This window comes from Thermobia domestica, unplaced genomic scaffold (genome assembly GCF_964235325.1).
Source record: "Thermobia domestica unplaced genomic scaffold, izTheDome1.hap1.1 HAP1_SCAFFOLD_762, whole genome shotgun sequence".
NCBI classification, from domain to species: Eukaryota; Metazoa; Arthropoda; class Insecta; order Zygentoma; family Lepismatidae; genus Thermobia; species Thermobia domestica.
Window position 1 is genome coordinate 15,471 of NW_027656472.1, and position 71,780 is coordinate 87,250.

A 71,780-nucleotide genomic window follows, 5' to 3' on the forward strand; every position below is an offset into this window, starting at 1 on the left:
AACAAAACGATAAACTTGCTTTCGTAGAGAACAAGGGCCATATAATATTCTGACCAATAAAAGTGATCACTACGTTAAAAAAAATTTAGTCTCCTTCGCCCCCTCTTTTATTGTATGTGATACGCAGTTCACTTGTTTCTTTTAACGAATGTTCAGTCTAAGAGGCGTTAAATCGTTTGATTGGCAGACCTCGGGGACCACTTAAAGTCCGCGAACCGCAATTTGAATAATTTGGATCTCTCTAAACGAAACCCACACCAGTGCACCTTTTACACAAAATTATGTGTGGTGCTATATGGATTATATTTGTTAAAAACATATTGTATTGTTCGAAAATCATAATGTCCTTTTTCAAGATTTGCTATTAAATTTTAATCCACTTTCTGTCTTCTGTTTTCAGAGCTAAATCTGGAGAAAGAAGTGCTCCAGGATCAGTGTCAGCGACTTCATAAGCAAGTTCTGGAGAAACGCCAACAGGCAGACACGCTGGGACGCCATCTAGGAGAGCTCCTGGCCATCAAACGACTATTGGACTGTGAACGCCACCAAGTACAGCAGACCCTCGATCATTTGAACACGTGTCTTCGGAAACTCAGATAGCTAGGCGTCAAACCAGGGGTGAAGCTCCATCGTCCGTGGCATTGCTCTCAACCGGAGAAGGAGAGAGCGGGGTAGTGCAGAAGTGGAGTCCTCCTGGTTCATTCCATTCTCTCTCTCTGATGCAAGTGAAATACAATAAAAGCTGTGATAATGTTAGTGTTGTGGTTGGAAAAGTAATAAGCGTCGCATGACAACTGAATTCCATCTTCCCCGCCCCGCTCACTGTGGTTCCTGTTCGAATACTCCTTGGTGCTAGCGTCGAGAAGGTATATGTACAGAAAGAGTTGTATTCAACGTGGAGGTTCTGTGATAATTCACTGGGAATGCAAAGGGGAACTGGGTACACATTTCAGCATCCTCCAAGAGGGTGGATTTATTTCAGGGAAAATAAAACATTTTGTGTTGTGGTCTGAAAGTGGTAAGGAAAGGAACGTACATTCCAGTTGGCAGCTAGTGAGCAGAATTTGAAAGGAAGTCCCAAACCATGCTAGTCTATCTATCTCTCTCTTTCTTCCAAGCAACTTGAAAATAAGGTTTCCGCGTCTCACCACATTTGGTGGGTTAACCATTTTTTTCTTTAAAAAAAAAATACAATGAAAACACAAATGCATAACATGATTTTTATATACATATATATAAATATATCATATTAAAAAGAGAGTACTTTATAATATTTATAGAAATACATTCCATTCCAAATCTAAAGGAATTTCCAAAGAAATAACAAACATTATGCTTAGTCGGTAACAGTTCATTATTGAGAAAAAAAAAAAAAAAGTAATGTAAAATACTACTGTTTCTCAGAGTCCTGCTTAGTGTAGGTGAATAGCCCCTCCTCCCTTCCCTGTCCCTCCGTGCCGAAGGCGAAGCAGCTTTTTCTTACGGACTGGCTTTGCAGTGCCTGATCATTACGAATAACTTTGTAAATATTTATGTTTTATTTTCTACATAAGATATTTTATCTGGCTGTTACTTCCCTATTTCAGCACTGAATAGAATGTATGTACTATATTGTATGTTTGTATCATGGATTATCTTTGTAATATTTATACTTTTATGTAGCATAGCAACAAGTGTGTTCTCGTGGGACGAAATTTCATTCCCAAATACCGAATAAATGAATAGAATACAGTAAAATGGTCTTTTATTTTCATCATTTATTGTGTTGAGGAATTTAGTGGTCAGTAACTGAATGGACAAAATTGAGTAGTTTGAAATAAATAAAATAAAAAATGTAACAATAAAAAAATTATTTATTAAAATGCTAAATTATGTTTGGCCACAAAACAAACTTCTCTTAACCACAATCCTTTCAACAGTGAGTTCTCGGGAACCATAGGCTCTAAAAGATGCCATTTTCACTGATCGATTGCAAATTTTGTGTAGATTGCTTAGTTCTAATTGAATATTTTAAAATGTCCATTATTTATTTATTACATTTTTTAGAGGTACACTAAAAGTATTGAAAATTTGAAAAGCATCATATCCTGCGAATTATACATTCCAATACCACACATTTGTATACAAGATTAGTATATCTCTCCGGCGTTTGTTTCATGGCCAAATAATCATGAAAAACGAAGGATAACAATTTCTCCATTCTAAGATGAATCTTTATTGTTTGGAATGTTTTGCGCAATGAACACCATATATCATTGACATTATAATTGATTATGTGTACGTAATGTATTTTCTTACTACACACTGCATGCAAGAAGAAAGAAACTACTGATCATACTGATCTAAAATACTACATGAATTAGAAACTCCAACCGGAAGTAGGCTCAAATCTTGCAAACGGTGCAAAATATTGAAAAAATTTTCAAAAAATCTCCCCTTTATGATACCCCTTGCCAATTTTTATCCAGACGTCTTTCACCTGTATCTGTAAAGGGACATGTACAGATGAGAGGAATGACAAGGAGATTCATGCTCATATGTGAATGATGCACTGTGTAGAGAGCGCAGGTTCAGTTAGTAATAATGAATTGGTTTCAGTTATTGCAGCTGCGCTGATTATATGTAGATATAAAATATTGATAGAATAAAAGAAAATATTTTGACCATTAGAGGGGGTCGCGGTTGTTCAGTGGTAGAGCATTTACCTCCGATGCGTTTGGGTCACTGATTCAATTCCAGCTAGCGCCAAGTGGACTTCGTGATGGACAATAACCATAGTCATAGGTTTTTTCGGAGTTATCCAGTTTCTAAAACCTCCTTCATTCCTATATATATCGTTTCATTCTCATTATCGCCGTTTCTCTGAGCTTCCACAGCATAATCGTGGGACACAAAACTGAAAGATTACATTTCATTCTCACTTTATGACTACTGGAATTGGTTGGGAATAGACTGACTGCTTGTAGGACAGGTGCTTTACCAATCGAGCTGTCAACGGATTTGTTTTGGTAATTTAGACATCTAGCCCCTATTAATTACCCTTCATCTATCGATAAGATTTTTCTCGATTCTGTCATTATTCAGTAGTACTGCTGTTTAGTTTTAATGTAATTAAATACAGTGTATACTATAGACCGATATAACCATCGATTTGATAACCTTTAAAAATTACAAATAGAGAGTCAAAGGAGTAAAGCACCAAATTACGAAAAATCTTCGTGATGTTGCTGGTGGCTCTTGACAGGACACCCGCCCAGCAAGTGAGAAATATCGCCTCCGCTTCAGTTCAGCTTCAAATTTTTGTTACTCCATGTCGTATTTAAATTAATCTTTTTGTGCCATAGTTACTAACAAATTAGCATCTAATTTCTTACTTAAAATATAGATATATAGCTTTCGGCTATTCCCTGGAATATTGACCATGGAAGTAGAGATAAAAACATTATTCAGTTAAAAGAAAGAAAAAAAAGGGGGGGCAGTGTTTAGATTTTTGAGTTCTCGTACGGATGGAGTACATCCTGTAAGCAGCCTAGAGTGGCCACATTCGAAACTCTTCTATATGAGCCTAGTGCGAATAGACATTATGTATGTACAGATGGTGATCAGAAAAATGGAAACACCTGTAGTTGGCAACACATGTACGGGTTGGCAGTTGTGTCGTGGCGCCCGCAGCGCCGGACCGCTGGTGGTGGTGTGTTAGGTCGGTCTCCATACTACGTCAGGCGCAGTGGAACAGCAGTGTCCAGTGGCTGCAGCAGACGGAGGTTGTGTAAAATGGGAGACCTCTCAGATTTTCAAAGAGGGCAAATTGTTGGTGCGCGATTATGTGGAGTGAGTGTGACGGCAGTGGCTACTGTGTTAGGTGTGTCGCGTGGGACAGTGTCGAAGGTGATGACGGCCTACACAACACACGGGAAAACCACATCGGGGAAGCGGAACAGTGGGCGGAAGAAAATCATGAGTGACAGTTCACGCCGGGTATTAAAGCGCATTCTCACTCAGAACCGTCGTGCCACTGAGGAGCAAGTGACGGAGGAACTCAATCAGCACCTCCCCCACCCTGTTTCGACAATCATAGTCCGCCGCGAATTACATGACATGAACTTATGGGGTCGTCTTGCATCAAGGAACATAACGCTTTCGCACGCCGCAAATGGTACCGCGACCATGCCACTTGGACCGTTGAGGACTGGAAACGTGTGATATGGTCGGATGAGTCATCCTTCACCCTATTCCCAACCACGGGCCGTGTTTATGTGTGGAGAACGCACAAAGAAGCTTATGATCTGCAGTGTCTCCGCCCAACTGTGAAACATGGCGGCGGCTCGGTGATGCTGTGGGCCGCCATATCATGGTTTTCATTGGGTCCTGTGGTCACACTTAGCGGACGAATCACTGCCAACGATTATGTCGCAATTTTAGGAGACCACTTGCATCCTACGGTCCGGATGTTTTTCCCGGACAATGACGCCATCTTCCAGGATGATAATGCACCCATTCACACAGCTGGCGTTGTTTGAGGAACATCGGGATGAAGTTCAACACCTCCCCTGGCCCACCCAATCCCCAGATCTCAACATAATTGAACATCTGTGGTCCGTCTTGGAAACACGACTCCGGCGACGATTTCCACCTCCATCCTCTCTCACAGAACTGGCCGATGCCCTGCATGAGGAATGGTGTAAAATTCCACTTGCTACCATTCACGACCTCTATGCCTCCATCCCACGTCGCATCAAGGCTGTTCTGAAGGCGAAAGGTGGCCCGACACCATATTAATCTGGTAAGTTGCAATTTCGTTCAGGTGTTTCCATTTTTCTGATCACCATCTGTACAGTCATATCCAGAAATTACTTTAAAAAAAAAAATCGCGAGACATGGCATAAAATGTGATTTTTGTAGATAACTCTAAAATTAGAAAATACTACCTGTTCTCTCACTTAAATAACGTAAATTGTAACACGTAAACGACACAAGTGCCCTCGATGAGCGTAATTAATCATCGGCGAGTGGTACGTGGAAGGCCAGCCTAATAAAGATGTTTCTCGTTTGATAGGTACACACCAAATGCATAGATGACACAAAGAAGGCACCTTGACTACATTACGTATAGCTGTATCGTCGGAAGGCTAGAAATGGAGCAAAAACAACGAGCTGAGGACGCGGAGTTCAATGTAACTCTTACTTCAACTGCAGGAGGGCGAAAACATTTGAAGGCAATATGGACCAGGTCACCCCCGTACCATAATGGACCGTGATGATCGTTATCTGGCATTAAGTGCTGAACGAAGTCCAATCAGCACTGTATGTGCGTTAGCTCGAAATCTTGCAGGAGCCTCTGGAATCCATGTTTCCGAACAAACTGTTTATTGATGGCATGGTGTTTAGCTCATCGTGAGATGGGGAGTCCTGGTTCAGTCCGCAGAGTGATTCTTGACGTCTGTACATCTGGCGGGGATCTGGTCCTCCCAATTTTGTGAACAAAATCGTAATAGTGGCGCTCGGATTGTATTTCGGGATGGCGTATAATATGAAGAGGCATGGGCACTGGGGTGTATAAAAAAAATAAATAAATAAAATAAAATAAAATCAAACGTGTTTCCCATAGTGACAGTTTTTGGCCATATTATATTAGACTTTATATAATATAAAAAATTCGAATCGATACCTCAGTTTAGGTTCCCGATTGGCTTCAAATTAGAAAAAAAAATGATAAAATTGTAGACATTAAAGAACCATATGAAATACTTATTACTTCATACGGTGTTGCTCTCAGATATAATTGTTCTCCAAATATTTCAAATATAATGAATAAATAAATAAACATGATTAAATAAATAAAATCGATACCTCAATTATTTGAGATGGCGCCATTGGTTTGAAATATGAAAAAAAATATGATAAAATCGTAGTTTTTAATTAAAAAAATAAGTGAAACACTTACTACTTTATACGTATTACCTTTAGTTATAATTCTTCTTGAAATAGTCTAAATATAATGTAGAAAAAGTTTCAGATGGTCACCTCAATTTTTTGTGGGCCGCCACTAACTGGCTTGAAATTATTGAAAAAATGTAGATTGTTTTAAAAAAATAAGTGAAACACTTATTAATTACACAATTTTAGCATTAATAATAATTGTTCTCAAATAATATAACAGTTTTCCACGTATCGCCATCCCTTTAAATTGTGCGGGTGGGGAGGGGAGCGGATTGAAATCAATAAACTTGTATATTTGTGAAGATTCCGAAAGAAAAAGGTTTAAATGTGTTGACGAATATTTTCTTGTTAGTTATCGTATACAATGAAATAATAAAAAGTACTTAAAATGAAACATATTTAAGTTTTTATACATTTGGAAAGCGTAAAGTATCTCAAAAGTTGCAGAAAATTGACTTAGGTACATTATAGTTTTTACATCTCTTCGCTTATTCCCTAGGAAATTCATTATATTGAAAGCCTAGAAGCTGGCTGCAGTTCGAGTTACGCCCACTCTCCGACTCCTACACCCATACGTGACTTTGTATTGGCAAATAATAAATAATTGATTTAGTATCATCAATCCAGTGATGTGCGAAATGCTTGGATTAGTCATGTCGAGAATTTATTCCTGATAATATTGGAGATAAGTCAACATAAGAAGGCTTGGAAGGAAAAATATTAATCAATATCAAGAAATTAAAAGTTCTTGACGTCATATTAGACATGAAAAAATGCTTTCACTGTGTCTTGACAGAAGCACCACTGACGCGACATCTAAGCAAAGATAAACTGCTCCATAATATAAACAATACCGCAGTTGCAAATGAAAATATTGTAATGTACCACGTGCTTCTGTATACCTACAAACAATGTCATATGCTCCTGTTTGTAAACATCACTACATGTATTTACATCGGACTACTACCACGTGGGATTACTATGAGAAGCAGACGAGGGACCATTTGTACCACCTACAAATCACATGACGACAGGATAGGAGCAGCGCTATCTCCGCTCTGGGACACCTATATATTGGACAGCAACCAGTGGACAGTTCTCTGGTTTCCCTCCTCTTGCTTGCCTTGGAGCACTAGGAGTAACCTATCACCAAAGCCTTTAGTCTGCTTCGGGACTTGTGCCTATTCCTTTCCTCCTAGCTTAGCCTGCTTCAGGGCTCTGTGACTTTTATCCCCCTCACTGCTTGCTTCGGAGCATTGGGGTTCCCTGTTTGTAAACATCACTACATGTATTTACGTCGGAGTATTACACATCACGTGGGATTACTATGAGAAGCAGACGAGAGACCATTTGTACCACCTACAAATCACATGACGGCAGGACAGGAGCAGGCCTTCTCCGCTCTGGGACACCTATATATTGGACAGCAACCAGCGGACAGGCACCAGTCTTCGATTGGTCTCCCTATTCTTGCTTGCTTGTAACACTAGGAGAACCTAATCTTAAAGCCTCTAGTCTGCAGCGGGACTCTTGGCTATTCCTTTCCCACTGTCTTAGCTTGCTTCGGGGCTCTGTGACTTTTATCCCCGTCACTGCTTGTTGCGGAGCATTGGGGATTCCTACGCCACTCTGCTTAGCCTGCTTCCGGGCTCCGTAGAGATCCTCTCGTCGATCGCACGGTCTAGAGCCACTTAATTTTTTACCTCACCAGCAATTAAACGGCTTGAATTTGTTACTGATAGACTTTCTTTTATTACTCTTAAGGGACGGTGGTGTGATATTGTTCTAAATGTACATGCTCCAACTGAAGATAAGGGTGACGATATAAAAGACAGTTTTTACGAAGAAGTGGAACGGATATTTGACCAACTCCCGCGATACCATATGAAAATTCTATTAGAGGATTTCAATGCGAAGGTAGGACGAGAGGATATTTTCAAACCGATTATAGGGAACGAAAGTCTGCATAAGGAAAGTAATGACAACGGTGTTAGACTCGTGAAGTTTCCAACATCCAAAAACCTAATCGTGAAGAGTACAAAATTCCCACATCGCGACGTTCATAAATACACTTGGACATCACCAGACGGAAAAACACACAATCAAATTGATCACGTTTTAGTAGATAGAAGAAGGCAATCTAGCATAATTGATGTCCGGTCGGTTAGAGGGGCTGATTGTGAAACTGACCACTACCTGGTAGCAGCGATGATACGAGAGAGGTTATCGTTGAATAAAGGTAATATTCATTGTCCGAAAACGGAGAGATTCAATTTAAAGAAATTAGAAGAGAGCCAGGTAAGAGAGAAATACCAGATTGAAGTTTCGAATAGATTCTCGGCTTTAGAAGTTTCGGAGTGCACTAGTGTTGAAGATACCTGGATTGAAATTAGAGATAGCATTAAAATTTCAGCAAAAGAAAAATTGGGACACGCGGAAATACGTAGGAACAAACCATGGTTCAACCAGGAATGCATTAAACTAACACAGAAGAGAAAACAGGCAAAATTACGCTGGCTACAACATCCGAATGAAATAACTACACAAAATTTCACAGATATCAGGCGGGAAACTTCCAAAACTTTAGAACAGAGAAACGCGACTTTCTGAAAGCTAAAATTAAGGAACTTGAAGATAATAGTAAAAATAAAAACATCCGGGACATGTATAAGGGAATCAACGAATTTAAGAAAGGCTATCAACCTCGTGCTTATATATTAAAGAAATCTGACGATACAGTTCTCACTGATATGGATAGCATCTTAAATAGATGGAAAGATTTCTTTGACGATTTGCTTAACACGCAACCAAAAACTAGTGTGCGTGGAGAAAAGGTGATACACACCGCAGAACCGTATATTCCAGAACCCAACCGAATAGAAGTGGAAACCGCTATAAAGAAATTAAAGAAACACAAATCTCCGGGTGTAGATGAAATTTCGGCTGAGTTAATTTTAGCTGGAGGCGAAAAATTATGGAACAAGATACACAAACTCATTCTCCTTATCTGGAACAAGGAAGAATTGCCACAAGAGTGGAAAGAATCAATCATTGTTCCAATTCACAAGAAGGGCGACAAAACTGACTGTAATAATTATCGAGGCATTTCTCTTCTCTCAACATCCTATAAAATTCTTTCAAATATTCTGTTAGCAAGACTGACCCCATACGCAGATGAAATTATTGGAGATTATCAGTGCGGATTTAGACGAAATCGATCAACTATCGACCAAATATTCACCATTCGACAAATACTCGAAAAAAAGTGGGAATACAATACCCCGGTACATCAATTATTTATTGATTTTAGAAAGGCGTACGAGTCGGTTAGGAGAGAAACATTATACAACGTTCTTACAGAACTTGGAATACCGAAAAAGCTAATTAGATTAATTAAGATATGTTTAAATGAATCGCAAAGTAAAGTTCGGGTAGGAAAATTTTTGTCCACAAGCTTTCACATCGAAAATGGCCTGAAACAAGGAGATGCGTTGTCGCCATTATTATTTAACTTCGTTCTGGAATACGCTATAAGGAAAATCAAAGATAGCAACCAGGGCCTAGAGTTGAACGGTATTCACCAGGTGATGGCATATGCTGATGATGTAAATTTAATAGGGGATGATAGGAGAATGATAGAAAGAAATGCAGAGATCTTATTAAACGCTTGTAGGGACATGGGTTTAGAAGTAAATGCAGAGAAAACTAAATACATGGAAGTGCGTCGGGACCGGAATACAGCAAATTATGGATGCGTTAAAATATTAAATAATACTTTTGATAAAGTGGATACTTTCAAATATCTAGGATCAATATTAACAGAGAAAAATCGTATCCACGAAGAAATTAAATGTCGACTAAAAGCAGGGAATTCGTGTTACTATTCGGTTCAAAATCTCTTGTCGTCGCGAATTCTGTCGAAGAATTTGAAGCTTAAAATATACAAAACGATAATTATGCCTGTTGTTATGTATGGCTGCGAAACATGGTCACTTACTCTGAGGGAAGAACATAGACTGAAAGTATTTGAGAACAAGTTCCTGAGACGAATATTCGGACCCAAGAGGAACGAGAACGGAGAATGGCGGAAACTTCATAACGAGGAACTACATAATTTATATGGTCTACCCAATATTGTTAGGGTCATCAAGTCTAGGAGGCTTAGTTGGGGGGGGGGGTCATGTAGCTAGAATGGAAGAAAGTAGAAACGCTTTCAAAGTCTTGACTGGAAGACCAATCGGAAAACGAGCATTAGGAAGACCTAGGCGCAGATGGGAGGATAATATTAAGATGGATCTCGCAGAGATAGGAATACAAAGTAGAAACTGGATGCAATTAGCTAAGGATAGAAGTCAGTGGAGAGCTTTTGTGAACGCGGCATTGAACCTCCGGGTTCCATAAGCCATAGAGTTAGTTAGTTAGTTTAATAGAGAAAACTGTACTAAAAGATTTCTGTAAATACTGTTGTTATTGGAGATTCTTATAAATAAGTAGTGGGAGTCGATTCCGGACTCTTGTTTTCATTAACCTAGCTTTACGTACTCTTGTACTAGCAGAACTTTTACAATATAAAAAGATTTTCGCACCACACTCAAGGAGTAGAACAAATGGTAATGTTGGTGACAGAAGCAGCATTTTCTTGTGTTGTGTCCAGAGACGCTCGGCATGCCTTTATCTTGGCATCACGAGACCGGATACTACAAGTGCAAATTAAAATATTGCACTAAACGTGAACACTAAACAGCACTTCAGTCAATTATCTGCCAACACAAAATTACATATGAATGTAGGAGAGGGGCGTAACTTGAACTGCAGTCACCCCCTCATCTGATTTGTAGGCATATTTTTTTCACGCTCAATCCTTGCCATAGGAACTAAATACACATTTCTGATTGGTTGCAGTTTGCGATTGTCCAAACCTTCTGGTGCATATATTGTAACGGTATGGATTGGCATGAATTTTTAAACCAACCCTCGTATTTCCCCAGCCTCAATTCTTAGAAATGAAAGCAGCCAGCGAACAGTTGGAAGAGAACAATGCTTAGGAATTTGTTACCCAAAAGGTACCTCACTTCTCCAGACAGTCTTGCCTCCTCCCGTCAGTCCATATTAAGAAGAAAAATTTTTGCTACCCTCGAAAGAAACGCCCACGCACAAGTCCTCATGACGATAACAGATCTTTACGTGACAATGTGAAGTCTATCAATAATCGTCGATTATATAACTTATTGGAATAATCAGTGTTTTTAATGTGATTTCTATTAACTTATAAACCATTCATTATATATATTATTAGCAATATAATAACGTAAAAGGTTAATGTTTTCTACGAACTATATTGTAGTTTAGTCAGTGTATTCTTGCGCTGTAATCTGGCAACTATGTGAGGCGTGAAGAGAAATGTGTGTTTTCCTAGCCACCATGTGAAGTACAAGGTACCAAGTTTCTGTCTTCACTTAAAGTATAGACATACGTAAAGTTTCAGTGTCTAACTTCTAAAATAATGCAAAATAATTTATGGAACACAACGTTCGAATTTGAACAAACAAATTAGTGTCTTTTCACATACTAGTGAATAATGAAAACCACATTAAAATCAACGAAGAAACTTCTCTTTGATTCATCGTGCATTGCCGAAATGAAACCATCGAGTTATCATCTTCAAGTGACAATACAAACGAAATCTTCCTCATGAACGCGTATGGATGTTCTTCGTTACGTTTGCCGGAATCGTCGTACGCGGTCCGTGCCGTTCCGAAACCTTTGGGCCAATTTTTTTCTTTTTTTGAGTGAAATGTTATACTAATATAAAAAAATTAGTATTGTTCTAAATTATATGTAGTGTAACCCACATAGTGCATAACAATATAAAGTTATTTACAATCCTTGTTATCATTTCGAAAATGATGATAGTGCTAACCAAATGTGTTTAATAAGTCGTATTTTCTTTTAGCGCTTCAAATGTGCATAAGTTAAAGTGTATGCGGCATAAAGTGTTTATCAACAGGTAAGGTATTTCTAAACAGTGGAGAACAAACATTACTTTCGTCTCCCACTATCCATCTGGCGTAAATCATGCATTGCCACCCCACTTTGTATTCTCTTACAGGCAGCGGACAGCATATCTTGGAGCTGACGCAACAGCGATGGTGGGTAAACGGGTTATGCCTCTGATGTTTAACGCCCGAATCCCAGGACCGTAAGAATGAGATTATTTGTTTACTTGCCAGTTCCTTATTGGATCTATCAGTCTTTGACAAATGAATGATGTTAAGGAAGACTCTAAAAGAGATCCAAGGTTCGAATCCCAGTATTATTATATCTGGCTTTCGTCACGTAAACAAACTCCTCTTATAATATTGTGTGTTATAGTAATAGAAGAAAATTGTCACTTTGTGCGTTAGGTAAGAACATGAGGCATTTTTTTTTACGCACTACCCTAAAGAAAATATGTATTTTGGTCATGAGGAAACGGGTGAGGTTTGAAGTTGGACCACCCGAGTGTGACGTAATGTCACGTTGTATTATGAAGGCAAAAGTGGAACAAAACGAGGCCTGCTGGGCTTCTAACCCCTTCGCTCGCTCAGCTGTTTCGTAACGTAAATAAATCACTGTACGTACAGCGGGGGACACTTCTAGATGGTACACCTTAGCCGTAAATCTCCATATGGCTGTACCATTTAGAAGTGTCCCCCGCTGTACAAGGGCAAATGACTATTATTTTTATCTTAATGATAAAAGTGTTATGAATTTTTTTAAAAAAAAATCCTTGAGCCAGGTTTAAACCCACGCGAAAAACAATTTTCGTTAATAGCTCATTCGCTAGAACGCTTGGCCACGAGAACCGACAGCAGCAGGCATTTGATTTGTGCGATATGTATGCTACGTGGCGAAAAACTGATAACTTCAACCAATCAGAATCGTGTATTTAGCTCCTATGGTTAGGATCGAGCATGATTAAAATATATGCGTTTTATGGGTTATTTTCAAGCGAAAAGAGGCATAAACTACAATGTTGTATTTCATTCAACTGTTAAGATGCTTTAAGCGTTTCAAATGTGGAAAAACGAATTCTTTTCATTTTACGTACTTTTACTCCATTGTATACAATACCTAACAAGAAAATATTTGTTAAGACATTTTAACTTAATATCCCAATCTTCACAAATAAACAAAATTTATTGGCTCCTTTTCCCCCCTCCAATTCAGTAGTGATGATACCTAAAAACTTGAGGTATTATTCTAAATTTTTTCTACATTATGTTTGGATTATTTGAAGAGCAATTGTTATGATATAAGCAATTATTATGAATTTAATGAGTATTTCACTTATTCTTTTAAAAAACTACGTCTTTATCATTTTATTTTTCAAATTTAAAGCCAATGGCGGCACCTCAGAAAAATGAGGTATCAATTTGATTTTTCTTTATTTTATAATAACTTTATTTCGCTAAAAGTGACCACTAGGGATAACATGATTTCGAAGGATTTTTTTTTTTTTGATATACCCTAATGCAGTGACACTCAAGCCTTCCGATAACGCGGACCCCCCTGTTCATTCGGAAAGTGATCCGCGGATCCCCTTGCAATGCTATCTGAAATTTCACATGGTATTAAAAGCTATACTGATTAGAATTATCACTGACAAGAAAAATATCGCAATAAGTAATTTATTCCAAATATACATGAATGTTTCCTAGGAACCCCTGTAACATGGGTTCCTGTCACCACGGCATGGCGCGTCCTCAGGTTGCGGATCGAGGAGAAGGCCTCTAGATATAGAGGTTAGCTGCGAATATACTGAATAAGCAGTCGCGGACAGTCGACTAGGAGTGGTCCTCCAGCTTGGGGATTTGGGTAAGGCTAACACCCTCATCCTGTAAAAAAGGTACTTGTTCAGAAACATTCACAAAAGCCTCGGACAAGGACTGATAACTTGGCACGACCTCGGCAAAAGAAAATGGACATGAGATTTGGAACATGGAATATTAGAATATAGGGCAGGCGCGTTAAAATCTGTTACGAGTGAGTTAGAGAAATACAGGATGGACCTAGTAGGAGTTCAGGAAGTTAGGTGGGAAGGAAATGGATCTGAGAATTCCGGAAATTTTACGTTTTTTTACGGGGAAGGAAATAAAAATCACCAGTTAGGAACAGGGTTTTTCGTTCATAAACAAATATTACCAGCAATTAAACGGGTTGAATTTGTTACTGACAGACTTTCTTTTATTACTCTCAAGGGACGGTGGTGTGATATTATTGTTTTAAATGTACATCCTCCAACTGAAGATAAGGGTGACGATATAAAAGATAGTTTTTACGAAGAAGTGGAACGGATATTTGACCAACTCCTGCGATACCATATGAAAATTCTATTAGGGGATTTCAATGCGAAGGTAGGACGAGAGGATATTTTCAAACCGATTATAAGGAACGAAAGTTTGCATAAGGAAAGTAATGACAACGGTGTTAGATTCGTGAACTTTGCAACATCCAAAAACCTAATCGTGAAGAGTACAAAATTCCCACATCGCGACGTTCATAAATACACTTGGACATCACCAGACGGAAAAACACATAATCAAATTGATCACGTTTTAGTAGATAGAAGAAGGCAATCTAGCATAATTGACGTCCGGTCGTTTAGAGGGGCTGATTGTGACACCGATCACTACCTGGTAGTAGCGATAATACGGGAGAGATTATCGTTCAATAAAGGTAATATTCAATGTCCGAAAACGAAGAGATTCAATTTAAAGAAATTAGAAGAGAGCCAGGTAAGAAAGGAATACCAGATTGAAGTTTCGAATAGATTCTCGGTTTTAGAAGACTCGGAATGCACTAGTGTTGAGGATACTTGGATTGAAATTAGAGATAGCATTAAAAGTTCAGCAATAGAAAAATTGGGACACGCGGAAATACGTAGGAACAAACCATGGTTTGACCAAGAATGCATTAAACTAGCAGAGAAGAGAAAACATGCAAAATTACGGTGGCTACAAAATCCGAATGAAATAACTACACAAAATTTCGCAGATATCAGGCGGGAAACTTCCAAAACTTTTAGAACAAAGAAACGCGATTTTTTGAAAGCTAAAATTAAGGAACTTGAAGATAAAAGTAAAAATAAAAAAATTTGGGACACGTATAAGGGGATAAGCGAATTTAAGAAAGGCTATCAACCTCGTGCTTATATATTAAAGAAAGCTGACGGAACAGTTCTCACTGATACGGATAGCCTCTTAAACAGATGGAAAGATTTCTTTGACGATTTGCTGAACACGCAGCCAAAAACGAATGCGCGTGGAGGAAAGGAGATACACACCGCAGAACCGTATATTCCAGAACCCAATCGAATAGAGGTAGAAGCCGCTATAAAGAAATTAAAGAAACACAAATCTCCGGGTGTGGATGAAATTCCGGCTGAGTTAATTTTAGCTGGAGGCGAAAAATTGTGGAACAAGATATACAAACTCATTCTCCTTATCTGGAACAAGGAAGAACTGCCACAGGAGTGGAAAGAATCAATCATTGTTCCAATTCACAAGAAAGGCGACAAAACTGACTGTAATAATTATCAAGACATTTCTCTTCTCTCAACATCCTATAAAATTCTTTCAAATATTCTATTAGCAATACTGACCCCATACGCAGATGAAATTATTGGAGATTATCAGTGCGGATTTAGACGAAATCGATCAACTATCGACCAAATATTTACCATTCGTCAAATACTCGAAAAAAGTGGGAATACAATATCCCGGTACATCAACAATTTATTGATTTTAGAAAGGCTTACGACTCGGTTAGGAGAGAAACATTGTACAACGTTCTTACATAACTTGGAATACCGAGAAAGCTAATTGGACTAATTAAGATATGCTTAAGTGAATCCCAAAGTAAAGTCCGGGAAGGAAAATTTTTGTCCACGAGCTTCTACGTCCAAAATGGCCTGAAACAAAGAGATGCGTTGTCGCCATCCTTATTATTATTTAACTTCGTTCTGGAATACGCTATAAGGAAAATCAAAGATAGCAACCAGGGCCTAGAGTTGAACGGTATTCACCAGGTGATGGCATATGCTGATGATGTAAATTTAATAGGGGATGATAGGAGAACAGTAGAAATAAATGCAGAGATCTTATTAAATGCTCGCAGGGACATGGGTTTAGAACAGTGATGTGCCGTAAACTATAATTTTACGTCTACGCGATTGTCTACTGTAATCTATACGTAATCTACATTACACCTTTTCCCGTGTAGACTATGTAGACAACCAGTATCAAATGTAAGGAAGAATTTCGTTGCTCATTTGTTCATATTTCCTCATTCAGTTGTTTTGCTTCGGTGCAGCGAAAGATTAGGGAAACGACTAATATATAAAAAGTAGAGGGAATTATCTAATCTGTATGTTTACTCTGCTCTGCACATACCACTTCCTTAGATTTTCCACTTCGAGCACTGCTTTTATAATGAAATTTACAAAACTAATTCTCACTTGTGGGCTTTCAGTCTTGAATCTGCTGTATTTGCCAATGTTTTCTTGCATATTTTACAAAATGCATAATATTTTTCGTTTTCCTTCATCAAGACGAAACTAAGTATTCGAAAGTTACTATTCGCTGGTCTAGGCATTTTATTTTGTACGCAATTTCGCAAGGTAACGACAAAAGAAAGCTCCTTTATTGTTCACGACGCCATATTAAATTACGTGTTGTTGACATATTCTACATAGTCTACGTTATTTACATTGTCTACGCATAGTTGACACGTAAACGTAAACTATCGTTTTTTACGCGTAGACGCACATCTCTGGTTTAGAAGTAAATGCAGAGAAAACTAAATACATGGAAGTGCGTCGGGACCGTAATACGGCAAATTGTGGAGGCGTTAAAATATTAAATAATACTTTTGATAAAGTAAATACTTTCAAATATTTAGGATCAATATTAACAGACGAAAATCATATTCACGAAGAAATTAAATGTCGACTAAAAGCAGGGAATTCGTGTTACTATTCGGTTCAAAATCTCTTGTCGTCGCGAATTCTGTCGAAGAATTTGAAGCTTAAAATATATAAAACGATAATCATGCCTGTTGTTCTGTATGGTTGCGAAACATGGTCACTTACTCTGAGGGAAGAACATAGACTGAAAGTATTTGAGAACAAGATCCTGAGACGAATATTCGGACCCAAGAGGAACGAGAATGGGGAATGGCGGAAACTTCATAACGAGGAACTACATAGTTTATACGTTTTACCCAATATTATTAGGGTCGTCAAGTCTAGGAGGCTTAGGTGGGCAGGTCATGTAGCTAGAATGGAAGAAAGTAGAAACGCTTTCAAAGTCTTGACTGGAAGACCAATCGGAAAACGAGCATTAGGAAGACCTAGGCGCAGATGGGAGGATAATATTAAGATGGATCTCGCAGAGATAGGAATACAAAGTAGAAACTGGATCCAATTAGCTAAGGATAGAAGTCAGTGGAGAGCTTTTGTGAACGCGGCACTGAACCTGCGGGTTCCATAGGCCATAGAGTTAGTTAGTTAGTTAGTTAGTTTCCTAGGAACGAAATTTCAATTGAAAATACAGTAACTTTCAAGACTGAAAATCAATGCACTTTTATTAAAAGGAAATTCACTTGATGAACAGTGTCCTCAAATGTGGGTTCACTAATACGAGGTATGAAATTATTTCTGTTTTTCCACAATTGCACTGAAATCCGGAATAAGTTTTTCACCATTGATCTTGGTAGGGAAAGACATTAAATGTTGCAATGCCTTTTCAGTTAACTCTTTATACTCATAGAGCAGAAATTTAGTAAAGTACGAAAACATTTAAATTTACAAACGTAAGTATAATTTCTAATTGCTTACTTTTTAGTAACTAAAAAAAATACTTCTTGCATAACATCTGTGAGTTCCATTTTATTATAACACATTTCAAATTTTAGGCGTCGCGAACTCCTTGGCTACATCCCACAGACCTTCAGGAGTGCGCGTACCCCACTTTGAGAACCACTGCCCTAATGGACACCCTTGCATGTATTCCCGCAATGGTACCGTGGTCAAATATCCGTTCTACTTCTTCGTAAAAACTGTATTTTGTATCGTCATCCTTATCTTCTGTTGGCACATGTACATTTAGAATATTTAGACAATAATATTACACCACCGGCTGTTAACAGTTAAAAAAAAAAAAGTAAATTTGTCATTAACAAATTCAGCCCCAAGAAATGAATTCGGAAGGATAGTAGTGAACTAGCAATTCTAGTTATGTGTGTGTGGAGAATTTTAAGGAAATTGGGAAATTTAAGAAAGAGGATTGAAGCAGTTGTTGCATCAATTACTCCTAACACACTGATCAACGTGTCGGAAGAATCGCCTATCGACGCGATGTGTGCCATGTGACGAATAGTGGTACTCACATTGAACACTTGTAGCAAAATCTGAGTTGCTCTTTCATTTGATGTATTGTTCATAATTGTACGTTAAATGTAATAAATACTACACAGCCTCAAAACGCCGATATTCATTTTGAAACACCCTGTATCGGACTCAGTATTTGAATTGAGTTGAGTTGATTTTAAGTTTAACGTCCCGTACTAGAAATTCATATCTACAAAGAAAAAGAGAAAGTATCGCTGGGTGATGTGTTTATATGGGAGTGTAGTGCAAAATGCTTGTGTGATAATTTTCTTAAAGCATATCTCTATAAAGGCCTTAATTCACTTACAGACAAGGTTAAAAGTAAAAGTAATTGAATAAGAACATGCAACATTATTTATGAAAACTGAGAATGTACATAGAATGAACCAATCTTGATGGTTTATGAATTAGTTGGGAAAAAGTTTGCAATATTCGTCTGCCGCACAATCTCGTGGTCACTAGTTTCTGATAGGAATTATCGTGAAACTGCTGGGTCAGTTGAAGGAATCAACCAAAAGTTTGTTTTCTCATAATAATACATACAAGACGTGTTCAAAAAGTATCGAAAAGTTCAAAAAGTACCTTATTTTTTTCCCGCGTAAACCAATGAAGCGCGAGAGATTTCCTTCAATGTAGATGTAGAAGGGACACTCATGCACTGCCATGACCTTTTTCCGGTCCGCAGAGAGTGACAGTCTCTGGCAGTCGGCCAACGAGTGAAGACGTGTAGCGAGCGGTCGTCGATTTTTTTCTTTCTTTCTTTCTTTCTTTTCTTTTTTTTTTTTTTTTTTGGTAAAATGACAGAAAAACTTGAGCGGCGATATTGCATCAAATTTTGCCAAAAGCTTGGCAATATCCAATGGGATCGACACTTTCAATTTTGAACGCGAATTTGGGCATGAGCAGAGTTCGCGAAATTTGATTCGGGTTTTCATCGCCAAACACAACATTCCTGTGTGTAGTTAGGCTCTGTACTCACCCGATGTGGCTCCGTGTGACATAGTTATTTCTCAAGCAGAAAATGCCTCTAAATGGGGCTCCATTTGTGTTCAAAAGAAGATATAATGCAGAATGTGACGGCACGGTTGTTCACCATTCCAAAACTACGTTCCAGAAGTGTTTCTAACAATGGCGGGAGCGCTGGGAGAAGTGTTGGGTTACCAAGGAGACTGCTTTGAAGGGGATTAGTGTTTCGGATTTCCAAATCAACAAATGTATTTTTCGCCAACCAAAGATCAATCGAAACTTTTTGAATACATTATTCCTAAACACTATTTTTGCCTCGATAAAAAATGTTTGTTCATGCTTGGAGGTGACCACTGTTTTGAGCACATACTGAAAGAAATAATTCAGATTATTTCGTCTAATCTTACTTAACTTCATCAGTGTCAAATGACCAGAAATAAATAAGTAGTAATTATACTACGTTACTTGGAAAGAAAGCTGAGAAGCAAGTCAGACATAAGTACTTTTATTTTAAAACCAGTGCTTATAATTTCCATTCATTAAAAAAATCCTTAATGGTTGAATGATATAGAAGACAAAACATAGAATGTAATTGTACAAATGAGCTACCATTAATAGGAAACATCATTAAGAGTAACAGGACATTTTATATTGATATTTTTTCCCCTCTCTCTAACGCATATGAACATAATCCTATGATTTGAGGCTTTCGGAAATTGTCACTTCTCCAGTTTTGAGAATGAATACAAGGTTTATTAGGTGGTAAACTGATGTAGCTTGACACTTGGAAATTCATAGCTCTTAAAATTCAACAAATATCACGGATAAAATAGTGATAAAAATTCCTCAACGTATACATATCCAAAATAAATTATGTAGGAAAAAGAAGTATATTTGACTTGTGGAACCCAGTAGTTAACCACGTCGCGTCTGAGCAACGATCACACGGAAATCTTTTTCTGAAAAAATAAATAAATAAAATTATCATGTATAGCATTATCAATTCAAATACATTGTAAATATTTAGACACATATGTTTAAAAATACAGGGTGTCCCACATGAAACCGGTACGCCTAACGTACGAGATTCAAGTAACACTTTAAAAACAACAATGAACTGGCTAACAATGAATAGATAATAGTAACGTTAAACAGTTACCTGTTTATAAGAGACGCTGGAAGTAGTGGCCATGGGTATCCAGGCATCGCTGACCTCGCTTGATGACGTTACCAGTAACACGCTGTAATTCTACAGGCGTGATGTTAATTTTTATAGTATTGTTCCGTTTAAGAGCGTCTATTGTGTAACGATTGTCAACATACACTTTGCTTTTCACTATGCCCCATAAATAAAAGTCACACGATGTTAAGTCTGGGACCTTGGGAGTCAAAGGCCTCTATTGACAAGTCTGTCTTCAGGAAACACAGACTGATGTGGGTCCTCACAACAACTGACGCATGAACATACTGCTGCACCAAACTTTCCGATAAAATCCAGTGTAGCCAACTTTCGCGAGACAGTGTTACCACCCCACAAACAATTTAACTAGAGATGATAAACCGCTACGTGAGGCATACCGGTTTTATCTGGGACATCTCTCACGATATCCTTTATTATCAAATGTATTTATCTAAAGACAATAATTTTAAATTTAATTGTTAAGGGGATAAGAGAAATATTTACTTCATTATAAAGATATAGCCGTAAATTGTCTTCTATCCAACCAGTTTATCGAGATATCTCATTTCAATTTTAGAACTCTTGCACGAAAAGTTGAAGGCTTGTTTCTAAAGTGATTTGATCCTCATGCGAATCAGTAGCGTCTCCTCTGGATGTGCAAGTCGTGTTTTAACGCCCAACGAAAAATGAAGAAAATAGTATTTTAATTTAATTAAATGGATCGTCAGAACTAGATTCTTTTTATTTTCATTGAAATAGAATCAACTGCTGAAGTGCGGGAAAACAGATCTCCGTCGTGTTTTGGGGAGACACCTCTGTAAGTAAGTCGTTTGCAACCCTCTGGCTGCATTTTCACTGCTTTTTCAAGATTTATATTGTGCATGCGTTTCGTGTTTCTCACCTTGTCCTTCTGTGATCCAAGGTGTTGTTTAGAAAGTCAACGTCTTGAGTTTTCTGCTTCTCTCAAGTGTTGCCAAGTCTGTAGATCTACAGATTTTTTAAATATTGATTCGGAATACTTTTGGGAGAGGGGAGAAGATGTGGTTTACGGGCTTTTTTATTGTTAAACATATCGTTAAATTTATAAGTTAAGGTTACATTCTACTTTTTGCTAAAAATACATGTAAGGAACACGGCGAAAAGAAACATCATTTTTCTCTCGATCCAATAAAGTTGTGTTCGAAGGGCCAGTTGATGGGGGAGAAAAGCCTGGACGTTGAGCTATAGAATGATTTTAATTCTGCCATTTTCTTTCCCTAATTTTCATTTATTTTGTCGCTAGTGCGTCATCCTGAAGACTTACGGTTTCGGGCCACCTATTACTGTCTTCGAGTGCTTCAAAATTCTAATTTAATAAATCAGTAATTCAGAGGTTTCTACGCAAAGAAAGACAGTCGAGCTGGAATTCAAGTAATTGTAAATAAATAATTGCTTGTTTTTGAGTTTCAGCTTCATATTTTGAAACATTTACTTATATAATTATTGTAATTAAATGTATTCTTTACGTAATAACATCCTCCTTGATTCATGTTTATAATTTGCAGACTAAGTTGTTAGAAGAAAATCGCTATTTACAGGTTGGCGTAACTAGGACATTTTGCTGGGGGACGGCCATGGTCCCTTACTTCCGAAAGTTACGGGAACTTGAGGCACAGACTATATTCAAGATGAATGGGCAAAGTATACAGTATTAAATACTCGTATCTTGAATGCAAATGCCACTAAAATAGTTATGCGTAAATTGAGGTAAACTTATCACATTATTTTCGATCAGGAAAAAAAAAAAGTGGGTGGCCTCATCTTTGTTCCTGCGGAGTTTGTTCTCCTCTAGTTTCGCCTATGATTGTGACGATTAATATATATTTTCCTTTCTTGCCAACATCCTAACATCCACGTCAGGAGACGCCACTGATGTGGATGACTTAATTTGGTGAGTAAGGCCACAAAATAAGTGTTTGAAACTACTGGAAAAGTCTTACAGATGCAATTTACGAAATAAGTGTTTTTTCTTATTTCCTTAACAATAAGTAACTAAACGTAATTGAATTAAAAATAACTTTAATTGAAATCTTAACGCATATCCATATATTTTATCTATATTTTTACTTTTCTCTGTAGTTTTCATGAGTTTCTATATAGCTAGTCTTTTTTGTGTGTGCGTAATGGAGGTTCTTCCTGGGAGAGAGCGTTTGATTCGGACTCCATATCTCGTATAGTCAGATTTCAAACATTCATGTATTCTTTGAAATGTTAATTTTATATTGTCTTATTTTATTAACATTACTATTTGCATATCTTAAATTATAGAATGTTTTATGTTTTTCGGAACACTGGCTTAAAATATCCGAAGTTATACACATTAATTTTCCTAATTTTATGCAGCTAACAAATTACCCATTGTAAGTCTATTATTATATGTGTGTATTTGGAAAACAAATTGTATAAAATACAAAACAAATTGTTGACTTCTTTGTGTTGAAGTCGATTTCGAAGTATCCATCCATGGTTGAGCTTATTGATATAAAAATCGTTGTACGAGTAATTTCAGGCTCTCCACCGACCCAGAAAACGTGGAAAAATTAAGGACTTCAGATTACCAATAAAAAGTTATTGAAAAGTCGAGGAATATCCTAAAGCTGAAAAATCTTGGAAAAATCAGGGAATTTTAAGTTCGGATTTTTATTTCTTAGAATTTTTTTTTCTTATCCGGTTATTTGGTAGGGGATATTTTATAAAATAATTAGTTTGTTTCGCACATACATACTATATGAGAGACCCAGATTCGATTCCTCGCGGAAGCTCATTTGGTTCGGATCCCACTTTACGCTGTAGGTTAACGTCACATATAGCCTCGCTCCTGAGAGGGACGTTAAACTAAAATGAAATCAAATCAAACACACTCCATATACATGTATAAATTCATAATAGATGAGGAACCTGCTGGACGGGAAAGTGATAATTGCTTTTTTACATTATATATGGAGCTTTAATTTGTAAATCATGACCTGGAAAGCCTGGAAAAGTCAGGGAATTGGTCCTCGCCAAATAAGTGGTAGTCCTAAATATGCATTTATAGAACACCATACTGATATTTCTATACTTTTAAACAACCTGGATATTTTACAATAAGAAATGTGTCATCATATCTGAAGATCTCAACATCAACTTCTTAAAGAGCTCGAAGGATATGAAACTTTCAATATTTATTAACCTCATATTATTTAGTTCTCAAAATTCATGAATCAACAAGAATAATCAGGTTTTGTAAAATTATTAATTATAGCTGGAACAAAACAAACTTTGCAAGGAGATCTGTCAGATTCCTTAGGCAGCGGTAGAGACTAGAAGGGGCTAAATATAAAACTACGTAGTCTATCAACTTAGCACAGTGATTACGCAATGAAGAAGACAGCAGAAAAACAATGTAATCTGCGAGGGTAAGTAACTGCAGCATTTTTAATTTCTTGTCTGCTCACCAAACACTAGATGTCACCGTTGACTACACCTGTGCAAGGTTGCAGCCAGTGGCGTAACTAAAGGTTTGGGGGCCACCCCGCAGACAGCGTGGAGTAGGGCTTCTTCTCTGCGTCCCACTTCACGATTTGGGGCCCCCATGATGCGGGGTATGCAGGGCCCTTATTTACGCCCCTAGTTGCAGCGCTATCGCATCCGTCCGGTTTGCGTTGTTGCGAAATAAAGTCGGACGCGCTACTCTCTGTGTGCACCAAAGAAGAACAGCTTTCTGTCATCCATTTCTCGTGGCCTGAAGATGTACTAGGAGCGGAAATTCATAGAATACTTTCAGCATAGTACGAGGACAATGTGTTGCCACAGCGAAGTCTTTGCCAGTGGATTGAACAGTTCAAAAGTGGTCGAACAAGCGTGAATAATGAGTAAACAACAGGGCGTCCAGCTACAACAACAACTGATGACATAATGGAACGAGTCCGTGCCTTGATTCTGAGTATCAGACGAATGACTGTTGATCAAGTGGCAACCCATATGTAGATTACTCATGGTTCTGCATATGACAACATGCATAATAGGCTCAACTTTCACAACGTTGTGCGAGATGGATTCCGAAAAAACTCGGTGAAGAGCACGAGCAAAATCGTGTGAGAATCTGTCAGAACCTACTGTATCGTCATGCTAACAAAGGTGAAGAGTTTCTCAGACAAATCATCAATGAAGATGAAATGTGGATTGATCACTTTCTACCGAAAAGCAAAGTCAACAGAAATTAAAGAGTCAATCTTCTGCAGGAAAAATTATGCCCATAGTGGTTTGGGACTCAGAAGGGCCAACCCTGGAACATTACTTGGAAAAGGGGTCAACAATAAACAGTAAAAGGTACTGATATGCTGGTAATCAGGTTGAAGCTTGCAATTCATAATAAACGCAGAGGTCGATTATCAGAAGGCGTTCTTGTGTTGCGTAACAGTGCGCGTCCACACCGCTTAAATTCTTCACGCGCTGTGTTTCGAGGTGTTGAAGCATCCTGCATTTAGTCCCGATCTCGCCCCATCGGATTACTATCTGTTTGTCCACTTGAAGATGCTTTTAGAGGTCGTCGATTCAGCTCCGATCAACAGGCGAAGAAATCTGCGGGACCAAAAACACTTTTTGCAGAAGATATCGAAAAAGTTGTGCAACGGTGGACCAGGTGCATTGAAAAGCAGGGCGACTATGTTGAAAAATGATGTGAATAAGAGTATTGTACTCTTCTGGTAATAAATAACAAAAATGATTGCAGATACTTATTGACTTACTCTCGTACATCGCACTTGTAATGTTGTAAAGTTTACTTAAAAAATACATAGTAAATAAAGTGTAAAAATTAACTATAAGATGTTCCTCATTTCCTATTTGCAAGAAACGCTCCTACTCGGGTTTGATCTTTCATCGTATATGGTTCAAACCTTATAATAAACTGTATATTCACGTTTCATTGTTTTGGTACTAAAAGGTTTGTTAAAGTGCAAGAACTGACAGGGTCTTCAGCAGCCTAAAATATCCAATAGCGCATCCCTGCACACCAATCAATCCATCGAGAATTTTCTTTCCAACCTAACAGTCTGTCTCAGTTGTACAGAATACTTCCATAAACTAAAGCTATAATAAAACAGTGGAATAAATACCTGAGGCAATCATGAAATCAGTATATTTTGACGTAAGGCGAATGAATCGTAGCTCATCCCTTGGATCTATGTCACGAACGGCGCTCTTTGCTCTCTCTGTAAACCCACCGAGCACCGTCGAGTACTGCATTGTCAATGTGTTGTCTAGAGTTGTCTCAATTGGAGTTCCTAACGGACAAAAATAAACGTCTTTTGAAAATAATGATTAACTTTAAAGAAATCTTATCCTTTTCTTAAATCCACAATATTAGCTGATGCCAAGCCACATTATCATATACACAAATGCATTTTCTAATAAAAATCAAATTTCTTATAAACTTTTAAAGTTTCTTAACTACAATAGAACTTTAACAAACAAAAGGTTATTTTATGTGTTCCATACATGTACACATACTCGTCAATTTAATTAAAACACCCAAAAAGAGTGCAACTTAACCAAGTTAATATGCGATTGGACCATATTTCACACTGAGAACGGCTCTGATGTGAAGTGGAATTGAACCACAATGGTCGTAAATGGTAAGGGATTATTACACCATTCCGCGTCTCGCGCAATACTTTGTTCCATCAGAGAGGATGGAGGCGAAAATCTCTAACACGGACTACAGATGTTCAATTATGTTTAGGGACAGGGATTGTGTGAGCCAGGAGAGGTGTCCAGATTCATCCCGATCTTCCTTGAATCACAACAAAAGATTTCCAGCTGTAAATGTGCGCATTATCTCCTGAAATATGGCCCGGAAACATCTGAACCACAAGATTCACATGCTCCCTAAAATAGCGACATAATCGGGCAGTAAGCGTCAACACAAGACCCAGTGAAAACCAGAATGTTGTAGCCCACAAAATTATAGAGCCACCCCATGTTTCACGGTTGGGTAGAGACATCTTCAGACGTCTGCCACACACAAGCATGGCCCGTGGTTTGAAATAAGGCGATCGATGGTTCCTGCTACCGTATCACAAATCTCCAGTCATCAGCAATATATATTGCATGTTCGTGACACTATTAACATCGCGCTAGATTGTTGTGATACCTTATCAGTGGCTCCTCCCATGTAACCCGACCCTGTAAATTCATACGATTCAACTCTGGTCGAAATATGAGTGTTGATACATAAACAATCTAACAGTAATGCTTCGCTTATTGAAAGGTAACCCTGATATTTAAGTAAATAATTCAGTGATCGTATTGTGCGAGATGTGAACAACTGATCAAGAAAAGGTTATGGAGCTTCGTAATCCGAGATAGACAGGGTGTTTACATAGATATTGGCGATAGTGAAGATGCATAGTACATTAAATATAGTTAGGAATGGTATATTTAGTAAAGCAGTAAGAGTGATAATTTAAATGAGATTATTTGAGATTAGTCAAACATAGAGAAGGATTAGTTTTGATAGATGGAATGGGAGTTTTCGTGAAGTATTTTCTTTCATAACGTATCATATGCATACAATACCCCGGTGGTATTGTGTACATATGACAACCTAGAATACAATACAAATAATTAGTGGCGTATTGATATTATTATTGTGTGGGACAATTGAATCGATGGGTCTACTTCGTGAATTGGTTGCTGTTCGTAGTACTGACGAGTACTTGAGAATATATATATGGCTTCGTGATTATGATTATTATAAGTATAATAGGAACCCAACGTATAAATATATATAAGCCCAATGTAGAATATATATAAAAGGCCACTAGATGGAAATGAGTGAGTATGTGTGTGTGTGTGTGTGTGTGTGTGTGTGTGTGTGTGTGTGAATGTGATCGGTGTCTCTCAGACCTTTCATCGAGAACTATAATTTCGGGAAAGTTAATTCATATAATTGGTTTGAGTGGAAATTGGTTGTAGTTTGGTGTGTATATGAAGGCGTATAGTTTAATGATATCGATGCATAAGGGTATCTCGAGAATCTTAGCAAACACCTCCATGTACGAATTAAAAGAAAAGGATGTTACACTATATATTTATGATATTTCTCATAACGTGGAAAGATTTAGCAAGGAATAAGTAATCCTATGGATTAACACATCCTATGGATTTTTTCCTCTTTCAATTCTTTGTAATTTTCAGTTTTTTTAATTTTATTGTTTTCTATGTTAAGTACTTTCTTTTTACTTTGTTTTCGTGAGGGGAAGTTTTCATCTCTTTAAATGCCTTATGGCGTTTGTCGTGATAGAGAGATATGTATGTAAACTCACTATAAGGAAGTTTAACTTTGTTTCCCACCACCGATGGATTCGTGATTTAAAAATACCCCTTTTTGCTTATTTAGTCCCCTTTTTGCTCATAGTTTACATTTTTTAATCAATTTTCTTGAACTGGAGTTTCTGAAACTTTTTCCCTTCTATTGTCTTCTTTCGTTTTCAACTGACTCTGATGGTAGTGAAGTTTGTTTGTTACTTAGAAATTTCTAAATTCAAAGGTAAATAAGCTTTGGAATGTAGATCCTAGTCCTGAAGAATGTCTGACTGATACGGAATAAGTATGGCGCAGGTAGGAAGGGAAACTCTTTAGCAGTGGGCCTCCTTCGTATCTCTGCTTGGTCACAGACTTCCAGCGGGTTTCAGGATAATATAAAAGGTCTGTATTGCGAGGACCGTACGCTTTTGGTCTATGTATGATCATTTCGGCTTAAGTCAACAAATGGTTGAACTTTTTTTTTTTGTTATCTACGATGACTAGTTGGTTCGGTCTCTTCCTTTTCGTCTGTTCTCTTTTCCTTGTATCTCTGATCAACGAGGACTCCAAAATACCGAGTATTCAAAATTTAATAAGCTAGCTCATTAGGAATGGGGAAAGGTTAAATTTTAAGCTAAATGAATTTTTTATTATCGGCTTGGAGGTGTTCGATAGTCGCTGTTTTGTTTTCTTCTTTTTTTCTCTCTCTAACTAAATTTTTTTGTGCCATTTCGAGTGTACATACACACTATATATATATATATATATATATATATATATATATATATATATATATATATATATATATATATATATATATATATATATATATATATATATATATTCGATTCATTGATATGCAACAGTTTGCATTTTATTTTATTTTATTTTATTTCTTATAAATATTCTTATTTAAAGAGATGTTCTAGGGATTTTAGGTCCGTAATGGTTTCGTGATCTTAGAGTTGTTCTTCATCTTGCTGAGGAATTATTCTCCACTAGATATACCTGATCCGATATTCTCAATGGTTCTATAGACTGCATCTCTGCCAATTGTTGCAAAATAGTATCATTAACATTACCTAGGCCTAGCTAACCACCAATAAACAGGAATATTAGTCACATGAGTACGCAATTTACAGTTTTTTTTTCCATTTTGTAAAATACCTTGATGGGTTAAAAAGAACTTGTTTATTAATTTACATTTTTGATTGGAGATTTGATGATCTTTTAATGTATTATTTTGGTTTTAGTGATTGTTGTTTTCGCGAGAATACTACTGGCCGTATGTATACACTTTCCATTATTACGAGTTTAAATATTTACTTTAATATATTTGTAACTAATTTGGTATATTCTTTTGCTAGATCGAAACTGTACGGCAACATCTATAATTGAATGTAATTATCAGAAATTCTGTTTCATAACTTAATACCGATGATTAAGACTCTTGGATATTAAATAAGAAAAATATTTTGTTAATTGCTTATTTTTGCACATCAATTTCAATTTTCTGTGCTACCTGCCTTAGTCTACGATGAGTGTCTTCACATCATTTTCTGGAACTGCAGCTTTGTTCCAAGTTCTTAACCATTATACGGAACAAACTGATGGAAAAAATAAAATGTTAACTTTTATATTTAATATTTCAATGTAATTTCAATAATTTTGTGTACGATTTCTCTGTGCGGGCGAGAGTACCCCTGCGAACTTAAGACCGTGGTATTCGTCGTGGTTAGAATTCTCTGTAAATATGAATACGATACTCACTTTTCTTTTCTCTCTCTCTCTCTCTATAATTTGCCTTTCTTTCTTTCTCGTTTTCCCAGCTGCGTCACGACGAAACACAAGCCATTCAATACTCACATCCTTATCGCAACCGGAGTCTGAGAAGCGGCGAACAAGGATATGAGTACGGTAGAATAAACACACACACACACACACACACACACATATATATATATATATATATATATATATATATATATATATATATATATATATATATATATATATATATATATATATATATAACTTAAATTTAACTAAACACAAACAACAAGTTAAGAACTAATCTTACGAACAAATGACAAAACTTGGTTTGAAATGCGTAGCATATGTAATGACATTCAATATGGATTATAATATACATAGAATAACATTAAACATACAGATAAACAAATCCCTGCTTTTAACATTCACGGCCGTTCATTAACGATAAATTTCAATATCTTGGTAGAGATTTGCAATATATTATCATACTCACGATAATCTTCGATCGGTCAACTCGTTCGTAGTAATTATGGTCCTGGGGTCAAGTTCCAATTGGATGAGAGAGTCCGCAAGAGGCTCCACAAATGGTGATTTAATCTGGTTCGCATTAATACGCTTATAGCTGCATAATAACTACTCCAAAATTTCATCGTGGGGGATCCAAATGACGCACAGTCCAAATGACGCACATATAAAAGCGTAGGCTAGTATTCTGGTGTACGAAAAAATAATATGCACCACACACATACAGTATTTCACTAATTATGACATTATTGATAGGCAGAACGGCCCACTTTAATATTCAAATATATACGATTATTTTTTTTTCAAGTTAATATCTCGTCTCCTAAAATACTCAACTCCGGCAGGGGAGTTTACTTCACACAAAATGTAGAACAACTTCGAACAGCGCGGACGCCAAAGGTCTGGCTCCCATTCACACAAGCGCGCGAATAAGCTTGTTTGTCCAACAGGCTTCTACATACAGCAAAGCTTGGGCGAAAGATAAGAGTCCCGAAAGTTCGCATTCAAGGGCAGACACAAAGAATGCAGGATTCATGCAAACAGCCTCCCTGTTCCTTAACCATATATGGTCACAGGATTGGAGCTAAACGCACCAACACATACTAAGTAGGCATACCAAACTCGTGAGAGAGCGGCTTCGAGATATTTCTCTCATGTACGAGGCTTGGTCAATTAAGCTCAAAATTAACACTGTCTTTCCCATTTTGATTTAAATGCGATAAATGGGCTTGAGGGACCGGTGACAAACTCTACAAATCTTTTGTAAATTAGTGAAGAATCAGTAGCAATCATTATGTCCTAAAATACTTCCAACAACCATAGTTTAACTTATATTAATTTAGTGTGTCCACTCTTTATAAAACAGTGTTTCCCTAATTAATTATTTGGAGCTGCAATAGTGCGAAATCACATCTGATTCATATTTTTCCAAAAGTGCAAATAGTAACAGATTAGCGCATATGTTCAAATATGTCTGAATCAAATTAAATTTTTAAAAATCGATTGCCACATAATATGGGTAAACAGGAATAATTTATCAAGAGGATACCTAGGTTATAAATTACCATGATTTCGCTAAATTACCATGACCTAGGTTATAAATTACAATATATCTAAATTACAGTGAAACAGTTAACTAAAAGAATTGCTAATTTATCAGAACTGTGGTTTACTAAAATTTTATTCTTATATATATAAGAACGGAATTTGCTCAAAGATGTATTGACAACATAATGGAACAGTTTCTTTTAAATATATATATATTATTCTGAAATAATTCTGCAAGAATCTGGAAAATCAAAATACAAATAATACTAAAGAACATTTTCCTGAGAACTAAAATCCAAAATATTTGTTTTACTTTCTTTATATTTTTGAATGGTGCAATTTTCTGCAATGTTATTAAAAATTTCATGAAAACTTGCTGTAGCAAATAAAACCATAAGAAAATATTTTTTAATTATCGACTGTTTTAAAAAATATCTGAAATTACAAATCTTACGTAAAATACTGATGAAATCACATTACTGTTTACTTCCATAGTGGATGGAGATATTTCCATTTTGCAAAGTATTAATTTGATTATTTTTGCAAAGTTTTGTTATTTTTTTAAACTTTAATATGAATATGTTGAATTATAATTTGTAAATAAAATTCAGCTGGAAAAATGTATTTCCTATAAACTGCAGACGAATGCATCCTAGCAAATAATATTAGTGTAGTTATGATTTTATTTTATTTATGTGTAAATTTTCAGTTTGATGTAGTGGTGTGGATTTACTGTTTGTTTCTATAGAATATCTAATAGTGAATGATTTGAACCAACATTTTAGCAGACCTCCCTTTTTATATATGACAGTAGAGTCAATATACAGCTTAGGCATACACTGGAAACAATATCAATGAAACTTATGAAGCAATATCTAATTATTATTATTATTTCATTTAAATATGATCTAGATATATTAAATGCTGCATAGCACAGAAGAAGATAGCGTAATCGTTGAAACATATAATAGTTAAAATAGTGAAATAATTTTCTTTACAGAATTGGATTGTGAATGTTTTCTTTCAAGGTTATTCTTTTATGTGGATAACTTTGATACCTTTTCTTCTTTCTGTTTTCTCGTACTTTTTCTCTTTTCCTTCATTTCTTTCTTTTCTTTGTTTTTTTCTTTTTACAGTCTAACTACAACCTCATGTCCTCTTTATCCTAGAGACATTTTATCTGGAAGGTCTCTCTCTCCGATGAAGTGACAGCGTTATCCAACACACAGTTAATATGTTTAGTTTTGTTTCTATGGAGACCGTTGCTATAGAGTTGACATGAGAGGGGGGGAGGAGGTTAGACACAGGCTGTGGAAGGACTCCTGCTTGAGTTCCTCCGTCACTCGCATCACAGTCGCACAACGGCCAAGTGATAATCGGCGTTAATATGGGCGGGACCTGTCACTGAGAGTTTTCTTTCGGCCGCTATTCCTCTTCACTGATGGTTTTGCCATGAATTTTGTACGCGTTGAAACCTTGGACACTGTCCATCGCGATGCACTTAACACACTTCCTGCTTTCGTCACGCTTGTGCCACGTAACCGAGCGCAAATAGTTTGCGCTCTTTAGAAATTGAAGAGGTCATTCATTTTACACTCTTACTATCTGTTAAGTTCACTGCATACTACTGTTCTACTGATCGTTACGTAGTACGGAATTTGCCCTAACATATCAACAGTCTGGCGCTGTGGTTGGCCCCTGACTTGCCAACCCAGATAACTGGCGTCTTTCCATTTAATTGATAAGTGTATGTATATAGCCGAGAGAGATTTCATATAGGCAGATAACGTGACTTATCTCTTCAGAATATTATACTGGTTTGATATTCCTGAGTACGTACAAGACCATTGTTCCTTTCATTTTCGTGAACCGTTATTACCATATCAAGTCCACATGTGCGCAGCTCTCTCTCCTCAACCTAGTCATAACTCATAACCAGCTCGAACTGAGTTCTCGCAACCTGGTTTCCTGGATTTACCTTCCTGGAAACCAGGTGGCGGCTCCTAATTGGCTATGGGTAGTTTGAGGATCGAGCTTAGCGCTCATGAGACCTCATCTGTTTTATTTTCTAACGTATGTACATATGAAGCCTTCTAGACACAAGCATTATACAAAATGTGAGCAACTGGAATTAGTAATACACTTTCCATCTCTCTTGTTGAGATAATGTACAACTGCTTGGCTACCAACCAAGATGTGCAATGGCGTAGGATGAAACAATAGACTACCAATGGCAGCAGCTAAATATTCCATCACAAAAATGGGAAAGGGTCTTATGCCTGTGCACTGAAAAAGAATGTTATCCTTCGCGTCCACAACAGCCATAAAAGTGGGTGTAGCGTAGGAGTAGCATTGTACAAGATGAGATTGCGTGTGCCAACTGGGAGCTGGCACGGAACGAATATTATACATTACAGAAAACACATACGGAAACAATTGTTGGTTGAGCACAGCATACGCTAATGGATGACATGGAAGTAACAGAAGTAGCCCAGAGTACGTAACCTGCCAAAATCTGGAGAACATGCCGAGATTTAAATAAAAGATGCCAAGGGCGTGATTCAAGTAGCATTAATCAAGAGTTAGCTGATTAGCAGTGAGATCAATATTGATGCCAAGAAAAGTAAGGGCCTTACTAGGTAGTAGACATGATTTTCCTACATTCAATGCCCAAGTAGTATGAGAAAAATATCTAAAGCCTGACGAAGTTAAGCTTGTGAACATATCGTCATACTATACAAGGAAAAGTATCAAGTGACTTATATGAGCATTTAACTCTATAATTACAAAGCGCTACGTGATGAATGGACTAAGGGCCCATCCCATCGACAGGCGAACAAAACGGAACATTCGTCCCATACACTTAATGCCAAAATATTGCCTAGTATGTAAAGATAAACTCACATAATAAACCCTTGAGAAATATCCAATTTGATAAGCCAATCGTCGGGCCTGACCAGCAAGCCAGATCAGTGACTTTGGGCAACGTGACGTGAGAAACATAGAGATTGGTCCATTGACTGCAATCATAAATCACACGAAAGGAGTCACCTTTTGGGATGCAGAACGCGGGAAAAGAATTTTGCACAAATGTCGATTCCTCAATGTTGCCAGCATCAAACATGGCTTCCAGCGCTGGAAGATACAACGGCTTAGTTGAACGAAAAGCATGAGGAGCACTAGTAGGCGGAGTACATGTCACTTCGGATACATAACAGGTGTGCCACGGACTTATGCAGGACAAATTGAACATGAGTGGACATAATATGGGGAGCACAGAATGTGTTAGGAATACTTTCTAAGGATTGAGGTTCATCCTCCTCCTCATCGATTCCTCATTTTGAACACTCACTATTACTTTGTGGTGGTTCATTTTCATCATGATTCAGAGACATGCCACTAAGCATGTTAATTAACCCCCTCCAAAAGGGCCAATCGTCTGGGAGGAAGGCCAAGGTTCTTGGATTCTCAAATCACGAAGAACATCTAAGCTGCGTTCCTGAGCTAGGTAGAGGAAGAGCACTCTAGGATCTTCCGAGGGCCAAAGAATGTCCTCGGGGTGTAAGTCCAAATCAACTATGAGGTCCGCTAGAGGATCATGAATTTCCCATGGCTGATCTGGTAAATCATTCAAAGTGTTGGCCGGAGCGTTTTCACCTTTGAGTGTCGCCCAAAAATATCTGATATAATTACTCTTGCTTGGATTCTTATTCTTCTTGGCCGTCGAGGTCGACGTCTGAAACGGCGGCGGCGGATGCTGGATGGTAAGTCCTGGAACAGAGGTGTAGTGTACGTTGGCGTCCGCAGTTCTCCAATCAAACTGTAGGACGATGCACAGCAATCGAATTCTCTCAATAAGAAATTGTTTGTCGAGAGGAGACATCTGAATGAGAAATGGTTACGAAATAGCAATGTGACGGATTTTTAGCTGCATCACGTTTCCCCAAAGTGAGAGCATTCATCATGAAGCTAAGATATTGAACAGTGGGCTCAACGTCGAACGAGCTTTGAAAAGACGCTTGACGGTCTTGAAGCAGTTGCAGTCGAGTGTGCAGCTGGGCTGCGATGGCTTCCACGGTGTGTACCATAGCAACGGCAGGGTGTAAAGTCTGAGGGCGACATTCATCAAGCTGCTCGTCATCTCGAGTTCCATCTTGCATTGTCGAGGAGAATTGGAGAAAATGAGTAAGGATTGCTGAACAAGACGCTTAGGACCACTAGGGTTTTTAAGTAACATCACTGATTTTTGCGTTAAAGCAACGTTAACACTGGAAATCCTTGGATTGTACATCACTAACACTTTCGCAAGGAGACAAACTCACAGAAGTCCATGAAGGTTCCAGAAGGGACTCAATAACACGCACTGAAAACGGAGACGATGTGGGCGTAGACTAAGGCAAAGTTCCAAATTTAGATACTGGCGAAAACGTAAAGTCTAGAACAAGTGATTGACACAATGACGGCTCAGTCGGAGGCAGCACTCTGGAAGTGTCGTGTGGTACGCAATAGTGCACCGGACAATCGGATCGAATATGCTGACCACGGTATGTGCATACCGGAGATGTAATTGTAAGAGTTGCGGAAGCAGGCGATAGAAAAGATAGGTTATCAGCAGAGAGAGTGAGGGCTCAACATCACAATAACGGGGGACCGAGAGACTGAAATCAATCGCAGCACTCTCTCCTCTACCTAACCATAACCAGATCAAACTCCTTTTATCTTCCTGGAACTGAGGTGGCGGCTCCTGATTGGCTGTGGGCCATCTGGTTTCACGGATAATCGGAGCTTTACTGTAATTTTATTAACTTGATTACTTCTTCAACTTCACTTAGGCATCTACTGTTTCAGCGACATACGTTTGCCCTGAACGGGGCTTGCATACTTGTGCTAACCATTAGACTTAATGGACGCTTTATTTTGCACATGTTCTTTCATTCCTCTGAAGAAAGGTTTATTCACAGTTGAATTGCAAAGGGCACCACAAGGTAGACGTTGACCAATAAGTGTAATAGAATGTCAACCTTATCTAGAGGTACTGTTATTTTGGCCCTAAAGCCTCAGGAAGTTGGTCAAAAAGGGCGCCAAAGGTAAGGGCTCATTGGTGACTTACAGAAATTGAGAGATTATAGGAATGAAATCAATATACGCTTATACTTTCAAGAAATATAACTTTATTATAAATTTTTCATGACAAGTTGCTATTTTTGCGTACTTTGATATACACCGCAAAACTTATACAATAGGTGAACTCTAGATCTTTTATGTACAAGGGTTTCAAACTTGTCACTCCCATATCCGCGCACAGTGTTATTCCTGTTCCTCTATAATATGTTTCTGCAAAATTTCACCGTTTGTGAGACCACTCATCTTTCAACAGACTGTTTCGACCAAACAACAATAACCTATCAGACTAGACGAAGTCCTTAGATATCAGTTATCTGTCGTAAAAAAAAAATCTCCCAGCAATTAGAGAATCGTCAGGCCTTTTTCTTACACTTCTCCTTCTTCTTCTTCTTCCTCTTTCTTTTTCTTCTTGTGCTTATAGAAGTCAATATAGTAACTGCCATAACTTAAATATGAAATTCTGTACAAAATGCCACCAAAAAAGAACAAAATTGAGGAAATCGTCAAATTAACAACCCAAATAAAAATACGTAGTACATGTAATAACTACATTCCTACACCGTTATCATAAATAAAATTATTAAATAAATACAAATAATATTTTTATTTATTTATTTGCCTGTTTTGCATACAAATGAGAGTATTTTCGAGTTGTCAAAATTACAAAATAATTATATGCTATAAAACTTAGAAAAGAAAAGAAATACATACATAACCATGACTTTTATAAGCTTACACATTCATAACAAAATTAACAAAATACATTTATACATTGTCTTCAATAGATTGTCTTCAAAAAATTCATTTACCGAGTAGTACCGGTAACACTTATCTACTAAGAACTTGTGAAGAGCAGATTTAAACATAGAATGATTTACCTATTTTGCTTTAGAAAGTCAGGTAACTTATTGAAAATTTTTGTACAGTTAATATATACGCTTTTTTGAAAAAAAAAAAAAACGAGAAATTTTGGGAGATAACATGCAAATTATTAACGAATCGAGTATTGTATTTATGGACGTTACTGTTTTCAATAAGTGTTTATTACTTACGGTAAACAAGATAATTTTATACAGGGTGGTCGTGCATCAATGACGGAAAATTCGGGAGATGAATCTACAGGTAAAAACAAGCAAAAAAAGTCATATGAACATTGGGTGAATGCAGCTTCGTTTGGACGCTAGAGGCGTCTGAAATGTCACCTTCCGAGGCGGCAATTTGCAATATCGCAAGAACGGAGAGAAATACGAATGTCGGGTCAAAAGATATCAAAGGAAACCCCACTCGAAGAATCCAATTATGCATAAGTGATGGCGAAACAGTGGCGGCGCTAGAGGGGGGCACAAAGAAAGAAAATAAAGAAAGAAATATAGTAAATTCTTTAACATATTTCCTACAGGACTCTCGGGGTCCTACACCATTTATATTTATATCGGAGTCCTACACATATACACCATTTATATCGGGTCCTACACCTAAACGATTTATAAAAAAAAGAGAAATATATATACTACATTTACCATGTTTGTATATATATATATATATATATATATTGCTTAATAGAATTTGTAAGATCCAATATAAATGAGTATACAACAAATGGTGACGTGTATCGTTACACCACAAGAAAAAAGACTGATTTTCATCCACCAAACCATAGAACAGCAATGTACGAAAAGGGAGTAAAGTATGCTGGCATTATGCTATACAATAAGTTACCAAACAAATTGAAGGAAATCAAGTCTAATATTGCATTCAAAAAAAAAGTTAAAAGACTGCCTATTGTCACCTTGCTTCTATACAATAGATCAATATAAACAATTAAATATTCACAATATAAACACTAATCGTAAATTAACAAGATACATCCATTTATGTGTAAGGTATGCTGTAGTATTGGTATAATGATATTTCAAATTACTATAATGTATAAATGTATGAATTCTGTTTAACAAATGTGTTTAGTTATTGTTTTTGGTGCATCAATTGCACAGCAAAAGCCTGTTTCAGTGCTCTATAAGCTTATCAACTGGTTGAAAAATTACGTCTAAGGTAGGTTGCATTTGTCCAGACGTTGTAGTACTAGCGAAAGTACTACGCCGACTAATAGAGTTACAGCAGTGAGAGGAGTTACTTTTGCTGTTGCCTGTACAAGGCGTCTGTGGAACTAATGAATTTAATCTGATTTCAGGCAGGTCGAAGCTATTGGTGTGCGCATAAGTGAAGAATTTACGAACCCGGCGTTACTCTGCATACATTGAGATCCCATATCTTTGTGTTATGTGTAATATCGGTTTCTTGCTATGTAAGGAAAAGGAGGTAATATATGAAGAAAAGGAGTATATGACATTAAAAGTCAAACCATAATCACCGAAAATATAACAATAAAATAAGGAACTTTTAATACATATAGCACAAAAAAGTGGAATTTTCACTATATAAACAATGCCACACCACTTTTAAATATATATAAAAATATTCCACTTAAATATATCCAGTTTTGTAAACAAACTATTGATCAAGCTAACATGAAATTAGCAACGATTGCTTGCCACTAGATAATGATGCCAGTATAAAATAATCTTAATATACAGCAAATGGACATTTCCACTGATTTTTTATTGCTCTAAAAAAACTTCAGAGCTAGCTGATTACGGAGAACACTCCCCTTCCCTCATGTGACAATTCTAACCAGTTGAAATTTGCGATTGAATTCCGGTCTGATACTCGTGCGCTTCAAACAACGACCACCATGTTTGTACGTCACAGGTCGGTACAGGGAAAAAGGTTTGCAGGTTTGCACCACTTCCTAGGGAAACGGCTTAGTGAAAGATATGATGCATGTTTTTCAAATGTGTATGACGTTGCTAATAACACAAAGAATAAGAAAAGTAACAGAATTTAAGGTTTATTTAAAAAGCAAGCTATTCACTTATTTATATATTTATTACCAATTATTTGAATATACTTAAATATCTTAGGACAAAGTTGAAGTGTACTAATTTGCTATATTATTGACATTTTTTCCAGCCTGAAGCAAGAAACTAATTAATATTCTCATGTTTCTGTCACCGACCGACCTTACGAAGCGAATTTTATTCATTCTTAAGAAAAAATCAACAATATAAAAGCCTAGTTATTTTGATAGTAGAGTGCTAATTTCTTATATGCAAGTTCATCGTGGATTCGATAGTCGGAGGGAAGCCCAAGGAAATTAATACATGAAAAAACATTTCTTCAAGTAAAAATAATCTAAGTTCTTTATTGAGTTCAACACAAGGACGCACAAACTTACGATGAAGATTATGCTCATGAGCATTCTGATAATTTACCAGTGCTATTATCGAACTACTTTACACATTAGCAATATTATGTCATAATATTTTCGCGCTTACTGTCGTTGTTTTCCCCATGGGACATACTCGTAAATTGTTTATATTAATAGTCCATGTAAACATTTACAAATTGGCTGAAGTGTTTTGAACACATGAGTTAACATTTAGACCAAAACAGATGTAGTCTCACAGTAATGATAACAATCTAGTAAAAGTGCCTTATTACTGAATAAAGTAAAATGAAATTTCTACTTTTATGTTCCATGAATATGTCCTGCAGGCAAAGGGAGACGGATGATTAATGAAAGTGAATGATTATGAAAGAATCGGTGGAATGGTCATGTGGGAGGGAACGCCTGAATCGCGAGAAAACTCACGGACACGATATTGTCCACCACAAATTTATATGGCGTGAATTCGAACCAGGTACCCCTCACACTAGAGGTGAGCACTCTATTATTGATCCACTATGTCTTTTGATAATGAATGTTTGTGATAGCGTATGTCATGACAAATAATGAACATAATATTCTGTTCCAGTGAGTGAAACAATATAAGAGAAATCAATCTATAGGACTAAACTTATCAAAGGCTGAACTCTTCAAACGTTTGCTTGTATGACTTTTTTTTTTCTTATCACTTGTGGATCTCAAAACACAAAACGCAATACTTTCACGGTATAATCTTTTGCAAATGTACCACCATATACCAAACATTAATCATCTCAGAGCTGAGGGCAGGCTTGTAGCCACCCCAAAAATATAGGGGGGGCTAATCCAACCATATTATAGTTTATTGCAAGCCTGCCTTGAAAATTTTAGGGGTCAGTAAAAATTTAGGGGGCTGCTTCCCATGGACACGGGACGATCTGAAAGGGAGAAAGAATATATAAATAAACTTGTTTGTATACTTAGTACACTACTTCGTGTGAGGTTATTGAAAAGAAAAAGCTGAAATTTCAAAGTATCGAGATAAGTAACACATAATGAATTTCTGTCAATATTCCTCTTGTTCAGGCTCGAAAAATCCTGGGCGCCAGGTAGTCAAGGCGATTGGAAATAGGAATAAGTGAAATAAAAAATAAAATTATGAAAGCCCATGTATAAAATTGTATTATTATGGTGCCTACGTTTGAGAACCTGCGCCTAGGTCACAAGATAAATTGTCTTGTTTATGATGGTCTTTCGGCAGGCTCTCTGCCTCTATTCGCTACAGATTTCTTCAGCTTCAAATCACTGCGGTGACCACAAAAGCATTTCTCTTGTTGAAATATAGTAAGAAAGTAAAGCGCTATATAATACAATTCCTATAGTATTAAGAAGATTAGAATAGTTGTAGCAATGGTGTGACCAATTGCTAATATGCAGAGTAAATAGAAAAAATGAAAGGATGTAATAGGATACGAATATTTTTAAAAAGATCAAGAGCTTTTTGGTGCATAAAGTGCTTATTTGTAATCGTAGCATAATAGCATGGAAATTAACGACAAATCTTCAAAATAAAGGAAAGCTATAGATGGCCTAGATATTCTCAATCTGCGCATGAACTGATATAGTGCTTAGGCTCCAATGTTTTGGGGGTAATACAATAGTAAAGTAATCCTCCTTAAGTGTATAAGTATCTAAAATATTTGTAATGATAGAACATTACAAATTACCATTAATGTATTTCAAGCTATTATTAAACTTTACGTTTATATACAGTAAGTGTATTACTTATTTTTTCATTTTTCGTTCATTTTCTACTAAATTTATTTGTAGTTTGCAGTAAGTACCCGGCTATTTGAGGCCATTGCAAAGCGTATTTATTGCTCATGCGTACGCTTGGAATACGCTGACCATGTATTTAAATGTAGATGGCTAATCACAAACGCGAAAGCAATAAAAACGCGGAGAAACCGTCAGCTCGAGTGAATTGGGGCATTTCGCAACAATAGACCACCTGCTGTTTAAAAGATTTCAAAAGGAAGGAAAAAAGGAAAGACGTGTTGCCAGGCAAAGGGATTGTAGAAAGAAACAGCTTGTTGGAAGATGATTTGTGCAGAGTACTGGAACTCTGCTATTACACACCTGGACCTGGCAAAGAGACCCGAAAACCCTGACTGGCTCACAGTATGATTTACAACTCTGGTGAAAGCAAAATTACTGAATAGCCACCTTGGCCGCGTTCATTACAGGGGGTAACGCTTTCTCAAATAGGCTAAGACTAAGAAACTAATATGAAAAGATTCCCCGAAGCTTTCAATGTAACTCACAGAGCGATACGGACCTGTGACGTCACGCCAAAACCCTTGTCTGTGCTGCCGTGACGTAAGCAGCTCATTTTCCCATTGTTTGAAGCGTTGTATCTCCGTAACGAAGAAATATTTTTCTGAAATTTTTGGTATGTGGTATATTGAAGACTAGTTCTACACGGTGGTGTCTTTAAATTACAATCTTTAAATTACAATTCATTCTGTTATAACTGTGTTGACAAATCTTAAAGTAAAAGTAAGGAACCTAATCACTCTTAAGGTTAGAAGTTTGTATGAATCATTTACCATCGAGGTTGACAACCATTACACCTGTCACTCCTTTATACGATTCGATTCTTTTAACCCTGGCCCTCATATCAGCCGTCAACTGAAAAATAAACAACACATTCGCTTTAACAAAACGTAATTGTATTGTATTGTATTGTATTGTATTGTATTTATTTTCATCCTTTTTCATACAAATTGTTCACAACGTGAACGTATGAGTAGGACACGTCACAAGAACATTGAATGTGTACATATTTAGGTTAGTGTCAATTTAAGTTAAAGAAGTACAATTTTTCCTCATGCTAATTTACATATGATGGTATAAAAACAAAATAACAGTTAATAAACCCTTAGGTTATAGATACGCAAAAATATATATACTTTAAACCTTATCAACTTTTATATACTTTAAACCTTACATTATCAGTTATTTTTTATATAACTGATTATGGATTTGCTAGATATTCTTCTACAGAATAGAAGCAGTGCTTGAGTAAGTAGTACTTAACTGCTTTATTGAAACTGGATGTTTTGTTTTTTAAAGTGGAAGGAAGCTTGTTATAAATATTCACTGGTATAGGATATGTACTATTCTTATGCACTTTTAAGCGTGAAGATTCTACATGAAGATACGACGCTAGTCTTGTATTATGCAAATAAATATCTGAGTTCAACCGGAAGCTGCTTGTACAGCGGGGGACACTTCTAAATGGTACACCTTAGCCGTAAATCTCCATATAGCTGTACCATTTAGAAGTGTCCCCCGCTGTACTACCCATCTGTATATCTTTTCTTACAAATTTTAGTTCATATATAAACATGGAAGAGGAAGGATTTCAAGAAATTTAAATATAGGTTTACGGGAAGTTCGAGGTTTACTTCCGGTCATAAACCTTAAAGCTCTCTTTTGTAAAACGAATATGGGATTTAGCAGTGCAGTAGATCCCCAGAATATAATACCATATTTTAATTTAGAATGAAAAAGTCCAAAATAAGTTGTGAGCAGAACATGGTGACTGATACTATTTCGTAAAAGCTTTAACATGTAACAGGTTTGAGCAAGTTTACTAGATAATTTTTGAATGTGAATTTTCCAATCTAATGTATCTGACGCCCAAAGACCAAGAAATTTGATATCCGAAACATAATTCAATGTTTTCCCGTTAATTGTTACACAAAGGCCTTCTCTTATCTCATTTTCTACCACGTGAAAGCACATGCACGATGACTTTGCTGTATTTAGTATTAATTTATTTCTATCCACTGACGGCAGACATGGTGGAGTTTACCGCATTACATAACTCAACATAAGTTTCTCCGGTTACTATTATATTTATATCGTCAGCATATAGAACAATTTAAGCAGAGTCTAAACATTGTGGCAAGTCATTTATATATATTAAAAATAGAATAGGGCCTAAGATAGAACCTTGAGGAACTCCAAATTTTAACACTTTGGTACCTGAATAACATTTGCTTACTCCCTGTGTATCTCGAGTTAGACAGTTAATTTCAACAGTTTGCCTTTTGTTGGATATATACGATTTAAGCCACTCATAAGCATTTCCCCTACTACCATAATCTTGTAATTTTTCAAGGAAAATTCCATGATCAATTGTATCAAAAGTTTTGCTAAGATCAAGAAATATGCCGGTTACATCTTCTTAGCGTTTAATGAATTTGAAGCGGAATAGAGAAAGGAGTAAAGAGCAGTTTCAGTAGGCTTATTTGATCTAAAGCCATTTTGAGCAGGAGATATTAAGTTAAAATTATTTAGAAAGCTAACTAGTCTTATATACATAAGTTTTTCAAAAAGTTTGGAGAAGGTAGACAGACACGATACTGGTCTGTAGTTCGATGTAAGATCTTTCTTGTCACTTTTATATAAGGGTTTAACAACTGCAACTTCCAGAGGCGGACTGAGCCGCCAGGATACCCGGAAATTTCTGGGTAGGCCCTGCCCTATGCAAAATCACAAGATATTGGTCGATTAGTTATAACTAATTCAAAACTCCGTTCTCGATCGTAGTAACCAGTAGCGTAGCAGATGAGCCCGCAGTGCTGGCGAAGGGAGAAGGCACTAGGAAAAGAGGCCCCTGCCCAACCCGTAGCCTTGTTTGTTGAAAAATCAATAAGACAATAAAAAAGTCTCAAAAATACTTGTAAATTATTCACTCGAAAATGTAATCTCGTCCACAATTTATGTATTCAATAATGTGATGTGCAAACGATAACATAAAAAGAACATGGAGCTGATTCATCTACGGTAAGGAAACCGTGTTAGACATGGAGTAGTTGGACGCGAGTGGTGGCAATAAATAATGTTCCACTGAGCACAGTGGTCATGTCAGAAAATGGGCCCGAAGCCCCAAAAATCGGTCTCCGAAGTTTCGAGCTTGGATATATTCTATTCATTGGTGAATAGAAGATACACCAATGAAATATGTAGTTTTTGGACGTGGGAGGTAGCAATGGAAAGGTCTTGGTCCCCTAAAAACAGTGGTGATGTCACAAATCGAGCCGGCGGCCTGATGTTCTCAGATGTCAGGCCCCGAAAGTATAGGGTCGGGTCTATTCTATTCACCAATGAAACACGGGAGTTTTTCTACGTGGATGGTTGCATTAGAAAGAGTCGGTTTCCTCTGAGCACACAGGTGATGTCGTAAATCTGGCCCGGGACCCGAAGTCCAAGAAATCGGGCTCCAAAGGATTTCATGCCATATTCTCCATGCTTTTTGCTCACAAAAGAAGTTTCCTTATTATGCTGCCTGAATGTGATTCAACCGAACATTACAAGGCAATACTGTGATGCTGCATGTCAGTAAGAGACAGCGCATATATTTGATAGAGAATAGAAGGGACCTGAGTCCAAACATGTGGGGCCCAAATTTTCGGGTTTCGGGCCACGGGACAGATCAACAAAAAAATAATCTTCGATGGTTTTTGTCTTGATCCTCGTCGATTTATTGATTTACTAAATGAGGGTATTTCAGAACATGCTTTGCAGGAGATAGCTGAAAAATGTTTAGTTGAGCATGAAAATTTGAAATCTGAATTGTTGAATTTTGCTAAAATTTTGGAAAAAACTCCAGAAAACTGCCAGACTACTGTGATAAAACAAATAATAAAGATTGTACTGACATACAACCCGACGTAGATGTTGCAGAATGCGGCATTTCTACTAAGTGTAGTGCCTTGGAGGGCGAAAGTGAACCTGAGGAGTGAATTGCCTCTTTTTCTGAAGGCAGTCTTATAATATGTGCAACGAAAATCATCCGTGTAAGCAGTGTTACTTGTGTTGCTACAGGTTGCTACTAAGATATAACATCCAATTTCCAAACACTGTTTGCTGTATACAAATATTTGATCTCTTTCAGTTACTCACGTATCGTGTGAGCGAGCATTTAGTTATCTTAAATAAAACTCGTACGCGTTCGTCTTTGTAAATCATATTCTGGAATCACTTACGCTTAATGCCATTGAAGGGATGTTCTGCAAAAAATCTCTAATGATAAAATTATCGATGAAATTGGGAAATTTTCTTCTGTCTTTACAAAAATGCTGCTGTAAAGGTTGGTTTGATTAATGAACTTCATTGCTCCGTATTTTATAAGAATTGCAAACCGCATCAAAAAAATGACTGACAAATCCGTTATCACCTATGTGTAGTCAATAAGTATGCGAAATTTTATATTAAAAGTTCGTGCTGTTCATTCCGTTTTTCTTTCTTGATTTTGAGAGGGGGATTCCTATCGTTGTAGAAAAAAATATTTTAGGATTTAATGCTAATATCTTGTAGTAATTTTCCAATTTAATTAGTATTTAAGAAGTCAAGAAGAAATTATTTCTTATCAAACTCAGCGTGCTTTATCAGAAATGATTTAAAACAGTTTCTCTAAACTTTCTGTTTTCAAAATGTTACTTTCTTTTTTCTCACTTCCATAATTAGATGGTTATTCAATGTTCATTACATATCATGTAAACGAATCTACAAAGATACACTATTATTTTACACGATAAAATTAAGTTTATTATAATGTATTCACTCATTTGCATGTACCATTCATAAAAATTAAATTCCTCATAATTTTGAAGATGGAATCTTATCATATTCAGATCTCTTTCAATATAAACAGTAGCTGCTTTGGGGGCACATGTACGATTCATTGCAAAGATTTTCAGACTATAGAAAATAAAGAAAACAAAATAATACTTGGCTATAGATACGCATACACAACTTTACATTTCGTGGAGGTGGGGGTTTAACAATTCAAATCTCCAGCTAAGGGTTCATTCCTAAAAGGGCATTCTAAACTGCAGACCAACTCGGTATTTATTGAGGCCCCTAAGCATCATTCTCCGGGTGGGACCTTGTACTCCCAGTCCACCTCTGCTAACTTCAATGCTTCAGGAAAAACGCCACTACTAAATGAGTTATTTACTATGAAGCATAAGATATCAGCAATCTCATAAGAGCATTGCTTTAGAATTTTGATAGGAACTTCATCATATTCTGAAGAACTCTTATTTTTCATTTCCAATGTAGTATTTAAGATTTCTTTGACTAGTTACTGGGTGTAAGAACAATGATTTTTCGAAAGTATTATCATTGTATCTACTAACGTATTGTTTGCAAGATAGTTCGTAAAGTAATCGTTAAAAGCATTTACAATTTCAGTCGGTTTTTTAAATAATTTTATCTTGACAAGAAACACTAGTTATCTTAGAGAAGGGTTTTCGTTCCCCATATTCTTTCCGAATAATTTGCCATGTAGCTTTCATTTTATTGGAAGCTTTCCCAATGTAAGTATCATTTTCTAACATTTTTGCCTGTTTTATGTTATGACTTTATGTAAAACTTCTCTGTACATTTTATAGTATCGTTTAAACACGGGAGTACGGCAGCGTCGGGATGAATGATTCTTAATTTGGGGGAGGGGGTAAATTCTAATTGCTGGGATCAAAAGTGGGTAAAAAACAGAAAGTTTACAGGAGAAATGAGTTGTTGGCACTCTATACCTGTGTTCGAAAGAAGGATACAACACATGGAAGTGTATTTCGCTCAATTCGTTTTCAGATCAACAGTGTAACAAGAGAATATACCTCCTTGAAAGGCATTGATTGCCGATCTATACAAACCATGAAGGTAAGTAGAACGTAACATGACACAAGCAAAATTAAGCTATAGTTATCGAAAGAATGTGAATTTTTAGGAAAAACATTCTGGCCCCCCGTAATTAGAATATATATATATCGGGTGTTGCAAAATAAGTGTTACAACTCTTGGGAGGTGAATCCTGCCACTGAGACAAGAAAAAAAGTTCTCTTGAACTTTCCGCTATCGGACATAGTTTCGGATCTACAAGGTGCCGAAAGCGTGGGAAAATGACTTTCGGACGCCAATAGATCGGAAAGTATCCAACGTAAAGAGGGCGGGTAAAAAATTCACTGAAGAAGTCATACCTGCTGTATTGAATTTTGCATGTTTCACAATACTACCATGCACGCGCAAGGGATTCCCCAAAGGAACGTAGGGAGTCCCGGATAATCTGCAAAATGAAAATTGGTCTAAATGGATATGAATTGATAGGGTTTCTACTACGTAACAATAATTCGTTTGTATTAAGTCGATATCTGGAAAAAATACAAAATGGCGGACACCTTCGTGCCCGTTGTGTGTGGTTGCATAATCGCCAGGTACGGATGCTGGCCAACAGTGACGTTCTGACTATTAAAAGTAGCGAATTTGTACTCAAATGCTCTAGAAAGATATCTGGAGTGTCGGTAGAGCACAAAAGATGAAGCAGGGTGATTCACATGTGTGGAAACACGTAACGAAAAATGCCCAGAAAAAATGAACTCATACTAAGTAAACGTGAATTCAAAGCGTCGGAAGTGTAAAGAATAGCATCAAGAACATGAAAGCCATTGCCAATTCACCAATAATATTTCCTCAAACCGATGCAATATGATGTGCAAGGTTGCATACAAATAAGGATGCAACAACTGAGGCCAAGTTGAAATTGTGGAAGGGGCTCACAAAGAAACTGGGTAAACTAAATGAATGTCCCTAGTGGGATCGCATCATCGATATTAAAATGTGGCCAATGTGTGTCTTGATATCGACATGTAACTAATGGACAAATGTCAAGATGTCCCACTACTGCTGGGATACCGTCTCACGTGCGAAAACTAGGAAAATAACGTTGTATTCTGCTATTACATCTGGTGCACTTTTTGGGAGAACGTAACCAGAACACGATTCTATCAATGTCCCTCTTTGTTTGGGACATTGTCCCACAGTTGACACATATGAAAAAAAAATCTCTTAATCCAGGTTCAAATTCTGATAGAGCGTGAAAATAACAAACTTGTATCATGTCTCACGTCTTCTGGGACATGACGTACTCGAAATATAGGAAAATACCTCCAGAAATTCGTATCTTACACACAGTGCACATGCCAAGACAAAGACGAAAATGAACCAATTTGGCACATGTAACACTACAGCTGGAACACCATACATATGGAAAATAAAACGACATGAGAAATAGGAAGAAATGTCTTAAAGCTCTGGTTGTTTACAACTGTGCCGTAGAAGTAACAAAATGAAACACGGAAGCATGTCGGGAGGCTGTACAAGAGCGCTTGCCAAACAAAGTGGGTACTCCTCAAAGAAATGAATATCGAGAAAGTGAGGCTCCCTCGAGCCTAAGGGCTAGAGCACTGGCTTTCACTCGCGTGGTCGGTATCCAATCCTACTGGGAGCCCACGGCTTCACATTCAAAAGAGTAATTATTTTCCTATTTTTCGCACGTGGGACGGTGTCCCAGGAGTAGTGGGACATGTTAACATTTGTCCATTAGTTACATGTCGATATCAAGACACACATTGGCCACATTTCAATGTCGATCATGCGATCCCACTAGTGACAATCATTTAGTTTACCCAGTTTCTTTGTGAGCCCCTTCCACAATTTCAACTTGGCCTCAGTTGTTGCATCCTTATTTGTATGCAACCTTGCACATCATATTGCATCGGTTTGAGGAAATATTATTGGTGAATTGGCAATGGCTTTCATGTTCTTGATGCTATTCTTTACACTTCCGACGCTTTGAATTCACGTTTACTTAGTATGAGTTCATTTTTTCTGGGCATTTTTCGTTACGTGTTTCCACACATGTGAATCACCCTGCTTCATCTTTTGTGCTCTACCGACACTCCAGATGTCTTTCTAGAGCATTTGAGTACAAATTCGCTACTTTTAATACTCAGAACGTCACTGTTGGCCAGCATCCGTACCTGGCGATTATGCAACCACACACAACGGGCACGAAGGTGTCCGCCATTTTGTATTTTTTCCAGATATCGACTTAATACAAACGAATTATTGTTACGTAGTAGAAACCCTATCAATTCATATCCATTTAGACCAATTTTCATTTTGCAGATTATCCGGGACTCCCTACGTTCCTTTGGGGAATCCCTTGCGCGTGCATGGTAGTATTGTGAAACATGCAAAATTCAATACAGCAGGTATGACTTCTTCAGTGAATTTTTTACCCGCCCTCTTTACGTTGGATACTTTCCGATCTATTGGCGTCCGAAAGTCATTTTCCCACGCTTTCGGCACCTTGTAGATCCGAAACTATGTCCGATAGCGGAAAGTTCAAGAGAACTTTTTTTCTTGTCTCAGTGGCAGGATTCACCTCCCAAGAGTTGTAACACTTATTTTGCAACACCCGATATATATATATATATATATATATATATATATATATATAAAGAAGATAAATTCAATACTATAAACATTAAGTATACATTTAGTCACAGATCACTAACCATAGTATATTTCTAGTTTGACACTTCACTCTCTGGACTTCAGGCAGATCCGAAAATAATGATGATTATGGCTTAAATTCGGTTCCCTACCAGTTGATTGTGAATACACAAGTCAGTTGAGAGCTTACAATTACGATTGGTATAGATTTTAATTTCGTTTTTGTGCATAAATCACCGTTTAAATCTAGTGTATTACAATTTTGATAGTGTTTTACATAATTTTTTGTATGTTCTACGCTTCTGCCTTCCTCTTTAATTAACAAACTAGTGTGGAAACAGAGTTATTTGAAACAGGCTAATTCGTCCATTTTGGAACGGGCCATCTTATACAATTATAATAATAACAAAACGATTTATAACAATTCTAGTGAAGCAGTCAACTTGGCCTTAGTGCTGTGACTTTTTAATTATAAAATCTCCTGCGAGGGAGATGAATAGAATAGAATATATCCGATGAGCAAAGCTTATTGATCTATGTTGCATTTGTATATTTTGGCCTATATTGACGTCTCTTTCTCTCAAAACACGTCGGTAAAGTTAGCTTATGTTTCGAACACCCTGTATACTATCATTCGAACTTCTTTTGAAAGTCCAGTAATGTAGTGGCAGATCTAGCACGGGGCCGAGTTTTCTGAGTGACTAAGTTCATTTAACCTATTATTTATGTATTTTGAAAGTTTATAGTAAACTCATGATTACCTATCATAGTGTGAGACCTGCCCCCTCCCCCCAGTTTTTACTTTCTAGATCCGCTACTGCAGTAATGTAAGCTCCCTTGTGGCTATATTGTTAATGTACTCGCCTTAGGTGCAGGAGACCCGAGTTAAATTCCCGAGGGAACTTGTGTGGTTCGGAACCCACATTAAGCTGTATGTCCCTGCCTCATATAGCCTCGGTGCTGAAATGGGACACTATACTCCAGTTCAATCAAACGAGTAGTGAACAAATTAAAAATACTGAAGAGATCAAGCTTAAGAATACTTAACATTCTTAAAATGATCTGCATTTTAGATTCTCCAGAAATATTAGTTTCTGCAGGCCCGTAGCCAAAGAGGGGCTAGAAGGAGAACTGCCCCTCTAAAGTATTTTACCCCCTCTAAAAACAACGCTGAAGAGAATTTTCGAACTGACTTAAAACCAGTGAAATTCTTGCAATTACATTCACCAAATTAAATTCAACTTTGCGAATTCTACTCATTTCTGTATAAAATTATATGCTTCTTGCTAGATGCATCAACTATCTTCCATTGCCTTTACCCATTTCAAGAATTTCAAACCGTGCCCTATTATTGCACCCATGACAAGCATCCAAGGATACAAGATGCACTTTCAAACAACAGTATCATAGTCCATAATGTTAGTTGTGAATATTAAGAAACTGTAGTGCCTCGCTTGGGCTTGTGTATAGCCCGCTCCCCCCCAGTTCTTTGTCACCGGAACTGGAAGAGTCACTACTACTACTACTTTACTACTACTACTACTACTTTACTACTACTACTACTACTACTACTACTACTTATATCGAGAACAGAACCCAACCAACCCCTGCGGGGCTTCTAACCCGTTCCTACTACTAGTACTACTACTACTATTGCTACTACCACTGCTACTGCTGCTACTACTACTACTACTACTACTATCGCTACTACTACTACTACTTATACTAAAGCTTCCTTACCACAAGATTTACATCTTAAATCTTTATAATATGCGATTCCGATTCATTATGAACTAATATGAATCGTTATAATCACTATGATTCGTTAAAAATCACTGGGGGGAGCGGGCTATACTCAATCCCTCGCTTGTTTTGGAAGCTAGAAAATTGAGTGCAAACGTTGAATAAAACATACTTCTATTTTGTATTGATATAATATAAAATTGCTGTATTATAATTTTGTTCTACTGTTTAAAAATTAATACTTCAATTTTAATTATTAATCTGAAACAGAAGAATGAAATACACAAAAATGAAACAAAAATTTTCGGTTTCGATAATTCAAAAATAAATACAGGTTGTGTAAATAATAAATAAATATACAATTTTATGATGTTCTTTAATGTCTTTTTTGTCACTGCCCCCTCAGTCTTCATCCCTGCCCCCCCCTAATAAATCAACTAGCTACGGGCTTGACTTTTTGGTTTTTCATAACAGGCCGAAATTATTTGTAAATATTTGTACTAGGTACTTTAAAATGGAATTAATTTTGCTCAAACAAAAGAGAAAGTTACTGAACAATATACGAATACAATCTATACTTAAATACTAATCATACCTCGCTAGCAAGAGACATTTTGCTCAAAGATTATAAGAAAAGATCTTGTTACAACTACTCTATTCACAAACTAATTTATTGTGTTTCGTTTCTAGGTTTCTCCTTAGGCATCGTCAACTTTTCCCTTAAAATACTTTTCGCCAAAGTGCTGAAAAGTACGACTTCATTTGATATTAACTTTCTTTTGCTTTTGACTATAATGTTTATACGGGGTCATCCAAAAATCACTATACTTACAATAATATGAAGAGATGAAGTGAAGATGAGTCGTGTACAGAGGCGGCTCTTGACAGAAGACACATTGATATAAAAATGTAAATATTTTACTGCTACAATCTAAGGGCAGAGAGCTTCATGCAACTTCAAAAAAGCTTTAGGTTTACTTCCCTTAAAGGAGCAGTTCGACTTAGAAATGCATTTTTTACAATTCATTTCCATTTGTAGAGTTGAAAATTCTAAAAGGAATGGTGTTTGTTTGATCGCGATACGTTCAGTCGTTAGCGAGTAACAGAGGAAGAAAGATTTTGTGATGACGTCATAGGTGGGCAAAGAGCGAGAGCAGGCTTACATACTACACAGTGCCAAGCATTTCGTTTGTGAGAGATGCGGTGGCACGTTCTAAGTGCGGTTTCCTTTTCCAGAACTGATTGCAAAGACTTACAAATATCATCTGCATGTAGAAAATGATATCTGATGGTGGGCTGTACAAACGTTTTTATAATATTATAAAACGTATCCTATAAAGCATGAGTTCAGCGTTTTAAAAACAACGAAACCAATATGTAAATAGATGGTGGACGAGATTGCTGCAACACCTAAGTACCTTTTCTTTAATCATTCTTCCGATTCCCAAACATAAGTATGTTCATTTTCACGTTTTGTTGCAATTTTTAACGCTGACCTTATAATTTTGTGCTTCAAGGTATGTACAGGAGCGTAACATATGAGGCAAAAATGAAATAACATCTGTTAAGTTTGCCAGAATACGAAAACCACTTCACCGGTTAAATTTCTTTTATTCTCATAGCTGTCCCCGGAACAACTCTCATCACCCGTTTCATCATCATTGTCACATGATACAGAGAAATTAAACGATGGATCAATGTCTTGAGGAACAGTCATCGTCACTGATTCCTTCTACAAGCCGGTATATTTCACTCCCTAATTCATATTGTACAGCTTATTTCTAAAGCAATATCTTCAGAATCATGAGTGACATCGTCTCTATTACCCTCTAATGCTTCGTCTTGACTACAACCATCAATTGCGTCTTGTACGATATTTGTATGTTGGTAACTGGACATAGATCGGTGCTTGTTCAATGGCTCGGATTTTAAACCTTTCAATAATATAGTTGGAACAGCATTCTTCATCAGTTTGCGTGTAAATAATTATTCTGGCATTAGCCAGAAGTGGATGTAGACGGTAAAAACTCAGGGGGAGTCAGAACTCAGACTATGATATGTACATCATGTTTACTAAAAACTTTCAAAAATATCTAAATAATAGCTTAAATCAATTTTGTCACTCAAAAACTGGGGGGCCTAGGCCCCCGGCCCCAGCCTAGATCCGCCACTGGCATTAACTTTTCTTTCATTAAACTTGACTTCTCGAAGACAAGCTCTTCAAGATGTTTGGAACACGAGTGATTTTATTTGGTTTCTTTGTTTTTTCTTTCTTTTTTTTTTTTCATTGATTTTCTTGGGCCATAATTTATATCGATCTGGTGATTTCTGACAACTTAGAAACGTAAGAAAAGATACTTTACGTCCTCAGCTTTAATTGCACAAGAATTACAACCGAAAACACAGCACGTGTTAGGCATTTCTACTTTACTTCACAGATACAGCACGTGTTTTCTGTACTAACATGTGTTTTCTACTTCACACTAGTGTTTCTTTCAGGAAAAAAAATTCCGGGGGGGGGGGGGGGCACTTAGTATTCGGAGAGGCACATAATTTTTCACAGTACTATTATATTTATTACATTATAGACGTATTATTTTGGTCTCCTCCGGGGGAATCTCTTAGAGCTCCGGGAGACAGTGCCACCCTAAAAACATGTCTGGAAGAAACACTGTTTCGCACAACAAACGTAATTACTGCTCTCTCTCTACTCTTTTTTATACTAATGCTATAGGAAAAACAACTAACAGAAACCTCCCTCAAGAAATCAACACAGAGCAAGACTGCTAACAAATCCAAAACACAATCTATTAAATCCAATGCACTATTAAAGGTTTATCAGCTGCGTACAAGGGAGTGGTTGCTGACTCACATTGAGTTTCTCGCGTCCCACCAATGACGTCACCATTTACGATTCATCAAAAACAAATGCCTGTAGAAGCTGAACGAGACGGCCTATCAAGATATAAAAAAATACGGGTCTCTTATTTTTTGTTTCTCTTTCTATTGCACCAAACTTGTTTTTAACTCGAACTGCTCCTTTAACTTGTAGCGAAAAAAAAAAATACTGATGTTACTTCCCACAGGAGCCGCCACTGGGATCGTAGTAACCTTACGATGTGATATTGCTTTCGTCAATATATGACCACCATTATCAGGGTTGTAAATGCCCTCGCCCAGGGGCAGGAGGGGCAGTTGCCCCCACTTTTTTAAAGTGACTCCTTAATGTACCGGTACATACTTTCACTTGGAAATGTGAACTTCTTGTATGTATTACTGGTTCATAGAAAAAATGGTGTGTTTAGGTGTGTTCGAATGTATGTATTATTAAATTTAGTGAATTCAACATGACTCTACGTTTTAGGATTATTTTGTATAACTGGATTGTAGAGTGATTCTACGTATTGTTGTGCTTTGATGTGTTCGAAGAAAGTGAAAATTGCACCTAATGGGAACGAACATGTTTCGGGAAGCTGCAAAAGTATTTCTTTAAATGCCGTAGCATATGCTTGTAGTATTTACTGTCTTTCATTGTCTAAGAGTAATAACATAGATTTAATAACATGTGTGGAATTAAAAATGAAGTTGTTCATTAATCCCCAGTTTCAATGTAACTTTTGCAAAACAAGCCTCATTATTCATTACTATGATTAATATTATAATTTCTATGTATTTGTTTTGCAAATTTGTTATTAAATAATCTGATCACACAATTTTCCAGACAGAATTTTAAGATGTTCATGAGCAAGGAATCAAATCTCTTCTTACACTTCCGTTGTTTAAGGGTACAAAGGGCTAGTACCTACTTGCGTTGCTCTTGTCAAAATATGAAATACGATATACGATATTTTAACTGCAAATGATAGTATCCCATTAGTTGTACAGTCACGAACATTAATAAATGGAGGCTGAAGCCATTAGTTCTTATGGCTCCAACCTCCATTTACTAATGTTCATGACCTTTCGTCAAACAGTGTTAGAAACAACCAGGAAAACTAAAATTGATATAAAAATATTCAAAACATGTTCCCTCAACTTTTAACGTCCAACGCCGCCACTGCTCTTGCCCAATGATTGAAGAGAAATGAAAAGGTTTTCCGGTCAAGGTCAGTGCGCAATAGGCATTGCATGTATTAGTATGTGTTTTGGTTAGTGTTTGTTTTGGTTAGTCCCACAAAGGGACTAACTGATCAGCAGCAAATCTTTCCTCTGGATGTTCTGATGTATTTTGGTTTTGTTTGCACCAACCGATGAACGCGATAGTAGGTAAGCGACAATCCACATATTCTACACGACATACCATTTCATTCTGACAAACTAGGAGGGTGCTGTGCCATATCTAGACTGAATTATAGGTCACTATTTTTTTGACACTATAGTAAGGGCTGAGGTTTATCAGTGTATTGTGGAACAATTTATTGCTGTACTGGAACCAAGGATGTTATAAAATAGAGGATCTGCCTATATGTATCTTCATCCTATTAAATTAGTGAAGCCAAAACACAACAGAGTATCGGTAAGTCTGATTGGTTACTCTCGCTTTTGCCATCGTCTGATTGGCTACTTTCGTTTCCGCCATGATTGTTGGCTCAAAACATTGCGATCTTATTGGGCGGAGTGGGCAGAGTGGGGGTAGCAAAACTGTGACGTATGGCTTCAAGATTTTGTTGTAAGGGCAGATCCTCTATTTTATAAGATCCTTGACTGGAACATAGGGAAAAGTGTTTGTGATTTCAACAGACGGAGCCACCTGTCATACTGCTGCATCCATGGAAGTTTTGGCTACCTCTTTTCAGGACAAAATAGTCTCAATGAGACTTTGGTCTCCAAGATCTCCTAGCCTTACGCCCGCGGACTTCTTCTGTATGGATTTTTAAAGAGAATTATAAAGTTATCAATTGCCGAAATGACTTCTGCCATGCTACGAGAGTCATTTTCTAATTTATGTAAGCATTTTCTAACTTTTGAGGAACATTTCCTTCACTTACTATGATCTATTCTATCATCTATTCTGATAAATGTATTCTCTGAACAGAGTTTGATAAACCGAGTTTTGGATCACCTGTATATGATAGGTCAAAGTGAAGCAACAAAAATATGGTGCGCAGGTATTCCTCTACCATCTTACGAGCCATTAAATCCATTAGAGGGAAAAACCCTCGATCTCAACCGTTCCGGAGATATAGAGGGGTAAGGGGAAAGATGACGCTTTGATATTTCGTGGATTTTCGGCTGTGTTGTGAGTGAATATATTTAAAAATTGCATTTAAATGTCAAGAAAGATGCAACAGAATAAATAAAAGTGGTGTTGAATGTTGAGGAGTGTGGTGTAGCTTTTACCCAGGGCCGAAAAAAGAAGGGGCTATAAGGAACAATAAATGCCATTGAAACGAAGAACAAAATTGTAAGATATTACATGCTAATATATCATGTCTTTAGTTCGTAGAAAATGAGAAAAGGTGATATGAAAATGTATTAATTATATTGCCAAAGGAACAGAGACGTTATTATGTGAACAAAAATATAGTCATATTCTGCGCAAAAGCGCTATAGAAAAACAAATCAAATAATATGGAACAAACATATATTGTTGCAAACGTAAGTACGACAGTGTGTAGATACGTGTGTGACATACGTATGTTAAAACGCAAAGTATGAATCAAGAAACAAAAATAGTATCTTCCACTTAAAAAAACGAAAACATGTACGCCTTATATACTGTATATCAAATACAGTTCCGATCGGTTAAAAATTGTAAAAAATATAAATGATTGGAAAATTCTTATGGCCACCATTTTTCTTTACTTTTTTGATCCTATTTAACTATGCTTTTACTTGATTCAGCGTACCAACAAACCTCTACATAGACACCTTACACGCCTATTTTTAGGCAACAATGAAACTCCGATATTTTCGCCTTCCCCGTCCCAAACATTTCTTCCCTAGAATTTTTGATGGACTCTTCGGTTTTGTAACCCTCACGTCTAAGGTGACAGATTACTACAGTGTCGTGAATGAGGGAATTTTTCATTTTTAAAAGTTGCTTTTACTTGTACTATCGCTACATATTTAAAAAAATTGCAAAATATCAGAGCTCCTTATTCCTCTATATCCACGGAACGGTTCAGATGGAGGGTTTTCCGTCTCTAATGGGTTTAATTGTACACAAATACACTTCGTTTGCGCATAAACTCGTCCACAATTTTGTGTCACACTTGAATCGGTTTCCTCGTAAGTATCAGATATTTAAGTCGGTGTTAATGCTAAACGCCGATTGAATTCTCATGGCGAACAAAGCGGGACCTAACGGATCGCCTTCTTATACTCCACTTTGCGAATGTATAATATTACCTGTCGCCATCGTTGAGTTCATTTTCGATTCTTTTGATGTTCAAGAATGTTGGAGTAGAAGAAATTGAGGTTTGTGCTTGTTTTTTATATAATGATGGGGTATGAATTTCGGTGAGAATCATTGCATTGGTGAACTCTGTGTGACAGAACATTGAGTACTGCATACGGGAATAATAAAAGATCCAACCATGCGTCTAGGTCGTTTTTGTTTATAATATGATGGATAACTTCATAGAAATATAACTAATGACCAAACACCTCTTGAGACTGTCTTTAGTAAAGGTACAGAGGATTTTAATTTTACTATTAGACTGCAAAAGTTGGGATTTGTGTGTGTGTGTGTGATTATCATATTCAATTACATTTGATAAAGAAGAATTATAATTAAGAGATATCTCTTGTTTTGGTATGGAAGACTTACAGTATTTTCCTTATGGATAACATTTGCTAGGATAGATATTAAGTGGATGGTAAGTTCTCTTTGATTAGCCAGACGTTTTTCACAATGAGGGCAGGATGAGGCCAGACGTTTTTCGTATGAAAAAAATAGCTGATTCTTCGTTGTTAGTGACAAATGCTTCTGACGTCAGAAATGGTTCCCTCAAGATAGCGACTCTCCTGACAGGAAGCATCGTTGTGGATTAAAGGATTTACATAATCATAAGTGTCTTCAAGTCTCTGCCGGTTAGCCGCCATGCTGCACAAAAAAAGTTACGTATTATTTTCGTTAAATGACTCCATCCACCATTGTCGATCCAAGACAGAATTTTTATCATTTAAACAATAGAAAATTGTAAATTGGAGTTTAATAAAACAATAATTTAACGGATTTTACAATGAATTTGAAGGAGAATATATTATAGAATCAAGAATATCTGATTTAAACTATGAATCATATATATATGATCTGGTTCAAATGACGAATAATTATCCAAAATTCATTTTTGGATGGTAACGTACATGCACGAAATGACTCAGTGTTAAGGGTCTGCAGAAATTAAAAGCATATAATTCCTTACGAAGCATATGGAACATATTATATTTCAAGTTACTCAGGTCAGACGAACATTAGTAGAAACTTTAACAAACGTACACTTGGTTGCTTTCACCCAGCACTAAATTGGGGCCAGTGGCATAATCTATAATTCAGCTCTCTCTTGGAGGGGGAACAGTATATACTGTAAAGGTTGATTTTACATAATAAGCAGGGGCGGATCCAGGACCGACTTCTGGGGGGGGGGACGGTGGATTGTCGTACTGCTACTTAGAACTACTTTTAATAGTTTCAAACTCTGAGAGGGTTTTATTTATATGTATAAAATAAAAAGTTTCCTCGTTTGGGGGGGGGGCATTACCCCTCTGGATCCGCCACTGATGATAAGTATGCGCACTTGGCAACTGCATTGGATTCAAAACTCAGTCGGGGAACTCCGTTACTAACATGTCCTGTTCTCATAACTTCGTGTTGCCTAAAGACGCGAAACATACACAAAAGAAACTCTTCCCATTATTGGCTCTATACCAGAAGTGAGCATGTAGTTAAAGGAGCCTGCACAAGGAAAACGGAAGAATGCTTGCACAATGTAAATGGAATCTCGCGTTTCCGCAAAATACTTTCACTCTTGATGTTGATGATCAGCTATTCAGACAATATCTGAATCAATCATTTAAGTGTTCAATGATATATAGGGTGTTCGGAAACAAAACCAACAACAAAAGAAAGAAGAAAAACTTGTGGGAAATGAATCTTCGTAAGAAAACATATATATACACAACAACACCGACAGCATTTGGGAAGTGATTCCTGAGACCAAGATAAGACAAAAAAGTATTCAGCAGCCTGGTGGCGCAAATGCTTCCTTTCGGAGTTATAGGCTGCCGAAAACACGAAAATGAACTTTAAAGGTCCATACCTCTGAAACTATGGGACCTACCGTAGTCCGGTCAAGACTTGACTTAGGAACTAATATGCGCGCTATCCAAAAATATAGGGATGCGCACGAGACAAGATTTGAGACTATCTCGTCTCGAAAATGTGCTGTAAAAGTGAGGTATCGACTCGAAAAATATATATTTTTCTATTGGAAGAGCTGTGTCTCGACTCGAATTTTGTCAGGAAAATTCTGTCTCGATTCGACTCGAACGCATCACTACAAAAATACATGTTTCAGAATCCAAAGGTACTCACGCAACAATTTTTATAGAGGGAGTTTGGCTACAGGGATATAATTTGAAGTACTCACCAATTACCTCTATAAAAATTGTTGCGGAAGTACCGCAGGATTCTCAAACATGGACAATTTGGATAGCGCACATAAGTTCCGAAGTGACGTTTTGACCCGACTATAGTAGGTCCCATAGTATTGGAGCTATGGACCTTTAAGGTTCATTTTTCATGTTTTCGGCAGCGTATAATTTCGAAAGGAAGCATTTGGGCACCCAAGTTGGTCTATACTTTTCGTCTGGTCTTGGTGTCAGGAATCACCTCCCAAACGTTGTCGGTGTTGTTTTCAAACACCCCGTACATATACCAACATGGATGACAAATTCATAATTTAGGAGATTGTCGAAATGAATAATGGGCTATAACTCGAGAAGAAAATGTCGGTTAAAAGAACATAATGATTACTTTTCGCCTAGATTTCACGAATGTACCAGTGGATGAAAAAGAGGGTTAGCCTTGAAACATAGAAGGATATTCTGAAGTTTTCTGGAAACGAAAAATGATGGATGATTAACTGAGAACTGTCATACATTAAAGATTTTCACTGGTACATTAATAGACTCTAGAGTCGAAATAATCTCCACATTCTTTCACCGAGCTTATCTGCCATTTTGTTGTAGAGTGATGACCATTTTAATTCCGTTCCGACCAATTTTTGGCAGATTTTAACTCCAAACGCATTTGTAGTCTATAACTTTTAAAATATTTCCGTGTGAAGATTAATTTCCCCAAGTTTTTTTTTTTTTTTTTTTTTTGGTGTGTGTGTGTATGTGTTGTTCCCGAACACTTTGTAGAAAGTGTACAAACACAACAGAAATTGTGGTCTGAGTGACTAAGTCCCGATCTCAAGAGTAGAAGACAGCGTATTTATCAGAGAGCGCAGTGGTTAACACACTGTCACAGACCCAAATTGGATTCTTGAACCAGTTTGAATTTTTCAATCTTTTGAATGTCACTTGCGTATATTCAGGATATGTAGCGTTGCATATGTTCTCATCTAGTACGTAGAAGAAAATTACGATGACATTACAAATTTAAAAAAATGAAATAAAATAAATTCTCTCTGACTCTGCTATTACGACTACATGACCAAGCAATAGAATACCGTTTGTCGGATCTACAGCCCAAATCCATCCCTAAAGCTTCTCTCGCTCTTTAGCTCCAATATAGATAATTTCTACGAACGAGCATGATTTCACTGATGAATAGGAAATGAAATCTTTTAGCTTTATGACCCACGGTTAAAGACTAAAGGAGACGGTCATAATGGAAAATGAATTAAAATGGTAGAATGAAGAAAGTGAGAGGAAACGGAACCCCGAGAAAACACACGCACACGGTATTCACTGATGAATAGTATAGAATAACTACTGAAGGAACTCAACTGGCGCCTGATCACAAGCAGTAAATTAAACTCACGAATGTGTCTAAATCTAATATAAATAAAATAAAGAGTCTGTTTGTTTGTGTGGCTGTCTGTGTACGTCCTGGTGACCAGATGCTTGGACCGAGAGTTACCAAATTTTGGTCACGGGTACCTTGGTTCAGGCCCCACACCAAGACGAAACATTTTTTTCTTACTTCAAAATTCGAACCAGGGGGGCGTTTACCTGGACATGTAAAAGTAGTAGAAAATGACCGATATTAATGTTGAATTAATAGTTTTTGCAGTTGCTGAGATCAATGGTGAAACTCTGATTTCATTAACTTCCAAATTCACCCCATTCAGCTGCGGGCCGGGAGACACCGTAGGGGAGGGATACCGAGACATGTAAAAATAATCCAAAATGACCGACATTAGTGTCAAATCCATAGTTTTCGCGGTCGCTGAAATCAATGGTGACAATTCCATTAGCGATGATTTGCAAATTCAGCCCCCATCGGCTGGTACCCAGAGGCGTTTTGTTTTTAAATTTCGAACCAGGGGCTCTCAGGAAGCGTTTACCGGGATATGTAAAAGTAGTACAAAATGACCGATATTTTCTTCCTTTCGTTGTTGAGTTTGTTTTCATAGATATTTTATTTGACCCACGCGAAGAATGAGTACTTCAGCTAGTAAATTTTCGATAGGACCCTCACCTTATTCAATAGCTTATTTGTTTACATAAGCTCACACTTCTAATTCAATCACTTATCATGCTTTCCATTAGGTAATGAAAAAAAAACTTATTTTAACTAACTAAATCTATGGTTTATCGAACCCGGAGGTTCAATGCCGCGTTCACAAAAGCTATCCACTGACTTCTATCCTTAGCTAACTACATCCAGTTTCTACTTTGTATTCCAATCTCTGCGAGATCCATCTTAATATTGTCCTCCCATCTGCGCCTAGGTCTTCCTAATGGTCGTTTTCCGATTGGTCTTCCAGTCAAGACTTTGAAAGCGTTCCTACCTTCTTCCATTCTGGCTACATGATCCGCCCACCTAAGCCTCCTAGACTTCACGACCTTAACAATGTTGGGTAAACCATATAAACTATGTAGTTCCTCGTTATGAAGTTTCCGCCATTCCCCATTCCCGTTCCTCTTGGATCTTGTTCTCAAATACTTTCAGTCTATGTTCTTCCCTCAGAGTAAGTGACCATGTTTCGCAACCATACAGAACAACAGGCATGGTTATCGTTTTATAGATTTTAAGCTTCAAATTCCTCGACAGAATTTGCAACGACAAAAGATTTTGAACTGAATAATAACACGAATTCCCTGCTTTTAGTCGACATTTAATTTCTTCGTGAATATGATTTTTCTCTGTTAATATTGATCCTAGATATTTGAAAGTATCCACTTTATCAAAAATATTATTTAATATTTTAACGCACCCAGGTACTGTAAAACTTACCTCCAACATTTTGAAAACAAAATACATAGACCCTTCCATGAATGTAGCAAATATTGTTTCAAGTACACTAATTTCTGATACACAACTTACGCACCACTTGCACTGAAAGTTCGAAACAACAGGTGTAACTTGCTTCACATTTTTCTACCATCGAATATCTCTTGAGTCCTTGTCGTCTTGATGTATTATACATGTTGAACTCACTTGAATATATTTCAATATACCGGTGTATTGCATGATCCATAATGGAATATATGTCCAATTGTCTTATAGTCTTTGCTACAGTTAAATCTGCACATCCTTTCAACACGTCTGTCGAAATCAACATCCAATACCAAGTATATGTAATGTGTTCAATCGTGCAGCATTTAGAAATTGCAGTGAAACGGACATTTGTTCTGATAATTATAAGAAAACAACTGTTAGAAATATAGTCGTATTTTAGTTTCATAAAGAAAATAAAAATGGAAAAAGACTGTATTGAGCCCTAGAGATAAGGACCTATTGGAATTCTTTCTCAAGATCTGATAAGGATGTTACAAATACTTGGTATTGGATGTTAACTTTGATAGACAAATGTTGAAAGGATGTGGATTTAACTGTAGCAAAGAAGATAAGAAAAGTAGTCGTGTTTTCCATTATGGAAGATGCAGTACACCGGAGTACTGAAATGGATTCAAGTAAGTTCAACATGTATAATAGATGATTTAATCAAAAGGATAATGACTCAACGGATCTTCGATGATAGAAAATTTTGAAGCAAGTCACACCTATTTCGAACTATCAGTGAAAGTGATACAACAGTAATGTAACAGAACTATTAGTGTAGTTGAAGGTATTATCTTTGCTATAAATTATGCATCATGGTATAGTCTATATATTTTGTTATGGAATGTTAGAGATAAGTTTTACCGTACCTAAAATGAAACTTTTTTTCATTATATAATGGAAATCATGAAAAGTGATTGAATCAATATTTCTTATTTATTTATTTCATTTTCCACTTTAAAGAACTCAGCGTCCATGGCTTCGTCAAGAGATACATCATTACGATTAATAGTACAAATATTACACATTCAAAATATACTGTATACGTAACTATAATACTAAACTATTTTTTTTTAAAAAAAACTATTAATTATATCTTGTTTTATATATTTCGACATTCAAGTAAATTTTAATATTGATATTATACAGAAAGATCAGAATTGAAGGTATTCCTGTAAACTATAAAAAAGATGTTTATGTACCAGTAACTTGAGGTGTGTCTTGTAAACAGCTAGTTTTGCATTTGATACAATTTGGCAATTTATTATATAATTTTATTACTATGTGGTGTAACGAATTTTGAGTTTTTGTTAAACGTAAATTTTGTATATGAATATGATTGGTTGTTTTAGTGTTGTGTTGGTGTAGGTTCGAACTGAGTTGGAAATTCCTTTTATTCATATCTGTGAATGATATTGTTTCGAGAATGTATATATATGGCAATGGCAATATTTTTAGTTTCTGAAACAGTGGTCTACTTGGTGTATGAAAGGGAACTGATAGCATTGTTCGTAACATTTCCTTCTGCATTGTAAATACTGTTTTATCGCATGATAGGTATTACCACAAAAAATGATTCCGTACGATAGAATTGACTGGATCAAGCCGAAATGTGAGCTTTATGTAAATAAATATGCCCCTGACGAAGATGGGGTTTTCCATCGAAAATTTCGGCACCATTAAAATACATAGACGCATTTCTGAATTTAATTTACTAAATAGTATGGAAGTGTCAGGCGATAATTTAATAGCATTTATCTTAACTTTTAATAAGTCGATCTTTTTCTATATATATTGTATATATAGCAGATGAGAAACACGTACAGCACAATGTTCAGTTCTAAATTCATGGATTATAAACTCTTACACGAGATGTAGCTCCTTCAATAACTTAATTACATAGTGTAATTTCCATGGTTTCTGTCGACAATCTGTCCTGTCTCACAAAATTCTACAAAACCTCATGAACTAAGCATCTTCGATGCCGCTTTAATTTATTTCTCTTATGCCTATGTCAGGAATTCTCTCCTTACGTTTCGCTGTGTAGTTTTGAAACACTCTGTATATAACAGATATCGTTGCTTTCTCAGGAAAAAAAAAAAAGTTGAGAATGCTCCAGCAGCATTGCCAGAACGAATTTGAAAAAAAAAATTTCTTGTTAACTTCTGTAGGCTTTATACCAATTATTCTATGTACTTTATTATTATACTTATTAAACAATTCTTGTAATATATCTATTTCGCAAAATATCATCTCTCTATCACTTACGGTTCCCGAGATATGGCACTTTAAATATCCTGAAATCGGAACTTCTTTTTGGCCAATATCTCGGGAACGGTGAGACTGGCGCCAAAAATTCCAGCATTTTCTCAGCGTTTCTGATGTTTTCTACACTGGAAGGTTGAAAATTGCAAAATTCGCAAATAAATAAAAACACACACACACACACATAAATATACATACATACACACAAATACATACATACATACATACATTACATACACATTCATACATACATACATACTTACATGCACACATATACATACATACACACACACATACATACATACATACCTACCTACATACATACATACATACCCACACACACACACATACATACATACATACACACACACACACACACACACACACACACACACAGAGAGTGAGAGAGAGAGAGAGAGAGAAAGTTTAGTAACGAACTTTTAAGTTTGTTGAAAAAAAACAACTGCAGAAAATTATACCTATCCATAAACAAGCACCAGTTTGAGACCACAACGTTATTCTTTGCTTTTATCATGAAGAACGAAATAATTGACATAAAACGGCGTTAATAAACGTATATTTATTTTTATCAACATATGTGTTTACACATACTTACATTTTGTGCATTCACTCAATATTGCATGTAACCAGAAAATATAAATATTTTTTACATCAGAGATTTTGAAAACTGGTGTAAAAGATACATATATACCAAATTAAAGGCACATGCTATACATATTGAATATTCAATTTAGATGTATAACCATAAACGAAACATATTACAATAATATTTTTTTCCTTTTGTGAAGGATACATACGTTATATACAGGTGATTACATAAAACAATAAATTTATTTAAGATTCCCCCATCACACAGTTGTTCAACGCCATTCATTGGCCACTTTGGATAACGATCAACAGAAATTCTTTATCTGAAAAACAAAAAGCAAAAACATTAAATGCTTTTACATTTTAGCACCGAAAATAAATTATTTGCATAAATTGGAATATAAAAACCCTACAGGCTACATCTTTTACACATAAAACAAAACTTTCTTTCTGTTGAAACATATTTCTAATTATTGTACCATAATTATCATTTTGATCTTGTTTTGCTTCTGTGATAATTTCTTTCTAAGCCTACGCGTCTCCCTCTTTCCTTTCATTTTAATATTAAACGAAATGGCATCTCTAAAAATGACGAATTATCATAAACTACGATGAGGAGTCTTCCGCACGAAAGCGAACAGCAATCTGGGAAACAAGACAGCGGTTGCACGCGTAACATCCAGATACAAATGGGTATCGTTCGCCCGCGATCCTCCAGATGGCGCCTGCGCAAAGCAGAGACGAGTCTCTCAGTCTGAGCCTGGTAGCTATGGAGAGAATGTGCGTAGTAACGTCGTAGTCAAAGGAAGAAGTACGATCGGTTGTACGGGCACGTGGCGTATCGGGAACAGAAATCCATAACCGGACTGTTGGATGACAATACGAGACTACACTCAGCGACGGCAACGCTTGCCCATCCGCCATACAGTCCTGATCTCGCACCTAGTGACTTCCATCTATTTCTGGCTTTGAAGAAAACTCTCGGTGGCCGGCGCTTTGGAAGTAATGGTGATGTCACAGAAGCTGTTCAACGCTTCTTCCTTATGCAGAGCCCTGAATTTTTCCTGGAAGGGTTTTTGAAACTTACGGACCAGTATGACAAATGTCTCAATATACGTGGTATTTATGTGGAAAAATAAAGGTACATCTGATCTTTAATGTCACATGATCTTGCATCCCCACCTCTGTTCACAGTCGCCTGGGGAAACTTATTTTCGGACTTCCCCTCGTAAAACTAAGAACTTCAGAAAGTACGTTAACACGGTCAGAAATTTTAACAAACGTTGTACTTGAAATTCTGATTCACTTCCTAGCTTTCGGATCTCCCCTCACGCCTTGTTCACACAGGATAAACATAGGAGGACAAGCAATAAAATAAAGAGGAATGAACTCACGCCTATTTATGGTAAAGCAGTGCACAAAACTTTAGAAAATAATATTATCCAATTTAAGAGCCATTATTCAGATCCCAATGAACAATCAGGTGTCTACAACATAAAAGTGCATTGCTTGGAGGGTTATGTAAGCATAAAGAAATCAAATTCAAAAGTACAAGTCAACGAACGTCTCACAGATGGTAAAGCAGAACATTCAGTTTCAGATCTTCTGAAACATTATTAAAAAATAAAAACATAGTATTGTAGACTCGAGAAATTTATTTGGAGCCAAGAATAAAATAGAACGATTTATTTTAGATAATTTAATTTTCTAAAAAAATAAATAAGTAAAAAAAAACAATAAAACACGTACAGTATTGCCACAGCAAAATCATTAACATAAGCTCGCAACCTTCCCAGCTTAAACAAAAAAACTTACAACTTGAGCCTGCAATTTCACAGCGTGCTGTACTACCATTTGACGCATAGCAGACACCAGCTTTTCATTTTTTTTTTTTTTTTTTCAGTGCTCTACCCTGATAAGGTCATTTCCTTTTTACTTTTTTTAAGTTACATTTCCTTCTAATTTTAGTCTCAGTGAACAAGGTTCTGCTAGAAGATGTAAGATATTTTAAGAAATCAGCATTTGAAGTAACTAAAAAACCCTATGGAACGTACCAACCGGCAATTCACAGTCGGGAATATCTGATTATCACATTGAGGATTCCACTGCCGTTTTGTTGGTGTTCTCAACCGAAGGTTGCTACTTTCCCCCTCCTCCAAGCATTCTCACGACACTGGATAAAGGATGCACTGCCAACAGTAAATGAGCGCACACTGCATTACCACCATAATATATAAAAACATATGCTCCCCCATCTCAATATCTTACATTTTCTCCCTCTACATCACCTATATTGAATTCGCACGTGTACATATTGTAAGGATCCCCACATCAGGACAAGAGCACATGTCAACACAACATGTGCTATTGATTGTCAACAGCCTAGCAGACAAGAAGCCGACACGAAAGGCACCGAGGAATTCCGAAAGAAGACGGACCTCACGGAAGGACCCGAAGAGGACAGATAAAAGGCTGACATCGAGGGACCCAGCATCAGTCGACCAACTGATCACTTAACCTTTACCTTCCTATGTCACTGTGAACTAGGAGCACCTCTTTCTTACCCTATATCGCACTGGAATAGGGATCCCATCTTAAACTTATAATCCAAATCTAACCTACAACCTGCTAAGTGTTCTGGAAACTGCCATGAGTGGAAGGGGCACCCGGCAACACATAATATTCCTTCACTTGGTCATCGGGGAAGAGACATTGAATTAAAAACACTTGTATTTATTATCAGGGTTGGCACAAACCATGGTCTTTATTGAAAAAACAAACAAAAAAACAGTTTTTTTTGGGGTTTAAACTGGGTTTTTTTGGTTTAAATAATTTGCTCTATATACTTATATCACATATGGACAGAAATAAGTTTGTTTCGCCTTGGTGTTATTATCCAACAACCGAGTTATGCTGGAAGGGGTGACATAAGCTTAAAGTGGAATCCAAACCGCTTCTCGGCTTACATCCGAGAGAAATTGTCCTCTATTTGAACTCGAAACCAGGATTAACTCGCGATACGTCTGCCACTCACTCACGAAGGACTCCTGATAAAAATACATTATACTGATCTTCACATACTTGTTAATATAATTGTCAAGAGCCATTTCACAAGGACAAAAAAATAAACAGTTGCACAAGTGAAACCATTATACAGAATTACATATGGACAATTTCAAAATACTGCAGAGTACAGAAGAACTAATTTAGTTCAAGATAGTTTACTACAACTTTTATTAGTCCAAGTTAAAGAAATACAACGACTTAATTTGCATATCAGTAAGAAAAGTGAATAAAGATAGGAATTATTTGAATCCACTTTGGTTGTGACCCATTTATACATAGATACCAAAGATACTTCTTATTTCAATAAATGGCTCTGGTGGGGTTTTGTATGACCCTCTTCCCCCCCAAAAGTACGGCACTTCGATGTATTTTACCAACAGTAAACATTATTAAAACGAAACAATATTTAGAATTTTTCTTTGATCGCGATTGCATAACAATAATATCAAACTATTAAAAAATCATAAAAGAAACATCCATAAAGTTACATAAAAAAAGTTGCTTTAGTAATATAATCTCTTTGAGTATTGAATGGGGAATTTAGGTCTGAATATAATACGAATAATATACGGGAGTGAAACGTGATAACCCACAAATGTATGTTTATCAAGATTTTACGAACACTTACACTTTTACGAACATTTTTTGTTTTTTGGTTTAAATCACGGTTTAAACCAGTCAACCCTGTTTATTGTTTTGGTGAAGGGAAAAGACACCCGGACCATCATTTGACTCTACCTATAAAAACATTGCGATATTCTGAACCAAAAAGATGCCATAATACATCATATTCATATGAGTCACAATAAACATAATTATAAAATCTGCCTCTTTGGAATGGAAGATTCCAAATGAAATATTCACATTACGTATCTTTAAAAAAATAAAATATATACCAAATTCGAGTTTGTACCTTTAACGATTTCAAACAACTATGCAATGATGATGAAAAAAAAAAAAAAATCCTCCTCTTCCTCACTGTTCAATTTCGCAGTCTGTATTATTCATAGTGTAAGGCAGAGCGCAAAATTCCTGGTTGTAGGTTGCCATTGGTGACCAAATATTTTAGTTTGGCGATAAGGATGCTGCCTCTCGCTAACATTATTTAATATCTATTTAGAAGAGATAATGAAGACAGCATTTCGGCAGGAGGTAAAATGATTAGGCGTATATGGTTTGCAGATGATATAGCATTTGTTGCGGAATCAGAAAAGAAACTCAATAAGATGTTAGAAAACTTGAGGAAGAGATGTGAAGAACATGGAAGGAAAGTTAATGTTAGAAAGACAAAAGCAATGGTTGATTGGAACGAAGCGGTCGGTGTCAGGGGAGCAAAAGTCATCAACAGGTGGCTTAGTTTTCGGTACCTGTGTAGTATTATTAGTGATGACCTGAAGTGCAAAAGTGAAATACAGACGTGTTCAAATTATTAGACTCAACATTCAGCTTCTGAATATTTTACTGTTCTTACACTATCACGTCAGAACTTAGTCCAAATTACTGTTCTGTAACTCTGTTCTAATTTCTTATGGTCATGGCACATGCTTTTCAATATCAATTAAACAAATGCGTACGTGACTTTAAATATAAATACTATACAGTGTGTGCATCTAAATTGGAAACAAAAAATGAAATGGAATACTTACAAGGAAAGATCTCTCATACAAATATTACTATTTCGTATGAAATTCGTTATTCTTTATTAAGTCTTTTATCCTTTGTGGCATGCTATATACGAGTTTAGCACATTTTGACTTCAATTCAGCATCATGATATCACAAATTGTTGATCTCCCGATCAATTGATGTTTGGCTGTAATATACTTCTTCTTTAGCTTTTCCTTCATGAAGCTCCAGGGGTTTTCAATCGGGTTCATATCAGGACTATTGCCCGGCTACGGAAGAACACTAATTTCGCTGTTCTCGAATAATTTTGTCGCAGTTTTGCCGCGGTGGCATGGGGCTCCATCATGCATAAAGACGAAGTGTGCATCAAACCAGACTGCAGTCTGGAGAAGTAGTTCTTCTTGAAGAATTTGTAGGTATTGGTTATGCTTTATTGTTCCCTCTATTATATGCCGTTTCCCAGGCCCGAAGACAAACATCACACCCCAGACCATGACTGAAGTAGGATGCTTCACTGTTTGTTAGAGGCATTTCAACTTGAATTCCTCCAGAGGTCGACGTCGCACATGTTTTGAACATTTATCAGACACGAAGACACATAATTCATCAGTGAAACTCCTATTCTCCAATCATCAGCAGTCCAATGTTCTAGGCCTCGTGTCCATTCGAGGCAATTGTTTGCAATGATTGGAGTAATTTTTACTTTTTTTCTTGGCCTGAGTGCTTTTATTCCCTCAGCACAAAGAATCCTTCGAACATTTTCAGGTGAAATGTTTACACCATACTCATCCATTTTTATGCTTAAGTCTTTAGAAGTTGCGTTTCTGTTTCCCAGAGCCAATCTTTTTAGTTTTTTGATACCTCTTTGCGATAGCTTTGGATCTAGCCCACACTTCCAAAGCCTATTTTGCTGATACATTTACTTCTTGCTCATCGCAACGGAGATTTTACTCAGATTTTCGCCCTACCCCAACTCTAATAGCAGTTTGTCGTTGTGTATATCTTCCTTCCGCCAAAAGTGTTTTGACAACTTCCACTTTGCACGAAGAAGAGTCTCTAGC

General features: G+C 36.8%; 2 protein-coding genes across 2 annotated transcripts in view; one reads left to right on the forward strand and one right to left on the reverse strand.

Annotated features, from left to right (window-relative positions):
• Nucleotides 1–1,737, forward strand: part of LOC145677322 (uncharacterized) — a gene marked incomplete at its 5' end in the record, with an annotated part of 17,161 nt that extends 15,424 nt beyond the window's left edge. The window contains 1 exon segment of the mRNA XM_081747855.1: nt 401–1,737. Coding sequence (XP_081603981.1) covers nt 401–600 — 200 coding nt within the window.
• Nucleotides 1,738–19,820: 18,083 nt separating this feature from the next.
• On the reverse strand, nt 19,821–52,406 carry LOC145677321 (dynein light chain roadblock-type 2-like). Its single transcript, XM_081747853.1, has 4 exons — nt 52,289–52,406; nt 42,189–42,270; nt 25,655–25,822; nt 19,821–20,295 (listed from the first exon to the last, which is right to left on the reverse strand). The coding sequence occupies exons 1-4, from the start codon at nt 52,304–52,306 to the stop codon at nt 20,252–20,254; spliced, it is 312 nt and encodes a 103-aa protein (XP_081603979.1). The 5' UTR covers nt 52,307–52,406; the 3' UTR covers nt 19,821–20,251.
• Nucleotides 52,407–71,780: the final 19,374 nt, after the last annotated feature.

Coding starts and splice junctions, on each gene's coding strand:
- LOC145677321 (XM_081747853.1), bottom strand. Junction 25,823..42,188: donor AATGGTTGTCAACCTCGATG/GTAAATGATTCA, acceptor TTTGTCCGTTAG/GAACTCCAATTGAGACAACT. Junction 20,296..25,654: donor TGATTTCATGATTGCCTCAG/GTATTTATTCCA, acceptor TTATTTTTTCAG/AAAAAGATTTCCGTGTGATC.